Source organism: Carassius auratus, chromosome 13, assembly GCF_003368295.1.
Source record: "Carassius auratus strain Wakin chromosome 13, ASM336829v1, whole genome shotgun sequence".
In the NCBI taxonomy this organism is placed as follows: Eukaryota; Metazoa; Chordata; class Actinopteri; order Cypriniformes; family Cyprinidae; genus Carassius; species Carassius auratus.
Genome location: NC_039255.1, coordinates 5,518,554 through 5,590,642, shown reverse-complemented (window position 1 = coordinate 5,590,642; position 72,089 = coordinate 5,518,554). Strand labels below are relative to the sequence as shown.

Here is a 72,089-nt window from a genome sequence, read left to right as displayed (position 1 = left end):
GCAATCTTATTGATATTAATAATATAATCAATGATGAGACATTTAAATATTATTATATGTATCAAATTTAGTATCTGTCTTATGCTTTTACAGCTTTTATTTGCCTTACTTTAAATGACAAAGACATCATCTTAGAGAAGCAAACTGGATTCAACAGTTCTAGTCACATGACTATTTACACCAGCCAAGAAAAAAAAAATGATTACGACATCAAGACAAAATGTCCTTTCATATAGCTGAAAACCATGACTCTTTTAAAACATGCAAACCAAAATTTTGGTTACGAATGTGTTAACAAAGAACAGATCTGATGTGATCATTTGGAATGGATATGGATAGATCTACCAGATGTTCTTACATTATTGAGTGGACTTTCCAGCATCAAATAAGAATTTTCGCATAAATCTTCCATTCCCATGTGCTCTTACTGTAGTGAGGATTCATTGGTGTATTTTGTGCATGGTTTGGCTGTGCCCTTGATGACTGAATCCTGTGATGAATTACAGGCTCAGCTGGGGGTCATATAGTGAGTGGTCATAAATCAAGAGCTCTGAGGGGGGCCAGTCTGTTTCTGATGATTAACCTAATTTAATGAGAATGGAAACAGAGGAACCGCGGCCCGGTCAGCGACACAGATTTGACCCCATAGCCGATGCACGTTTGAAGCTGTGCTCTGCTCTAAATTATTTCATCAGCTAGAAATTGCTCATTGTGCAACCTTTAAAAAGAAAGGATTCATTCATCTAGATGTCTAACCCTGAGAAAACATCTGGCAGGTCTATCTTTAGATTTACTCAAATATCAGCACCCAACTGCAACAAACCCCTTAAGTTAAGAAAACCCTTAGCATATTATCAGTAAGGATCTTCTCAGTTTAAATGATTTGTTTCAACCGGTTACATTATCCACACAACCATAGTTTTTGGATTCATGTTCCTCATTGTTCTCTTTAACTAACCGGCAAGTATAAAGAAGACAGATTAAAATGTGTGCATTGTCAGAATTTGGCACAGGTGTGTATCTTTACTGTGCAAAGCGGGTTTACAGTCAACCATTATTGATGTTCTGTATTTGGCATGTCATTTCCTCTTGTTCCTATACATTTGGTTTACACAATAGTTTGTGTTCCTCTCCAGGAGAGAGATTAGTAATCTTACAGCACTCCTCTGGGCTACCCTTTATCCTTGCCTAGTTAATAGTTAACCGCTCTCCTTCTTTATTTGCTTCCTCTCTCTCTGTCTTTTCTTCTCTTGTCTACGTCGTATAACGGCAGGAGTCATATCAGCCATTAAATGTCTGGAAGCATACAGTTTTCCATATTCTCCTGTGGTTAGTTTGGAATCGGAGTGAACATAGCTTAACAAAGAGCTCTTGGTTATGTTGTGCTTGACTGAGTTTATATACAAGTCTGCACATGTGGTTAATAAATGTACTAAACACTGCTGCATCAGATAAACTGTATATGACATGATATGAAGGAGATATATTTGCAGACTGAAATTTGTGAATGTGTGTTCTACCTACAGACACGTCTACGCAAACAGGATGTAGGATTGAAGACTCATCTCCAGCAGCTAGATCAACAGATAAATGACCTGAAACTGGATGTGTGTAAAGCATCCACTGAACACCTAGAGAGTGACAGCAGACCCAGTTCAGGTGACCAAACATATCCATTTACAGATCACTAATTGTAATTTCTGTTCCATTTTCCAAAACCAAATGGAACTGTAAACCGTTCGTGTAAATGACCTTGATGTGTTGGATATAACAGTGACAAATTAAACACTTCACCTATAAAAATTTGACACCAGTTTTTAACATTTTTAGAACTAAAGGACATCAATCATTTTTTTTCTTACAAAAATTAACTCCGTATCAAATCTAACAATGCTAATTTCTGTTCCCAGGATTCTACGAGCTCAGTGATGGTGGTTCAGGCTCATTGTCAAATTCATGCACCTCCATCTTCAGCGAGAGTCTCTCCTCCTCATCTCAAACCAGTCTGCTTCCTCATCTCTCCACCTCATATGTGTCACATGGCCGTAGTGGTTCCAGACAGACCGGTGTGTCCCGTCGTTGTTCTGCTGATGAGAGCACGTCCCAGTCTGATGCACTACGATCAGGAGTAAGGCTCGGTAGCAGCTGTATACGAATGGTACCGGCTCAAGCTGAAAGAGCAAGACAAAGACCTGTTTCCACAGGTAAGTGTAAAAATGTGTTATTTAGGTAAAGTTTGAACAAAGAACTATAAGATACATCGGCAGAATATTGTTGTAGGCACTATAGTAATAAACAGATTTACATCTGAAATGTAAAGTACATTATCTTGATGCCATTTTTCACTTTCTTTCAGGGGACCTTGACCGAATAATTGCAACTGGTTTTGGCTCCTTCAAATCTACTGACGTGAAGGACTCCACCCCTTGTGGTAGCCTCCAAAATGCCCCAGTTGACCCCAAATATCAGAGTAACCTGGTATCTAGCAGTGGGACAGAAGTTTACTGTTACCCCAGTCCACTGCATGCTGTGGCCTTACAAAGCCCCATCTTCAGTTGCGCAACCGATCAGGGAAATCCAGTAGCACTTGATGGAATTTCTAGAGGGGGTCTTGAAGAGGAAACCCAAAACCCAAATGGAGGTTCCACAAATTCCAGGTCTGCTGGATGCATCAACAAGGTACTACAGAGAAGCTTGAGTAAGATAAACCTGGTGAGCATAAAAAGAAGCGACATTGTTAGCAGTACCCAGGAGCAAAGAGCCAGATCCCACGAAATGTCCTACGGACAGCTGAATGATCCTCAACTGCTGGGTTCCCTTCATCAAATAACAGTGCCCTTAGAAAATGCAGTGGAGACAGGAAAAACATCTTCGGCACTAAACAGCAATCACCAGCAGAGGAATGCACCTGGTCTGGAGCCCAATTCTGAAGCAAATGAGGTCCAGACATTGTGCCATGGCACACACCCTGTATCTTCTATGGATCTCCAAAAGAATAACCTTTGCATAAAGAATGCCACAAGCAAGGCTGTTACTGAGTCTGAGAATGAACTCAAAGACAAAGGGAGTGGACATTTTTCCAAAGAGTCATCTTTGGTCCCAAAGCCAGTAGAGAGGAGATCAAGTTTTACCTTAAGAAGAGAAGAGAGTAGAGCTTCTTTTGGTGATAAGGGTGGCAACCCTCAATCAGAGTTTGTCCATGCACAGTTTGTTCCAGCAGGGTCTCAGAGGGTGAAAGTACGTCAAGCAGACAAGAAAACAAAATCTGTAAAACTGAGAAAGAAGAGCTTTGAGAAGCCTTCAGCAAGGAAACATCAGCATAAACACTTGTCTCGAGAGTCCTGTACCAAAAACCAAGCTGACTTAAAACAGTCCAGCTCATGCAAAGGGAGAGTAACAAATCTGGAAGAGTCCCAGATGAACTCTTGCTCCGATTGCAGTTGCAATGGACTTTTCAACTCGCACTGCAATCAGAACAACTCTCACCTTCAGCAGAGCCAAACCTCCAAGTCCACAAAGTCCCATAAAGCCCCTGAACTTGTGCACCTTCCTCTAGACCAAGCCAAAAAGAAACAAAGTTCCCGGAAATGGCCTTCCTCCTCTGAGATCCGTTTTCCCCCAGCTCTCCAAACCCAGAGATCCAAAGAGATGTTAAACTCTCAAAAGGGGGCCATGGTAAGGAGTGTTAGTGCCAGGCCTCACTCAGGTCATTGGGGCTGTCCTCCACGAGCCCTTCCCCACTCGCTCTCCACTTCTTCTTACTTTAGTTACTTGGAATCTAGATATCCGTCAGCGCCAATCTCCAGCCGCTACCCTCCTCCTAGCATGTCTGAGTTTTCAGAGTACTCTGCAGAGTGTGCATCACTCTTTCACTCTACTATTGCAGCAAGCAGTGATGGAGAGTTGAGCGATTACACCACAAACCGTTTTGGAGACAGCGAGTCCAGTCAGGGCTCTCAGACAGCCTCAGACTCGGACAGTAGTCTCTCGCTGGATGAGGAGGACCTGTTGGAGGAAGAAGAGGAAGATGAAGGTGGTTTAGTGTGGGCTCAGGCTGCGTTGGGGACCACGGCGGCAGGCTTTTCTCTTCAGCAGCATCATCGGCCAGAGCCAGCAGCCTGTCGCATCAAAGCTTCCAGAGCTCTGAAGAAGAAGATCCGCCGTTTTCAGCCAGCTTCACTCAAGGTCATGACTTTGGTGTAGCTTCACCAAAGCTTAGGATGGATCCTGTCAAGTAAACCTTTAGCTTCACCTAAAATTCGGGACTGGCATGAATCCAAGCAAACTCATAAGAGTATTTGGAGACTTCAAATAAAAAAAATGGCACATCTTGTAATGGGCAAACCTAATCACCGATCTCCACCCAACTTTAGCCAGAACACGACTGTGGTAAAGGTTTCATACATTGACATTGTGACTTCAACTATCACAAGAGACAAGCAATTCTTTTATATTTTGTGCAAAGAAAAAAAAAAATTTCCCAACAACACCAACAGTTTATGTTGATATGTATAAAAAATATATTTTGTAAATAAGGTCTTTGAATAACTTCACAAAATTAACTATAATCAAAACCGCTGTGTAAATAGCACAATGAGAACTGCTCATTGTAGAACAAAACTGCTTGATGTAACAATAAAAATGGCTTTTTTCAGATTAATTTCAGCTGTGCATCTTATTTTTCTATATTACCTCAAGATATTTTTCATTGTTATCCATATTGTCCATTCTCAAATTATAGCACAAATACAAAAGAAACTTTTTTATAAAATGAATTATTATAACCCTACCAGAATATTTTTCAAAAGCTGTCCCACCTCAGCTTTTATCTGGCTTTCTATCCATGCAAGGTCAGATCCATATACAAAAGACAGGAGCTCTATTGATTTCAATTAATTTCTGAATGATGTGGATTTAACTGAATATGGTGAGGGCTGCAAAGATGTAAAAGAAACCAGCAATTGAAAGATGAGCATTAAAATAAAATAAAAATAATAATAATAAACGGTTGACAGATAGACATCCAAGGCTGAACAATCTCTAAATCTCCTTTTACTCAGTCTTTACTAATCTCTATTAAAATTCCTGTAGTGTCACAGAGGTTGTGTTTAGGGTTCTGAAAAGACTCAGGTGAAGACCAGATGGTCCTTGGGTCCCTGGATCTTTTATCTTTGCTAGTCTGGGCCGAAAGGAGCTTAACTCTCTAACAGACTCTAGAATTTAATCAACTTTTACTTACAATTTACTGCACTGCTTGGTCTCATCACCATGGTTATGCACACATCCCCTTTCAGCACAAATGACCATGTATTTTAGGACTATTTTTGGCTCTGAAAGTGGATTTATACAAAAACCACCTGTTAGGCGAGCACTGTTTTGAAATTTCTTTTTACTTTTAGTCCTCGTTTTATTTCTAATTTATTGCACTTGAACTTGTAAACTGTATTGCACATTTTTGCATCTATTTAACCATATCATCTTAATGCAGCTTTATGTGTAATGCTGTTTCTTATGAACAGCTAACAAAAAAAAAAAAAAAGACAAAGTTTGTTAATAGATTAACTTTAATCAAGTCTTACAATACAACACATAAAATATTATTGTTAGTTCTGGATAGTTTTATTTTAAGATAAACACTAATTTCCTCTAACTGCACAGTGTCATACAAGCCCAAAATCATGTGCTGTGTTCATGATTGGGGCAGACAGAGATGCATCTATGACTGAAAAAAAATCAAGCGAATCACGAGATTAAAGAGAGAGCATAGGCCACGCTGTTTTTCCTTGAAGCTGGGTCAAGGCCAGCAAGTCTGACCCTGTGTTTGAGTTCATCTCCACCAGCTGTCTAGCTCGATCATCTCACACACCCTGATGTCTTACAATGGAGCTAGTCAACAGGTTCAACTAAGAGGTCATGACCACACACTCCCAAACCTTTCTGTCTCATTTCAGCCTTTAGCCTTGGCCTTCCAATGCTTTTAGTTGTCTGAACGAATTGCATTGTATTGGCTGCATTTACCACTCATTTTAAATAAAAATTAAAGCTTGATTCAATACATTTGACAAAAGTAAAGTTGTTAAATTACTCAGATATGTTAGAGTCTAGTCATCCCCAAAAAATGTTTTTCAAAGCTATTGTATGTGACAAACCCTAATTCACTGTTTGCAATAGTAAGCATATCGTGTTTTTTAAAGTTGATTTTTAAGTATTAAAAGTTTTCTATGGAAAAGCTGAATAAATGATGCCATGCTAACTTAATACCATCTTCTCTGACCCATCCTATTCAAGCCACACAAAAGCATGATAAACAGCTTTGAAATCTTGTTGTTCCAGAGTATGTTGCACACATCATACTCAAACCAATTATGCTTAATTACTTGAAATTTTATAGCAAACTTGTAATAATCTTAATAATATCCCAACATGTGACCACTCTACTGTTAATGTCTAACTTCCTTTAGGTTTTATATATATATAACAAAGCTAAAGGACATACAGGACAAAAGATGAAGAAACAGACAGGCATCTGGAATAGAATCCTGATTATCCACAGGAGACATATTACTCTGAAGGGTTACTGCTGTTATTAGGGATCTCATTATGGCTCGAGTCTTCAACACCTGCTGACTCCAACATCCACTGACCTGGACAGCCTTTGATAGATTAATCCACATGGATGATTCAGTTCGAACATACAAATGCAAAATATATTTGTTATTATAATTATGTGTATATATATATGTGTGTGTGTGTGTGTGTGTGTGTATATATATATATATATATATATATATATATATATATATATATACACACACACACACACACACACACACACACACACACACACACACACACACACACACACACACACACACATATATATATATATATATATATATATATATATGAAAAGAACATTTTAAATAAATATATGATTTATTACTATTTAATATTTATAATAAAATATAATATTCAAAAAATTAATCTAGATTATGACATTACTTGTTTAGGTTTAAAAGAAAAATCTTAACCAAAAAAAGCTACACACACACACACACACACATATATATATAAACAAAACCACATGTTGCACAAATCTGTTTCATATATAATTGTACCACTGAACTATTTAGCATTACTATTTGCTGATACTACTGTGTTGTGTTTAGTTTCAAAGTGTGCTGCTAACTGCTCTACGTCAATGTCACATCTCTAATACAATGCAATGGGACGGACAAGTGAAACATGGTTTTTAATTGGGGATGAGAGATAGAGAGAGAAACCACAAAGGAACAGTGGCCATCCAACGGACGGGTGATAATTAAAGCCAGGATGGAGGGAGGGCAAAAAAAAGAGAGGAGAGGAGAGGGGGGGGGGGTGCAGGGGTCTCTGCTTTCTTTTAGTGATGAAGTAATCCCCAGTCCAAACACACAGCAGCCCACTGTCATCTGTGTCACAATTCACTGACCGTCCCCCTGTTCAACAGATGTCTCCTCTAGCAGTGTATCGCTCTATTCACCCGGTCTGTAATTCTGTGCTTTCACAGAGCATGAAACTCAGTCATTGTTGTTTTGCAGCAAAGCTTAACAAGAAGACAATTTCATACAAGGATCCAGACAGTTCTTAACCTTTTCATACAAAGATTGTATTTTGAGAATGAGGGGTATGATATAAGATAGTCTAGCTTGTACTAATCTGAACAATGTCTGAAACTTTGCCTCTTTATGATGAATCGCTTGTTGTATTCCTCAATTGTAAGTCGCTTTTGAAAAAAGCGTGATCAAATAAATACACAGGCACACATAATAACCAGTGAGACCTGCTTGTGACTCCATTCACATTCATGAGTTCAGGGGTTCCTGTCCCTGCCTGCATCCATTCATATGTACAGTAACCAGAAGGACAAAGGTATGGCTGCCCCTCCCTCTGAGAGTGTGTTTGTGTGTGTATCCCAGAGAATGGGGGCTGAGGTAAGGGAGACACTGACCAAAGAGGACACTGTGAGGTCAAAGATCTAACTTTGAGATCTGTGTTCGAGATTGAAGAGCAATAATGGTAAAAATACAACTAAATATACTTGAGCTTGTTGCTCTGACAGGCTTTTATAGGGGTGTTTCAGGCAAGTCTATATTCCAAATTATATTCAGTTTTAAAGCAAAAATTAAGGAAACTCTAATACACATTCAATGTAAACAGCGTTCTAGTGAAAAAAAAAAGGCAGAAATGTGTTTGATGCTATTCGAAGATCATAAGTTTATTTTTGGGCTTTAAAGTTGTCTAAATTACCCTACTTAAAGCTTGGCTACAATGTAAAAAATGTCAAATACCAACGGTAATGGAGCGTAAAACCAAAAACGTCCTTTTACTGTATTAAATAGATTGAATAACCGTTAATTGTGAGACTGGATAAAACTTTGTTTTTTACTGTAATAAAATGTTGAAATTATAAATATTTTCAGTGAAAACAAATAAATATGCATACATTTTACAATTAAATATTGTAATGTTGAAAATGTCTGAAAACCTTAGATTTTACGGTATTGTTTGAGTAAAACTACATCTTTTGGGGTTGTGCACATTGGAATTCACAGTATAAATCTGTAGATTTTTAAGCAAACAAAAACATCAATTTTTACAGAAGCAAGATGTTAAAAAATAGGGTCCACCGTAATAATACAACCAGTAAATACCATTTTAAAAAAGCAAATATCAGCAGTGAAAGACAACAAAATTAATAGTATTTTTTATTTTAAAATTCAGATACTGATATACAGATTAAAATTACTTCTTGTGGACTGAGGAAAATATTTAGTGTAGGATTTACTTTGAAATACATTTTCAAAAGTATTTTCTTTTAAAACAGGCTACTCCTATAATCTTTTTTACTAAATATAATGAAAAATAGTCGTGTTCTAGAGTGATTCTATGCTTCTAATCTCAAAACACATTTAATGTTTAAGCATCATGTCTACACTTGCATCGTTGAATATTTCAGTGATTGTGGCCACATCCTTTTTAAGTGCCTTATTGTAAAACTGTGGGATGAGGCAATATTCTTTTCTGTGGTAATCAGCATTACGCCACACATGCAGGGAATAGTTCAAGAGTTTGCAGTGAGCTCAGGGACCACAAACACATCCATAGTGACTCTTTTTTTCTTCCAAAATTCTGTTATCATTTACTCACCCTCAAGTTGTTCCAAACCTGAGTATGAATTAGTTTCCTCTGTTTAACACAATAGGCGATATGTTAAAGAATACAGGGAAACAAATAAAGTATGGTAAAGTTATATTTCGTTCCATACCATGGAAGTCAATGGCTACCATCAACTTTTGCAGAATTTTCAATTTACATTTCTTTAATGTAAAGATGCAATGTTTATGTGCATGAATACACATGTGCTTTCTTCCTCTTTGCTTGCCTGTATTTGTTGCATTTGGGAGAGACACATCGTTGTTGTCAACAGCTCCAGACAGCTGGTGTTCTCCCCCCCGACAGCAGCCATCCGAGGCTCCTAACCCTCTTACTGCCCTGGAACGAGCTCCAAACAACTTCCAGATGTTTCTTCAGCACTTCCTTTAAGCCTTTTGAGAAAAACAGGAAACTGACTAACTAACCAGCTCTATTCTCATGCCAATGTTCAGTAGTCAGATTAGTTCCCAGAATCACCCAGAATCTCAACTCACTCCCTGGGAATTGTCAAGTTTAGAATCTATTCATCTAACATATAACAATTATACATTATTTTAATATATTATTTTTGTATGATGTACAGACCCACTTTTCCACTCCAGCTTACAAATAAAAACTAGAGGATACAAGACATATGATGGGCTTCATATAAAACTTCAATATGTCTGTTTTGTTAAATCTATTCATGTATATCTGCTAAAAACTTTCAAACATATTTATGGCCATTTAAAAGTTTGGAGTCAGTATGTCATTTTATTTAGCAAGGATGCATTCAACTGATCAAAAGTGAAGGTAAAGAAATTAATGTTACAAAATATTTTTATTCCAAATAAATAAACAAAAAATACATCACCATTGTATCAAAAACTTTTTTCTACATTGATTATTACTATTGTTTCTTGAGAATCAAATTAGCACATTAGAGAAAAGTTCACTGATGAACTATTCAAAGAGAAAAAAGTTACTTTAAATTGTAATAATATTTCACTATTTCACTGTATGTTTGATCAAAGACTTTCTTCTTCAACTCAAAACGTTTGAACAGTAGCGTAAATTAACTATAATAAGCTACAATAGACATTAATTACAAGCTACAAAACTCCAGTTTTATTTTCACGGGGTCTTGAAATAACAAACTGTTTTTTAGGAACTGAGTGGTGCCAATACAAATCTTATTGGTCGTAGTTTGTCGATGTGGCACAAACACTATGGGTCGAGCGACACACTAGTTAGACATGTTTAAATCCTAACCCTGAGTGAGTTCAGTGATGATTGCCTTGACATCCTGATGAGTTCAGAATGCCTTTTCCACGGCTCTCGTGGGAAACAGATGTGTTAAAATGAGGTTGATGTGCTGGTGCCGAACACATCAAAGACCCTGCAGAAGAACAGATGGTCTTTCCTGTCCTCCACACCATGTAAGGTCTCAAGATTACAGAAGCCTTAGACTCTCAGAGAGCTGAGGTTTAACAGAATCATTCTGCTCCACACCGGTTGATGAATGCATGTCTCTTAGGGGTAAAATTAGGAATTAAAGAGGAACAATTAAGATTTCTTCCCAAGCCTCAGTCAGGATTTCGCACTTCTAACAAAGGAAGTTGCAAAGGAAGTTGCAAATACAGATAAAACTCTATCAGGAGTGCTAACTTCTCAAAGCAGTTTTTTTTTTTTTTTAAATTTTTAAAGCATCTTAAATGTCATGCCTAACAAAGAGAGACAGTGATTTTATTGAAGCTTCAACACTCCTGGTTCTATCCATAACACTTCAACAGACAATGAGCTTAGACTCAGCAGGACGTGTCTTTTAATCTCTCCTGAGGAGAACAGCCCCAGTCAGACACCTCTCTCTCCTCCCTTCCTGTATCTCCTCCTGAACGTGTGAGAGCGTTTGCCTGAGCAGAAGCCATAAAACCACTGGAAGTCCTGCTAGGATGACCGCTTAAAAGACACAGATTCTTCATCTCAAGTCCTAATGGACTCTGGAGCTTGTCACCTGTCAACGACACTTCTGTTAGGAAGATATTGTGGCTGAATTTAATTTTGACAATGTATTTCAAGTGGTCTGCTTTAAAAAACAATCTTTGTACACAAAACAACAGCAAATGACTATAAAGGTAATAAACAAGATCCTTCCAAATGTTTTGGGGCCCTTACATATATATAAATTTACTAGCAATTTCTGATTCAGAATTGTCTCAAACTAAATCCTACTACACCACATGTATTTTTTTTCCAGTGTAGAAATCGGCTGCTTGAAGCAATGGTCAATTATATACTTTAGCACTTTTAAACAACAAATTCAGATACAGTTGGCCAATCAGATTTAAGTATTCCTCAAAGCAATGTCTTCTCTCTTGACATTTATAAATTACATGCTTTCAGCAATATACCAGCAAAACATGAGTTATGTAAGCTGTGACCTGCTGCTACTGTGATCCACATGCGTAGGTATGGGGTTGGATGGTACAGACATGTCCCTACAAATGCACATAACCAATACTTTTGTTCCTTTCAATGGATCATTAATATTCAATATCTTGTTGCTTGTCTCTGTTGAATAAACAGGAGAGAGAAAACCTCAACTCTTATGCATTCTAGACAAGCTTTTGTGAGTTTCAAATGCCAGTGAGGTGACTGGACAATGCCAGGAATCGTATCATTCTAGATCATCTGCCAAGACTGAGAAACCAGGCTATTCGAAGATCATAAGCAACAATAACCTATAAGCCTCAGAATCACCCAGACATTATATACATTAATGCTGATTATTAATGGTAAGGGATGCCAAAGTGACACGATCATACAATTATGTGCAATTTACTGGAATACACAACGCTATTTCACGGCCAATTTATACGTATTTCGTATGAATAAGCCACCTAGTGAAAAATGTACGAATTTCCGTGAGATCAGGTTTTAATACAGCGTGGTGCTATTCGACATGAACTGCATGTGATAAACATGAGGCTACAACGAAACCAATAAAACACAAGTTAAGAACCAGAATTATTAACCACAAATATTTAGGCATGTATATTTTAAATATACTGTTGAAAATCAATGCTTTTATTCAGCAAGGATGCATTAAATAGATCAAAAGTGATTTATGATATATCAAAAGATTTATATTTCAAATTTCAAACAAATGTGATTCCTTTGAACTTTGATGCTAATGATGCTGAAAATTCAGCTTTGCATCATAGAAATAAATTCGATTAACAAAAATAATCAAATAGAAAACTGTTATTTTAATAATATTTCATAAATGTACAGTCATTACTGTGTTTAATCTGCATTTATTTGATCAAATAATGCAACCTTAGGCCGCATAAGAGACATATTTCTAAAATAAATAAACAAAAGAAAGAAAATCTTACAGAACCCAAACTTTTGGGTTAAAAAAACATTATTGTGGTAAGACTTTAAGTATTGTACTTTCATTTGTTTATTTGCAAAGACTTAGGCCCCGTCCACACGGAGACGCGTTTCTGTGAATACGCAAAAACTTTTTATCGGACAGGCGTTTCGTCCACACGGATCCGGCGTTTTCGCAAGGTGAAACCGCTATTTTTTGAAACCGGGTCCCAGAGTGGATAAATTTGAAAACGCCGTCTTTGCGTTTTCGTCTGGACGGCTAATCCGTATATTTTCTGAAACGATGACATCATCAGCCCACGTCTCACCCTAGTCAGACACCTCTACGTCTCGCAACAGCAACAAAAACATGAATAAACACTGAACGATTGTCTTTTTATTAACTAACATTAACACAGATTAATACATTTATTGTTCCATGTTCATTTGTGTACCACGCGCAAGGTTTATGAGCATAGTCCAAATCTTCTTCTCTGTTTTTAGTGTATCTCTGTGTCAGAATTACAGCGCCACATACTGATCTGGCATGTATACTACATCATTTTGCGGTTTCGTGTGGACGCGGATATTTCTTGAGGCGAGGAAAAAAAAATCTGATTGGGGTAAGCCCGTCTCCGTGTGGACGGGGCCTTATTCAGCCAGAATCATAGCCCATGGTTTTAATGTTTTCTAAGGTTTTAATTATCAGAATTAAATTTTTAATTGGGTTTAGAGGGTTAAAGAGGTTTGTTGAACTTTTTAAAAAGGCAACAACAAAACTTAATCTCTACTACACTTCAAATCGAACTTAAGCTCTCAGTGCAAACAGTCTCACTGATGCTGACCACCTCATTTGTTTGCCATCTCAGTTTGAGGGGAGTCTACTCACTCCTTCAGACACCGCTGAGCATCATTACTCTGTTTACTCGAAGGGAAAAAAGAACATATTCTATTTATCACCTTCATGGAATAAGTGAACCAAAACAGCTTGACCTACAAGTTCATTGCTCAAACCTATCCAATTAAATGTATACCTAGTGTTCTGTGTTTAGTGCTTGTTGTAGAGGAAAACATCATCTCCTCTGGGTCCCGGGACTCTCTCTAGAATTGTTTTTCAGCGTCTCACAGGAGCATGATTGGGCATCTTCTTTACCAAAATTGGGGCATGTTGGTACATGCCCTGATTTTAGGCTCTCAGTCTCTTTTTAGGATCCCACTGCTGTCATTACCTGATCTCCTAAAAACAGAGCCACTGATCAAAGAGTGAAAGACGAAAGACAACACAACTTTGCATATTCATGGGGAGAATATAACAGGGTGGAAATGGCTGCTGATGTGAGATGACTACTCTTTAATTGAGTCAATTAAATATTATTTCCCTGTAGATTTCTGATGACAGTAGGATGTGTTGTGCTTAACAAACAAATTATATTGTGCTAAGGTGAACTTGTTAATGATGCCACTTCTTCAATATGTAATTTAAAGTGACAGGTCACTGTAGTTATGAAGTAAATATGTGGTACATTTATTTATTTTTTTACTTCACAGTACTTTTCCATATAAAGACAGTTAGCTCTTAGTTATCACAGCAACATACTGATTTTAACAATATGCTGCTTAAAAACCCTTAAAAAACACAAATTCAAAAATGAGGAAACGCGGGAATGATAGCAGCTCAGACACCAGCAACATTAATGAGTTTACTGCATGTGTTTATATCCAACCCCTATCTGTTCATCTTTTCTCTTTGCTTGTCATTTTGCACTAAAGTGTGTGTTTGAAGACAAATGGTTGTATTTGACTTTTTCATTATGTCCCATAAATTCCTGAGGAGATAACATTTTCTGGATACTTTGCTCTGGCCCTAAAATCCCATAAGACATTGCCATTAGCGGAGTGTTGACATGAGGCATGCGACAGCTGACTGATGGATGTTACAAGCACAACACGCTTCTGCAGTTGCAAAACGAAGAAAACTAGAGACAAAGAAGGGTAAAAGAAAGACAATCCGCTCTTTTCGCAGCAGATAAGACGTCTTTGTTCTCTGTTGTCGGTGATGCACGTGAAAGACTTTAGACAGAGCTGCATGGGTATGAAATTAAAAACATCTCCAAATCTCCACTCATCCTCTCCAAACAATAGCCTTCATTAGCATTACGTACAACATCTGCTGAACCCAGCTCAGACGGATTGTCTCACAATACACTGCTGTTCTGAAGACACTTTTGTGGTATTACCATAATTACTAGATTTTTACATGATCTAAATAAGATGGTGCTTGCCTGTGCAAAACCCGCCGGCACAATATTAAGGTGCAGTGGTTGTTAACATATTTCAGGGTTGTTGCTTAAGTAGTTAGTAAGGCATTTTGGGTAGTTGCTAGCTGGTGCATGCTTTACTGTATTCTGCACAAAAATTGTAAGTCTTATCACTTATAAAGTTAACTGTTTAACACAAGCTGCAATTTGAGGTTTCATTCAGGTCTAGCACAAACAGCGTGAGATGAATTGCATGCCTATATTTATAGGTCAACCTTAGAATAAAAATTTGCTGATGATTTACCCTCAGGCCATGTAAGACTTTGTTTCTTCATCTGAAGAGATTTGGAGAAATGTAGCATTCCATCACTTGCTCACCAATGGATCCTCTGCAGTGAATGGGTGCCGTCAGAATGAGAGTCCAAACAACTGATTAAAACATCATAATAATCTTTCTATGCACAATTTATCAAATTTCTTTAAGAGCGGTTAAATGTTTGACTACTGTATCTCTACAGTGAAATGATATCTCAAAGGTTATAATAAATATTTATTGAGGAGCCTGAACAGTTGCAGAACATCAGAGGAATAGGTTCAGATAAGGTTCTAATCACATAAGGACATGCAACAAAATTAGCATATCAAAAACATTCTAGATTTCTGCACTCAACACAATGCCCCAGCTAACAATTGTAATAGGAGCAGTGGTAAATGCTTTAGTATATGTACACTACATTTCTAAAGGTTTGTGCCAAGTGCATTTATTATTAACACAGGCCCCAAAAAGTTTTAGGACACTTGAAGGAATGGTCCACACCCAAAAAAAAAAGAAAAAGAAAATAAACAATTTACACCTTCATGTCGTTTTAAACCTGAATTACTTTATTTCACCTGCAGATTACAACAGAAAACGTTTTGAAGAATGTTTCACATGTTTTTATATTTAAGTATGTAAGGTTGTTTTACAATTAAATTAAAAATAGATATTATGGGGAATTTTTTATCATTTAATACCTAAGGAACATCTTAAAATTAAATGTTTTTGGTCTGATATATTGTTATATAATGCAATGACATTGAAAAAACTTTAAGACATTCATGTCTAAATGTTTTTCAGTGGCTAATATGCAAATAATATTTATATTCTGCATATATTAAGATTGATTTCAGTATTGTGTGCCTAATAACTTGTCAAATTAAGATATTATAAATATTTTTATGCAATTACACCCTCAATCTGCCTAAAAAATATCAGGACTTTTTTACAACTGCATACTGTTTTTTTGTGAGTGAACCATTAGTAAACATACCCGCTGAGTCACACATCTGGAGTCAATTATGCTTCATTAGATGAAGTCTATCCATCATCACATGCAGCAGTTAATTGCTCTGAGATTAAGTGTGTGTGTGTGTGTATGACTTCACTGTTCAATGAAAGCCATTTCCCATCGAGCTCAATGAAAACAGTAATCCTACCGGCTCTCAGCAGGGTGGCGTCGGAGCGTCTCTCCCCTGCACGGACTCCCTGCGTGCCCAAGCTGGCATCAGGCCAGCGGCCTTCTAGAAATTCTGGTACCATTCTGCTACCACAGGAGTGGATCCTAAAATAAACATCAATGAGCTGGATCAATGTCAGTGACAATAAATCGGTCATTCAAAATGTATGTTTCCATTCTACAAATCAGCAATTTCTATGAGCTCATTATCCAACAAATGAAAATTAACCCAACATTGATGTCATCTGCTGCAGTGGACACTGATTAATATGAACCACACATGGTTCTGCTTGTATGCACTGTCAGTGAGATTCAACATTGAACACATCTCAGAAAAACAATATATATATATATATATATATATATATATATATATATATACATTTATATATGTATATCTATCATAAAACCTGTCAATACATGTTAATGTTATATAAGTAAATATAAAACATAGGTGTGTGTGTGTGTGTGTGTGTGTGTATATATATATATATATATATATATATATATATATATATATATATATATATATATATATATATATATATTGAATACACATACACACACACAAAGATCCCCATAGCATAAATGAACCACCTACCAATGTAGGAGAGAAACTACCTGTTGTGCCATGTGATAATAATGTCATTATGTCTTATTAGGTTAGACCTATCGGACTCCACCATCAGAGTATCATGTCAGAAGTATATATTCTATTTATATAGCCCTAGCTATGTCCCTAATCGGGTTATAAAAAAAACACACAAAAAAAACAACAACATATTTTGTTAAAAACAAAACACCAAATTAGACCACAGATATGAAACACAAAACATGATTTAATGAATATAATAATACATAGTTAAATATATAATATAATATCAGTAATGTATAAAGTACCTGAAAGCCATACTCAAATTAAAATACAGATATCTTACCAGAAAAGGGCTTTGGTAGAAGATGAAGTAACCATTTAGAATATTACTTGAGTGAAAGTCTTAAAGGATGTGATATTTATTGTATAATACTATTTATAGATTTATTTTAATCGTGGGAAATAAATGAATCATTCGCGATTGTGCGCGCACTATTTCGTACGTGAGTAAAGGTATTTTTAGGAATCTATTTATAATCTATTTGTTTTTATACAGTCTATGAATCTAACTTGCAGACCACTGATTCATCAAACCTGCTTTCCTGTAGTATGTGTTCTTCTGATATCTGACTATTTTGTAGCAAGTAACGAATATGCATCGGGTAAAATGTATCGGAATGTATTGAAATATAGAAAATATAAAAACTCAAGTAAAGTACAGATAACCCCCCCCCCCCCCCGAAATAAATAAATAAATAAATAAATAAACGTATGTACTGTAACAAAAGAAATTTTTTTCTTCGATCATTCAGTTCAAGCGATTCACTAGCAAAAAGAAAAAAAGAAAATAAAGGAGCATATCATTTCTGAACTTCGACATCACTTGTAATGATAGATTAAACAGAGCTTTATGAAACTCTGAATCAGTTACAATATTGAGTTGCAAATGATTCACTGTTTCGAAGCAGTGAAATCGAATCACATGGTCACAAATAATTTGATTTAGATCGAGACTTCGAAGCTGGTTCACGAATCATTTGATTCAGATCGGAACTTCAGCCCTAAACTATGGCCAGTGCAGCAAAACCATGATTAATTTGTGGTTGTCATGATTTAACTAAAGTAACCATGTTTTTTCCACATTAAGAGGACACATATGAGACTGCTCAAAGATTAACATAATTTTGGATAGTTTTAACATACTTGTCTAGATCAATTTGAGTAAAGAGAATATTAGAGAAGTTTAGAGATTAGAAAGAAACACTGATTAATTAAGTTACATTTTCCTTTATTCTCTTTCAAGTAGTCAAACAATCCATTGAAAACATATTTAAAATAAAAAGAAAAGTCACTTACAAAAAAATCTGTCCAAAATTTCTCTATGTGGGTACACTGACAAACAAATGAAAGACATCTTCATCAGAAGAGTGACAAAAACAGCAACTCACTTCAGTGTCTGACTTATATTAAAATTATGTCCATAAACTCTTTGTGAAATTTGGAGTAACTCATTAATCTGTTGATTGACCTCTTCATGTTTGAGGGAAGAACAATAGTTTCCAAAGTCAGACAGCGCTTGTTATGATTTTCAAGGGACGCTATGATATGTCCCTACCAATATCCAGCAACTACTAAATTGTCCCTTGCAATAATTTTGATCAAACGATTCAATGTCTGTTGTCTGCTGTTATGTCCCCAGAAATGCTGAAATCAAACCTATAACCTTGCTGACGGCACATCCAGGGAATTTCAGACCCATTCTCCTACACCTGCCCTGCGGTAAAGAGCACTGAGCTCATAGGGTGGGGTTAGGCTCTTCAGGTCATGGGGTCATGAGCTCTCATTAATCAACATCCTGCGGTCTTTCTGAACATGTGTTTTCATTGTAAGGTCACAGCACATCACACACATGTGGATACAAGCACTTGAGCACTGATGGATGAATACCAAAAATGATTTGATTGATAAGGCATATGCTTGCGATATAATTAATCAATCAGTGCAAATTGGTGTCTGAGTATGTACAACTCTCTGTAAAGAAATGTTTCCCGTGTCATAAAAAATGTGTGCAGCTGACAGAACACAAGTGCCTTGATTGTCTGACGTGTCTCTGGTGTGTTTTGTAAAGACACAGAATGAGCAGACAGGTCGGTGACACTAATGTTGTGGTCTAATGGTTAGAGAGTTGGACGTGTAACACGAAGGTTGCAGGTTTGAGTCTCAGGTCCGGCAGGAATTTTCTGTGAATAACCAGTGCTCTCTTCCACCATTAATACCACGACTGAGGTGAGACCCTTGAGCAAGGCAACGGACCCCCAACTGCTCACCGGTCGCCAGAGTAATGTGGCTGTTCATGGCATTTGTGTGTGTGCACTTGGATGGGTTAAATGCAGAGAACATATTCTGAGTATGGGTTACCATACTTGGCCACACTTCACTTAATATTTAAGTACAACTATTAAGACATCTCAAAACTGAAAAAAATACTGGATTTCGTTAATCCAAAAATCGGTATGCATGAACAGCTCTGTTGTCACATACACAGTCAGTGTAAAGCACAGTAGTTCACAAATCGTTCACAGCATTTATACATTTCTACTGAACAAAGACCTTTGTTTTTCTCAAATTCTAGGCCCTGCATTTGCATGTTACAGTCAATAAACATGGTTCTGCGCTTCAACTCTCGCCTTTGTGAGTGCACTGAAGCTTTTATTCAAAGGGTGTTTGGTAGCACAGCTTGTCCCCACAGTGGGAACCCCTGTCCAAACAGTCAGAGGGCAAATCCCCTCACTTCCTGCACCATAAGGCACTTTAGAGGAACACATTTACAGAGCGCTTAAGGCTTGTACAGTCTATTTTAAAGTACTGAAGAATGTTTAGAATGCCTAGATTTAGGAACACATTTTTATTTGTAAGTCGTGATTTAGGACACATATTGCTATATTTCCACATTGCATACATGAATATCTTCAGTTATTCACAAAATTCTGTGTTAAGAGTTGTGATTAACTGATAAAGACTAATGAGAGCTTGGTGAAATAATGCATGCAAAATTATTATACTTGCAGAACAGTTACTACAATGAAAATACATTTGCATGCATTATTTCACCAAGCTCTCATTAGCCATTATAACTGAGGCATTAGTCTTTATTAATTAGGCATTTGGTCAAAGGAGTACAGTTTATTAGACTATGCACAATCTTGTACATGCTTATTGTAATGATATTTTAATAACATACGCTCTGAGACAACAAAAACATGAGATACCTTGTAGCCCAACATGTCAGGAGCATTTACACACACACACACACACACACACACACCAACCTTAACGAGTGCTGTAGACATAAGCAGAAACACACACAAATTGCATGAACATCTCTCACATGGATATAAACTGGGCGCTAACTGGCTGCTAATGTTTTCTTCTAATGAATATACAAAAAAAAAAAAAAAAAACGTATTTGAATGTGAGAAGGAAGACTGGTTTATACTGGTTAGTGCTGATCTGGTGCTAGTTAATGCTGGTCTGTTTAGCTGAGAGGCAAGGATTGTTGAGCTCAAGCTTTAGATGACTCCATCTGACGGAAGGAAATGTGTCAGTGTAAGCTGTTCTAGTCATATGATATAGTGGATTCATAATGTTTGGGTTACTATAAGCTTCTTTCGTGTCATATCTGAGCCTCTTATTTTAGGTGACCCTTGGTCCAGTCTCACTAATTAAAGATGCCATAATTTAAAGCAGTAATAAAAGTCCACTTACAGACATAAGATAAAATCAATTCAAGAATCAATAGCAGCTCAGCTAAATCTGCTTCTTGTTCTATTGTACAACCACTTCCTGTTAGGAGATGTCAGTCCTGCTTTATGGAAGCGGCAATGTGACTGCTGGTGTTTAATTTGGGTTAGCAGCTGTTTGCATGTGCTCATCTTTTTTAATCAATAGCATTTAACTGACATAACCAGCACTTTAGCAAAAAGTTGCTCATAAAGACACTTAACAAGGTTCCAATTCTATTCAATCAATTCAAATTACATAGTGTGCCATCTAATATTTTATCATTCTTTTGTACACTGGTTAATTAAGTCTTGTTTCCATCTTTCAATTGATCGAAAATCGAATTAAATCCTGCAGTCACCCATTGAACACAATCTACCTCTTCACATATTATATATTGTATTTATTTATTTATATTAAACTCTATTTATTGCTTCATTTATAGTAATTTGTTTAATGTTATTGCACCATATATTAGTATGGAAGCCTGTTTCAACACTGCATTATGGGAAAAAAGTGAAATATGAAAAAAAGTTTATGAACTATAAAAACTTATAAAAAAAAATAAAATAAAAAAAATCTTCTTGAGATGGTGAAGCTGAAAGCATTTATTTAATATAGAAATTGTTTTTATATCATCAATGTCCTTGCTGAATAAAAGTATTCACGCACACACATACACAAAAAATAAAAAATAAAATAAATTTTTTAAAATTTTTTAAATTATTTTAAAATACAAATTACTAAATCTAATTAATAAATCTAATTAATAACTAAATCTATTGCAAATAGGTTGCAACAATATAGATTAATCTACAACACGACAGTTGAAATATATTAATGACATTTTTTAAGTGGAAGCAGAACCAAATTAAGACTGTAAAAAAACAACATAACATTCTTGCCGATCTATTAACTTTTGTTGCTGTTTTTAAGTGCAAATTTTCCCACAGAATTGCAATTCAAAGGCATAACTAGACTTTTACATCACAGTCTGAAGGATCTCTCCTGCTGTGCCACATTATCATCTGCCCCTTAAACACACAACCACATACCAATGCAGTTTTATCAGACGGCCCCACACTGAGGTCAAAACAGGCAGAACAAGGCAGATCTTCACCCCCCTCAGAGAGAAAACAACAACAGACAAACCAGAACCATGCATTAGAGAATCTGGAAATGATCAGCTCTGAAAGTGGTTTGAGTGAGTTACAAATTGGACCCGGTTTACAAGTTTACAAGCCATTTCTGCACCACTAGTGGCACCAAGTTAAAAAAATTAACTCAACAAGTAGTGTCACTCCAAACTCGCAAGAGGTTTATTATTATCTAAAAAATAAATAGATTACAATTCCATTTTGTTCCACTAGTCGCATAGATATTGCACACTTTATCTTTAATAGTAAACAGGGCCTGTTCGTGACAGAGTAACTTCCACATTTCTGGACTCTTATCTCAGTCCTGCGAACAAATCAACAAGTCAACAAGCAGGAACAGGACTTAAAGTCATCAGTCAAAGCAGAATATGTTCAAAAACACAACAGAGAAATCATACGTGAGATTACGATGCATTCAGGGAGACGATAGGAGTCCTCATCTGCTTGTAGAGTCAACTGTCACGGATTATAGTCATGAATAGAGGAGTTTGGGAAACGGGTTATGCTCTGTGAGTTTTCACTTGGACGGCAAGAAACTCTTTCTGCCTCACTGACTTTGAAAAAATCATATTACGCACTGACGTTTCATTAGCATGGCCCTTTTTTGTCTCTGTGAATCAAGTGGATTTGGGACGTTACATAAACCAGTAGTTGTTTTCATGATTTCTTGTGAATAATGTGAAAAGTGATAATAAATCTGATGATGTTGTGGCCAGAAGCCAGACAAGAAACGATAGATAGATAGATAGATAGATAGATAGATAGATAGATAGATAGATAGATAGATAGATAGATAGATAGATAGATGGATAGATAGATAGATAGATAGATAGATCATATTCACTGTCTGATTGAAGTTCTGTCACCTGCTTCAGAACACACTAAGGTCAACGGGTTCAAGATTCACTGGATAAGAAAGATTTGGAAGAAGACTCGGAGAGGAAGTGTATTTATAAATACTTAAGAATTCCACAGCAGGCCATCTGGGTATCCATATATGTCGAGAAAAAAAAACAAAAAAAACAACGCATAAGCAGATTTTCAAATGCATTCAAACAGAAAAAGCACAGAATGAGTGCACATTAGAGAACGCCGTTTCTGTTGAGCTGGTTTGCTCTAGACAATAAACACAGACTTTATGGCTTTTTATGATCTGTTTGCTCTTTGCTGCTTATCCAGGTCAACATCAGACAGATAACACACAACACATACATACCTTTCAGCCATTAAGACACACACACAGAAAGAGAGAGAAAAAACTCATAAGCAATCAACTGGGGGAACAGTCAGCATAAGCAGCAACTTATAGCATTTGAGACTTTACCCATCACAGTTGATTACAATAGAGTTGCTAAGTTATTTATATAAAAGGAATTCAGGTCATCCAACATGAAGTTGAGTTTGTATCTTCATTGCAACAGATTTGGAGAAATTTTGCATTTCACAACTTGCTCTCAAATGGATCTTCTACAGTGAATTGGTGCCCTCATAATCAATTAACAGCTTGTTACTAATTCTACATCAAGACGTATATAAATTCAAACCATATTGTCATCTTTCCATAATACTGATTTCTCCAATGAAAAAGTCTGAATCAGGAGAGAAATATGCACAGATCAGCACCATTGTGCTGTTGAGAAGAAAACAAGGGGTGAACTTTTTTACTCAAGGAAACATTATTATGGATTATAGATTGGTATTTCAGCCTGAAGCAATGCTTTATAGTTAAAATGCCTTGATATATTTGTTTCTTGCAAACACCCAGCTTTTCACATCACAAGATGTTAATCGATGGACTAGAGTGGTATGTATTTCTTGTTGATTACTTTGATGTTTTAATCAGTTGTTTGGACTCTCATTCTGATGGCACCCATTCACTGTAGAGGATCCATTTGTGAACAAGTGATATAATGCTAAATTTCAACCACATTTGTTCCCATGAAAAAACAAATTCATCTACATATTTGATGGCCTGAGGGTGAGTAATTTTTTTTACTGCAAATTAATTTTTTTTGGTGAACTATTCCTTTAAAGAGCATTAATATAATACAAAATGATCTTTATTCAGTCATTTTCATGTATTGACTTAATTGCATTTATAATCAGCAGTATTCCCGTTTCATCTGTCATCTTGGATGGATTTTGTTCATTTCAGGAAGAGAGAGAGAGAAAAGTCTAAGGGTTAATACAAGCCCTGCTGGTCTGTTTAAATGAAAGACAGGACAGTTTAATTAAAGAGAGGACTGTTAATAGCCCAACCTACAAATACAAACAAGAGCCACAGAACTGATCACTGTCTGGCACTACACACACACACACACACACACACACACACACACACACACGTCATGTTTTACGAGTCAACATACAGCATTGTCAAGAGACAGCCTCTGCACTAGATTTCACCTACATGATAGAAACCAAGTGTGCACAAAAATAAAAGTAACCTGCAATCAGACTTAAATATTTGTGTGCTAAGTAATGTGTTAGAAAATCCAAGAAAATGTAAAAAGATTTCTGTGAGGTTAGTGCATAGAAAACTTGTGTTTTTTAGAAAACAAAAGGTCATTGGCAACTGCACTGATCTGAGACAAAGAGATACAATAATTTTAGTGGATTATTATATTAAACACCCTGTAAGATCAGAGACAATTTATAACAAGGACTTTGGTAAGATGCATGGACACCAGCAAATATACACTGTGGCCCTCTAGTGGAGAAATGCAGTATTAAAATCATTGCGGGACCTTTTGACATTTTTAGAAATTCGTTGTAAATTAAAAGAATCATCATTATAAAAGGCAAAATCAGACATGCAGAAATAACATGGCAAATAAATATCATTATGCCTGACAGAATGAGAATAAACAGTTCAAGTCAGTCACTGCTTGGTGAGGGAGATACATTTTGTGTACAAATTTGAGGTTCATTTTTATATTTTTTACTGTCTTTAAATTTCATCAGACGGGATGAAATGTGAAGTGAGGAAGTGAAGTGACATTCAGCCAAGTATGGTGACCCATACTCAGAATTTGTGCTCTGCATTTAACCCATCCGAAATGCACACATACAGAGCAGTGAACACACACACACACACACACACACACACACCCGGAGCAGTGGGCAGCTATTTATGCTGCGGCGCCCGGGGAGCAGTTGGGGGTTCGATGCCTTGCTCAAGGGCACCTCAGTCATGGTACGCAAAACATCACAGAGCAGATTAAACCCTTCGATTACTTACTGATGTTTGTGTTAAGTAGCCTACACTTTCAGTGAGTGGAAACAAGTCAAGTCCGCTTGAAAAGTCGCTGGATGACGTCTTCCGTCAATTAGCATATTTCCGACGTCATTGCGTCGTATTGCTTTCTAAATTCTCAATAAAACTTTTACACACACACAGACACGCACGCACGCACGCACGCACACACACACACACACACACACACACACACACATATATATATATATATATATAGTCAGTTACACCTAATTATATGAATATGTTTGTGAGTATGTGATGAAGAAAGAGAAGAGGAAGGAAATGTATTATATTTACCCAAAGTTTATTCAAACCTGTGAATGTAGTTATGGTGTTTATTGAGTGTTTTCATCTGAATTCATTGATTTGGTCCAGCTAATAATTCACTATACTAGCTTCACAGGAAGTCCAGTGCCCTCTGTATATGAAGACACAATAATACATATTGATTTGATTAATGAGGACGAAATAATAAACATAATATAATGTACTGTAATGCCTTTGGTTTTTACTGAGAGCTGCACATTGAGACATTTTAATTTTACTCAGAAATACAATTGAAATACAATAAACTGGCAGTGTGAATGAGTATTCGCTCTTAAAAAAAAAAAGGCAAATGCAGTTAATTTTTACCTTAAATTTGTATTCTATTATTTACATTTACAATATACCAGGGACATCAGCATTGATTCAAGAGTTAAGCACAGATCAGCACAGAAAGCATAAAGTGTTTCACTTCTGAACCATTAGTGGTATAAAATCGAAAAGTTACCAATGATGTTGGTTTGACCAATGAAAAATGTGTGTTTGATAGTGATCAGTATTTTTTTTCAATTCTGTTTAGGGCTGCTGTTGGCACAGAAATGATACACTTTACCTTTAATTAAACAGATGTTAATTTGAGGCTGGTACAATAGTAAAGGGTGAATACATGGATATGGATTTAGTCTCGCTGACTGCACTCAAAACAGGTAGCCTATGAAGAAACAGACACCTACTCAGTTTAGCATCTACAACCCTCCCAGAACCAAAAGTGTTCCTAACAGAGGAGTCTTTACTGGAATCGTGATTTAAAAGCATTATAACTGCAAATGTACAAAAGGCTCAGATTATCAGACCTGCATTAACATAATTTAAAAAAAATATGCAAGAACAACAAAGAACAAAAAAAGGTTGACTCATTTCTAGATGAGCGAAAATTTAAGTGACAGAGATGAAAAATAAAGTGTTGAGAATTTTGAAGATACAGATGAAATGCTTAGACCCTCTGTTTATTACAAACTGATATCATATGATAATATTGCAGCATGGAGCTTTCTTCTGACTATTGTTTTAGCATGAAACAACAGAAGAGGAGTAAACCATCAAGAAAATCAACACAATGTGATTGAGTGCAGATCACGGTCAGAAGAGTCTGGCTTTCTTCTTCAGTTCATTGCGTTTCCACAGAGGTAACCTGCTGAATTCCTGAATTTGCATCCCAAAGATTTCAAAGAACATCTCCGGAGCCAGATGGCGCTGGAAACGCAGGTGAAAAAGAAGAAAAAGAGCAAAAATCGTTCCTATCATATATATTTTAAGTATTAAAATTATTTAATGTTAAGATTTATAAAATAAACATCCATTTGGAACACATAGTTCAGATTGTAAGATTGGTTTTAATATAGGCAAAATAATAATAATAAGGCCACACAGGAAGATAAAAAAAAAAAAATGCAATTAGCCTACTTATATCACAATTTAGACTTTAAATCTGATATTGCATAATTTCTAGCTTCTTTACTTGCAATTCACAATTCTGACTTGTTATATCTCACATCTTCAGATTTTTTCCTCATACTTTTTTCATTGCTACTATTTATTAAACAATTCAGATTTTTTTTTTTTGTCCCTGTAATTGAACTTATATTTCACAACTCCGAATTTATAAAGTTCACATCTTGAAATTCAGTTTTTTCCTCTTAAAATTGTGAAAAAAAGTCTTTTTTTAACTATGAAATAAAAAGTCATTTATTTATTTATTCATTTTGTGGCAGAAATATATATATATATGTATGTGTGTGTGTGTGTGTATGAAAGTGAAATAAAAGTAATTATTTTAAAAATGCAATTTTTTATATTGCTTAAAATCATCATAAATATGTTTAAATTCAGTCAAAAGTGAACATAGTTAAAATACGGTAAAATCTTCAGTTTAATTATTAGGTTAAGTACTATTCCAGAAATCTTACTAATTTCCTACCGATTTCATTTATGTATAAGTGACAAATATGCATCACATTATGTTTATTAGTTTGTTAATACGGTGTTAAAATGGTGTAATCCAAAGGGGTGGAAACTTTACTTGTAATTCAAATACAAAAATTAAAATGTATATTAAAATATTTTTATTTTTCTTAGTGGGCTTTTCTTTTGGATATATCGAAATACAGGGTTTTGTTGCACAGAAAACTAATCATTGCTCATCTGTGTTGATTTTGATTGCTTCTATTGTCCTCATTTGTAATTAACTTTGGAAAAAAGTGTCTGCTAAATGACTGAATGTAAATGCAAATGCTGTGAGAAATTACCTCTAGTCTGGTTCTGTCCACATCTCTGGGCAGTTTGGAGCGACTACGGCTGGTCACCATAAGCATTTCATATGGATATACCTTCAACCGAGACATATCAATCAGTACACAACTCTTATTTAATGTTTGAAATATAGGATCTAATAAATCAGGCTGCATAGTTACAATACATTCAAGTAATTCACTGAAAGCTGAACAGCCTAATAATTAAAACCATTTTAAATATCAGATAATTTTATGCTATACACTTGCTTTTGGTTCCAGCATATTAGGCATAGACACTCCTCTGTCCATTCTGGTGGATGTACGCTGGCCATCATGCATGGGCTAGAAACAAATCATTAATCGAGAGAGAAGCTAGCACTTAATGAGAGGTCAACGGTCTCTTTCAATCTGATTTCAAATCATGTAGGATGAATAAGTATGAATGTATTTTAAAGAATTTGACATATTATTATAATAAGGATGCAATAAGGATACATGGGAACACACAGAGTGATTCAAAATGGTAATCTACATACCTGAAATTCTGTTAAAAAGAAAGAAAAAGATTTGTTTTTATATTTATACATATCAGAAATACTAGCTATCACAGTTTCTGCACAACATGATGCTTTATCATCTTTATGAATTTATACTACTTCCAGAATATATATGACTGTGATTATTTTAGCTCTCATTCAATGTTAATGCATGTAATTAAAGTTAAACTAAAAGATGGATGAAACCAACCTCTCATCCCACTGCACACGTCTCCATAACTGTTGTACTGAGAAAAATCAGTCGACTGAGGCTGAAAAAAAGAAACCAATAAAGTGGATTAAATAATATTTTATCACTATTATATTATATTATTTTAAATACTGAGTGACAATAATAAAGGGATCTTACCCGATGCAGTCCATTTCGCCCGTATCCAGGCAGTGAGCCTGTTTTAGAAGGTGAATTTCGATCTGCAATTTTAATAATATTGAACACATTCACTATGAAATTATATACACATTCAATATATAATTATAATATGAAATTTGTTCAATAATGCACACACACACACACACACACACACACATATAAGTCTAAGCATTATTTTTTATATACTTTTAAATTTATTTTAAATATAATAAGCAATATAATATATATTTAATATGTATTTAATTCCATTCATTCTGATTCTTTAAAGGGATACCCCACTCAAAAATGAATATTCTGTCCCATTGACTTCCAGTGTCTTCTTTGGATATACTACTGATGTCATCCAGAACCAGAAACTATTTGTAAACCAACATTCTTCAAAATATCTTATTTTTGATTTCCACAGAGTAAGGAAGCGTGCAGGTTTGGAACGACGTAAGGGTGAGTGAATAATAGCAGAATTATAATTTTTGGGGTGGACTATCCCTCTAAATTCTAATTACAATTGTGCATCCTATTTGCACAAATTACAGATAGAATTTTAAATTCTCAAATATATTCTGAATGGCCCTGTTCCTTAATCTTGAACATCTAATATGCAATCTATTGTACTGAGTAGCATTACTGCTTCCATGTTCGTAGCGTTGTGCTGACAGGCTCCGTGCGTGACGCTCTCTGATCATCCCTTTCTCCTTTTCCTCTTTAAGAATCATTTTCCCCAAACCAGATTGGATCTGGAATCAGAAACAAAAATCATTTTAGACGTTATGTTGCATTGTTGAGCAGGTTGCATCATTCTTTTAGTTACAGACATCTCTTAACCTTATTGAGATGTTCCTCCTGAACCTGTCTGCGTTTCTGGAGCTCCTCCTCGTCCTCCTCTCTTGACCTTCTCCTCCCGTCTGTTCCTGAGCACCACCACCAAAACAAAAACACATTAGTAGGTCAACACACAAACAAACGCCGGAAGAGCTAAAAGCGAACCTAGACTGATTAAAGACTAAGCCAGTCTGTGCTATGAGAAATTCTGCATTAAGCAGAGTCTGTTTTTATATGATACATCACAGTTTTCTACTTACTGTTTTTTACAGAACTACGGTCTACAGAATAGTAATGAAATAATCACTTGTGAATTACATGAAAAATGATTACACATTAACACATGGACAGAAAGACAACACAAACCTTTGAAGTCATTCTCAGTAGCCGCCCAGCTAACAAATATATGTTCTAAGAACGTTTTGTTAATATTTCAAAATTAAGCTGTGAAAATGTTATGAATGTTAAGGGAACAATCCATTTTACAACCATTATGTGAATGTTACTTTCTGAAACAAGTAGCAATACGAAAAAAATGGCTAACCTTTTGACAACACAAGAAAGGTTCGAACAAATGCTCTTTTAGTGTTATTGGAAAAACGTAATAACTGGTCATAACTTTAAGAGAACCTTGCCAGAATGTTGTGATAATGTTTTCTGTTAGCTGGGCTATTTAAAATTTAAAATGTTGAATTTTTTTTCTTTTTTTATTATTAATTGAATTTTTTAACCAATTCAGCACCAAAAGCTGTTTTTTTTATATAACAGCATAATAATACAAGAATAAACAATAAAAAGAACTCTGACAGCACTGAGTGCACTTTAAGTATTCAAATACTATATTGAAATATTATTAGTATTTAAGTCTTTCTGCTTCAAAATTCCATGCTTAATTCAATGTGTTTCTTTGTAATTATTTGTGAAATTTGCTAGCAATTTCTGAATTATTTTTTCCCTTCACCACATTCTTTTCAGTGAAGAAGCAGCTTTAGTAGCATTTTACGGTATCTATACAAATCTGTTAATAAATCAGCTTTAAATCTTCACGGCAAGGTTTTAGTTCACAGAAAAATTCTAACTTTACTCACCCATATTCCAAATTTTTTTAATTATTTTTTTTGTGGGTGTGTGTGTGAAACACACCTCAATTGTGTTTCACAGAAGAAAAAAAAAAAATACAGAGTCTAAAAAACATGAGGTTGAGTAAATAATAGGAATTTTTGGGTGACCTGTCCCTTTAAGGCAGAAGCAACTAGACTTTGGGAACAGATGTATCATGGGTGACCACAGTACCTAGGGCAGCATGGGAGATCGGGAAGGACCAGCAGTCTGTCTCTATCTGTGCTGGGTAGTCTGGACCAGAGGTGTACGCCGAGGGGAATTTGGCTGATTTGATGATGTCATCAGCAGACTTACTCTGGGCTGCAAAGGCAGCTGAATCTAGATCAATAAACCGGGGGGAGGCTGTGGACCATCAGTGTAGCAAGACCAACATCTAACCAACAGATAGCAGAAAATGCCTGCTACAAGCTGTATGTGGCACATGGTCAGGGGTTTAAAGCCACTGATAACCCACACTCACTTTTTACAACATATAAGAAGCAGTATTCAGTATTAGAGCTATTGGTTGTCTGCTTGCATGCTAAAAATGTATTGCTGTATCATAAATCAATCAGCCAAAATAAGCCATGCAGCAATCTGACAAACCATCACTGGCTTCAGAACACATAGCATGAGTGTTAATACGCAGACACAGTGGAATTCGCCATGCTGAATCCATCTACAGATGGCTATAGCAACTTTAAAAGGGTCTTATGAAGAATCAAAATGGTCTTATAGGTAGAAGAGTTTAATATGCTATGAAATCATACTGTAATATTATCCTTATTATAATTATTTTGTTGTTTTTCAATTTTTTTTTTTTTGGGGGGGGGGTTAGTTGTATATATATATACATACAAAATATTTAGACAAAAAAATAATAATTATATATATATATATATATATATATATATATATATATATATATATATATATATATATATATATATATATATATATATATATATATATATAATTATTATTTTTTTGTCTAAATATTTTTTTATCCATATTTTATTCCAGTTTTAGTTATTTTACTACATCAAGTAAAACTAAGTGAAAATGAAAAATGTTAAAATAATATATATATATTTTTTAGTTTAATATAATATTTTTTTTCTATTTAGCAATAGAAACGAACAGTTAAAGTTTTTTTTTTAACAAGACCCTATATCATTTTAGGCTGATCTTAACAAATTTAGCCACACATGCATATTCAGTGGAGATGATTTAGGGATGAAGTAGAACAATATGAACTCTCACAGCAAACCCGCAGCTCGTAAGCAAAAGCAAATGCATTGTATCTCATTGCACATGCAAAGAAGGCATTTACATACAGGGAACAGCAGGAAAACTAATTCTAAAAAAACATAAAAGAACATAAACAGACTCTAAAACAGATTTTGAGTCTAAGGGCCAGAGAGGAAGTGGAAAATAGTCAACTTATAATATTTTGGCATATATATTATATATTATTTCATAAGTGGACCTTAGGGAAAATAAACATTAATAAACAAAAATGTATGACAATGACCCCTTTAAATGTCAACAAATGTAAGATTTAGCCAAAACCAATTTTTATTCTTTCTTTCTTATTTTTTATTTTAAATGCAACAATGTATCTTTTTTTAATAGCAAATATGAGATGATATTAAAGTTCTGAAAATCAGGGTCCAGTAAATACATTAGCTGATACTATGCATTTCTGACTTTAGAGTTTTGATGTTTATGAATATGAATGAAAGCTCATCAAGCACTCATCAGGTGAAGATGCTTTAATGATGATTGATTGATCAGTTGATTAATATTTATAGTGAAATGAGTTCAGTTGAGATGACTTCAAACAATACTTACATGTTTACATTGAGGTGGTGTTTAAAGGCACACAAGCAGATATTAATGAGGTGGAGGGACTCACAGTTTCCAAATAAAAACAAACAAAAATACAAAAACAAAGAAATATGGTAAAATGACAAACAAACATATACACAGTCATAACGTGAAAAATTCTGAAATTCCTTGACTCTCTAGCTTCTAGTTTTGGCTGTTAACTAGTTTACCAATGAACTGTTAAGGTCTGTCTTTTTATTGATCAGTTTGTAGAAATGCCCTACTGCTGTGAGCCAAGCAGCAGTCTTTTGCACAGTTCGCATTGCCAGTCTTGCCTGTATATTTATTATGTTGTTTTAAATGTCAATAATAAAACTGTATAAGCCAAATTTAACAGACACAGTAAACAGTATATATATATATATACAGTCTTGTTCAAAATAATAGCAGTACAATGTGACTAACCAGAATAATCAAGGTTTTTAGTATATTTTTTATTGCTACGTGGCAAACAAGTTACCAGTAGGTTCAGTAGATTGTCAGAAAACAAACAAGACCCAGCATTCATGATATGCACGCTCTTAAGGCTGTGCAATTGGGCAATTAGTTGAAAGGGGTGTGTTCAAAAAAATAGCAGTGTCTTCCTTTGACTGTACAAACTCAAAACAATTTTGTACAAACATTTTTTTTTCTGGGATTTAGCAATCCTGTGAATCACTAAACTAATATTTAGTTGTATGACCACAGTTTTTTAAAACTGCTTGACATCTGTGTGGCATGGAGTCAACCAACTTGTGGCACCTCTCAGCTGTTATTCCACTCCATGATTCTTTAACAACATTCCACAATTCATTCACATTTCTTGGTTTTGCTTCAGAAACAGCATTTTTGATATCACCCCACAAGTTCTCAATTGGATTAAGGTCTGGAGATTGGGCTGGCCACTCCATAACATTAATTTTGTTGGTTTGGAACCAAGACTTTGCCCGTTTACTAGAGTGTTTTGGGTCATTGTCTTGTTGAAACAACCATTTCAAGGGCATGTCCTCTTCAGCATAGGGCAACATGACCTCTTCAAGTATTTTAACATATGCAAACTGATCCATGATCCCTGGTATGCGATAAATAGGCCCAACACCATAGTAGGAGAAACATGCCCATATCATGATGCTTGCACCTCCATGCTTCACTGTCTTCACTGTGTACTGTGGCTTGAATTCAGAGTTTGGGGGTCGTCTCACAAACTGCCTGTGGCCCTTGGACCCAAAAAGAACAATTTTACTCTCATCAGTCCACAAAATGTTCCTCCATTTCTCTTTAGGCCAGTTGATGTGTTCTTTGGCAAATTGTAACCTCTTCTGCACATGCCTTTTTTTTAACAGAGGGACTTTGCGGGGGATTCTTGAAAATAGATTAGCTTCACACAGACGTCTTCTAACTGTCACAGTACTTACAGGTAACTCCAGACTGTCTTTGATCATCCTGGAGGTGATCATTGGCTGAGCCTTTGCCATTCTGGTTATTCTTCTATCCATTTTGATGGTTGTCTTCCGTTTTCTTCCACGTCTCTCTGGTTTTGCTCTCCATTTTAAGGCATTGGAGATCATTTTAGCTGAACAGCCTATCATTTTTTGCACCTCTTTATAGGTTTTCCCCTCTCTAATCAACTTTTTAATCAAAGTACGCTGTTCTTCTGAACAATGTCTTGAACGACCCATTTTCCTCAGCTTTCAAATGCATGTTCAACAAGTGTTGGCTTCATCCTTAAATAGGGGCCACTTGATTCACACCTGTTTCTTCACAAAATTGATGACCTCAGTGATTGAATGCCACACTGCTATTTTTTTGAACACACCCCTTTCAACTAATTCAACTAATTGCCCAATTGCACAGCCTTAAGAGCGTGCATATCATGAATGCTGGCTCTCATTTGTTTTCTGGGAATCTACTGAACCTACTGGTAACTTGTTTGCCACGTAGCAATAAAAAAATATACGAAAAACCTTGATTATTCTGGTTAGTCACATTGTACTGCTATTATTTTGAACAAGACTGTATATATATATATATATATATATATATATATATATATATATATATATATATATATATATATATATTTATATATATATTTAAATACAATCGATAAAATTTAGTAAATAAATACAGGCAAGCATTTTAAAAACTCAGTCAGATGTAATTTGCACAATGCATTACTTAGGAATAGTTCACAGAAAATGAAAAATTCACCGAAAATTCTATCACCCTCAGGGCATCCAAGATGTACAGTAGATTAGTATGTTTCTTCGTCAGAACAAATTTAGAGAAATTTAGCATTACATCACTTGATCACCAGTGGATGCTCTGCGGTGAATGGGTGCCATCAGAATCAGAATACAAATGGCTTATTAAAACATCACAATATTTCACGTTATCCACACCACTGCAGTCTATCAATTAACATCTTGTGAAGTGAAAACTATCCATAATATTGCTATCTCCAGTGAAAAAAGTTCTGAATCAGGAGAGAAATATGCACAGAATAAGCACTGATTCTAAACAATTATGCTGGTTTTGATGTGAGAGGACAACAGGGAATGGGCTTTCCCTGGAGGAAGTGTCGTTATGGATTATGTATTTTGTAAGTGACTGTTTAAAGTTAAAACATCTTAATGATGGATTTTTTTCTTACAAAAATGCTTCACAAGACATTTATTGATGAACTGGAGTTTACTTTCGAATTACTGTGAAGTTTTTAGTAGCTGTCTGCATTATCACCCATTCAGTACAGAGGATGAAGAAACAAACTTATCTACATCTTATATGGCCTGAGGGTGAGTGAATGGGCAAGTTTTCATTTCTAGGTGAAGTATTCCTTTAAAAACAGTGATTCTCAACCAGGGGTGCATGTACCTCAGTGTGTACTTCAAAATTTAGATTTTTTTGTTGGTTGGGAAACACTGCTTTGGTGTATATTATAAATCATCAGACATACAGTATATCAAAATTCTAATCATCTCTTTCATGTGAAAGCTAAAGTACTGAATTCAAAGATTCTGAATAACTGTACCATGCTGTTTGTAGATAGGAGGCTTTCTGTAGATGTTTACTCCTTGATCTGAAAGAAAGGAAAAGTCTAATTAGTTAATTTTAGTTCTTAATATAAAAGAACTAGGTTTTTTAAACACAGAAATAAAACAATAACATATACAAAATGCACTGATGAACAGTCAAGTTAGAGAAACTGACAACTGCATCACATACAGTTTTGAAATACTGTCACCAAGATAGATGTTTACATTTTCTGAATGAAAATGTAAGTGGTGTTTGCTTGTGCAGACTTTTCATTTCTGCGTGAACTGTTGCTTTAAGACAGAGACAGAAAGTGCTATGAATAGCGAGCATATGCTGAGACACAGGGCATGCTGGGATTGACACACAGTGGGCCGCTGGAAGACTCCAACAGTACCTGGCATGTGAAAATGTTTAGGAGTCAGAGGGAGAGGAGGGGTGCTGGCCCCTGGGGAACTCCAACCACAGGACAGCTCAATGCCTCCAATCACAAACACGGTCAATAGGGAGAATAATTCAAAATAGGGCTGGGTGATAGATAGATAGATAGATAGATAGATAGATAGATAGATAGATAGATAGATAGATAGATAGATAGATAGATAGATAGATAGATAGATAGATAGATAGATAGATAGATATAGATCTAAAATAATTAATCAAGTTAAAGACTAAATTAAGCCATGTTTACACTGTGTTTTCAATAAGTAAATAAAAAATACACAAACTATGGGGTTAATCTAAAAAAAAAGACAAATTTAATTTAACTTTTATTTTAATTTCAGAAAATAAGGTTTTATTTAATTTACTTACTGTTTGAGCTTTATATTAAATTGACAATTAAGTGCACGGACCCATGGTATGGTAGTATGCTAGAATGTGTTAAATTGCTAATTTATGATATTTTATTAAAATAAAAAACTCACTGCATTGCAATAATGATAATCTAATAATCTAAATAGAATCACCACTGAAAATAATGGGATTTACAAAAAAGTAAAACATCTGTACACTCATAACATCTGGTGAAAAACTATTTTCACACACACACACACACACACACACACACACACACACACACACACACACGTATATATATAATGTCTCAACAGACATCGCATCCAATTTTGCAAAAAAAAAAGTTATATGCAGTAGTTAAAAATAAATAAATAAGTCATGTTTACACACTGTTTTTAATAAATAAATAAAAGAAAGGTTTTTGATCATTTGATTTGATCCAAAATTGTTCACAATCACTCTTTCCGAAAATGTCATGCAAAAAATGAGAGTTAGATCATCCAGCCCTAGTTTTTAGAGATAGGCTTTCTCTCTTCTAAAGCTAAATTTGGACACTGGAGGAGAACAGTGCTATATTAGAAAACTGTAAATAATCCATGAAGCGAAAAGAGAAATTAATTTGATGAAATTTTAATATGAATCTTTGAGCGCAGCAGACAGGGCTCACAGCTCACCGGGTCTGTGGAAGTGCTGTGGTGAGCGTGACAGGGTTGGGGTGTAATTGTGGCGGCTGTAGATTGGCGACCCAATGGAGCCTTGACTTGTCGACCGGTGGAGGATTCGTTCTCTCATGTCATAGTAACCCTAAAAATTACAGGAAGGATACACATAAAAAAAATAAATCACTGTTTAATTTGAAAATCTAGATGTGATTCAGTTTCAATACAACATCTATTAATAAATTCTTAAATATTTACAATGAAAATTAAACTGCATTTCTCCAATAAAACACATAAATATTCAGTAGTATTATGTAATCATTTGATTTTTGCCTGCATGCAAAATAAAACTCCAAATATGATTCACCTCAGCAGTCGGTGTGGGTGACCTGGTCTGAAAAATAAATACATATACAAAGAAAACTTTTTTGAACAGATTCACACTTTCACTGGGACACCAGAGAACTGGGATACACAAACAAACTAACAAACTATTAATTAAATAATTAATGTATGGTGGTGAATCTCAGAAAAGAAAACCTGTCATATCTGGGTCTAATTCAAACTCAAAATGTATTGCCTTGAATTTATGGTAATTTATTTATATGAAGAAGAAAAAAAATTGCATTACAATAATGAAGCATAAAAGCATTATTGTATTACAATAGTGATAATCTACTGAGAGTCATCACTGAAAATCAAAGGACCTATAAATAGTAAACAAAAACATCTGGATGCACTGCAGATAAATTGTGTGGATAAGTGGCACTCATGAGCATCCATCTGAATCATATAACCACAAATGGGACTCAATACAATCTCCTGGACTACCTCATGACTGCTAGTCCACATCCAGTGTGTGATTTAGGACAGCACCAATAACATGAGAATGACTGAGAGGAACAGCCTATCAGGGGACAGGTGAGAGGTCATGTGACTAACTTACTCTGTCTTCTGGCATAGGCGAACACTCTCTCCTGGAGCTCCGCAGCTGTCAACAGAAAGTTGTTGTGTTGGGATAATAAAGTCCATGTCAGTTTAAAACACTACTATTGTCTGTGAATATATATATATATATATATATATATATATATATATATATATATATATATATATATATATATATATATATATATCAATTTTATACAAGCAGAAAAATGTAGTCTGTGTTCAATACTATACCAAACTCAAGAGCTCCGTTTCAAACCCTAGTGAGTCACTAGGGCTTGGAGCAGAGCTTCTGTTTGACTTCTTTTTACCTCTCCAACACTCTCTCTCTCTTCTGACTCATCCAATGAGGTGGTGTAAAGTGGTTCATAGTTGATTAGATCTGGACGCTCAATGTCATAAATGGCTTTGACCTTGGGAATAGCTGCTAAATCCTTGTAATCAAGGATCTCATTGTCTACTTTTGCCTGGGGGACACAAACACACACAGGGAGTCACAGATGTCTGATTTATATAAGACAGCAGTGAAAATATAAAGTTCTATAAAAAGCCTCTCCTAGGCTAATATAAGGGTCTGAGCGTGAGAATAAAGAACAAAAAGGCAAAACGCCACTTACGTTACAGTGATTTTACCACAGTTGCTGCTTTAATAACCTAACATATATATTTTAAATGATAATTTATTAATTGGATGCAAAGCTGTATTTTCAGCATCATTACTCCAGTCTTCAGTGTCACGTGATCCTTCAGAAACCATTCTAATATACTGATTTGCTGCTCAAGAAACATTTATTATCTTTATCAGTCATTTGTGCTGCTTAATACTTTTGTGGGAATATATTTACACTATGATGAACTGATGCACTTACATATATGGTGTGACCCGGTGAGCCAGGTATGCTTGAACCAGGTCTGGAACATATACTCTCAGACGACGAGCATGTCGGCTGTGAAACAAGCACAGGTTTAGAACCCACAACCTATATTCAACATAAGTAATAAATAAAAACATCAGCATTTGCATTTTCATGTAAACAACTACGTATATTCCCCAAAGACATGATTATTCAATGTTGCATTAGCCTTTACCAGAAGAGTGTGTTACTTATATTTGCCTTACTGTGCATCACATTAAAGTAGTTTAACTTTTATGTAAAACACATTTTGTGCCTGCTTGCACATGGCTGTAAAGAGATATATTATGATATATTAAAATATTCATGACCTACTGGCCAATCACGCTACAAAGAATGCAAAAGAAACATATTTTAAATACATTAGTATAAATCTGCGTTAGCATCAGAATATACAAGTTCTAATAAATATAACATATTCAGATATAAATGTAAGAAAACTTTGACCTGTAAACTGACATATATTGTGAAGGATAGGACTAAATGATGACAGCATCCTTAAACAAACCTAAAAGTAAAGAAAATCATTCATTTGCCTTCCACACAATGAATGAGACTCGTCAATGGCAATTTCATGTTTCCGATGGCAGGAAATGCTTGCGGATCAAAATGTAAGTGCATCTGATATTACTCGGCATACTGAAATGCTGAAATGCACCATGCATGATTACAGAAGCCTAGCTTGATTTGAGGCCTATCTGGCACAATAGTAGAGTAACTGGGCTAAACGATCTGTTCTGTAGCACTAGTGTCTATGAAATGGAATAAACCAGATGTTAATGATGGTTTATAGCTAGCACTGCAATCTGCCGCCTCCAGGGGCAGCACATGGTCATGCGATGCCATGGCGCAGCTAACAGCGAGCACAGTACCTGCCTTTCTGTTTTGCTGAAGAGAGCTAGAGACGCAGGCAATAGCTGTGGAGGAAGACACAGGGGTTTGGTCGGACATCACGAAATATAGTGAACTACCTAAGCTATAGCAGTGTTTCCGGAATGATTGTTTGAGCGACATGTGTACAAAAAAACAGCCAGGAGGAGAAAGTACAGCCTCACAGCAACATTTACTTTCAGAAAAGAGTTAGCAGAGAAGAACATGCAGACAGCACAAAGACAGAATGACATGGAAAGGACCTTACCCGTTGTCTCTCCTCGCCTCTGAGTGAATGTTTACAGCTTGGATGCCAAACTGTTGATCCTGCACAAACAATGAAAGAGATGGTCATTCAGTCATGTCAGTTAGGTCACTTTCTGATAAAGAATCTGAAGCAGAACTGTAATTTTCAGAGGTGAACTTTATGTGGCACATCTTCAGTCATTCTGCAATGTAATTAAGAATAACAATATATGCAATTTTATTGAAAAAAAAATAAATACATTCAGCAAGATGCATTAAATTGATCAAATGTGATAGAAAAGAAATATAATTTGCATAATTCCACAAAAGATTAATATTTCAAATAAATTCACTTCCTTTAAACCTTCTATTCATCAAAGAATCCTGAAAATGAAGTAACACTGTTTTCAACACTGATAATAAGAAATGTTTTGTGAGCACCAAATCAGCATATTAGAATGATTTCTGAAGGATCATTTAACACTGAAGACTGGAGTAATGATGCTGAAAATTCAAAATGTTATGTACTTGTTCATCATTGTGTCAGTGTTTTATTTGCAAGAATAACTAGCGATATGCTAGTTACTTGGTAATCATGTTAACAACATGTCAGTTACTTGCTAATCATGCTAGCAACATGCTAGTCACTTCCTAATCATGCTAACATCATGCTAACGAAATTCTAATCATGCTGGAAACATGCTAGTAACTTGCTAATCATGTTAGCAACATAATCATGCTGTAAACATGTTAGTGACATGCTAGTTACTTGTTAATCATGTTAGCAACATGTTAGTTTACTATCTCTTATCTATTTATCTATTTTTTTTGCCTTCAAAACTTTAAAAGTACTTCAAATTAGTAGTTAAAACTGAAAACCCTCAAACTTTAAGCTTTTAAAACTACTTCAAACTTTCTGGTTAGGCTTTTTCAAGCCAACTTAAAGTTTGGCTACAAACTTTTGTATCTATTTTGAAATGTAATTATAAGAAATTAATTTGGTTAAACATATTCCAGCAATTAAATAGAGATAATATTAAAGGCTGAGACTCACCTTGCAGGTACATCTCCTCTCCTTCAGTAAACATCTGGTTACACCTGCTACAGCGAGCACAGCTGGGGTGGTAGTGCTTGTCCCCTGCCTGTGGAGAAACACACTCAAAGTTAAACCCGAAAACGGCTATTACAGATAACTCTAACAGACTGTTAAAGAGAAGCTGAAGTTTTGCATGTGTATCATGTAAGACGACATATATTTTATTCAAATGACCAGAACAAACAAGCTTATCGTTCTGTGTTTGCAGAATCAAATCATCTGTTCATTCAATCATTCAAAGATATAAATAAAACAAAGAGAACTGGAGTACATTTTACATTTCAGTCTTTCTACTTCAAAATTTCACATTTCATTCAATGCTTAATTAATTTAATAATTTAATCGTTAATGCACAACCAATGCTTATTTCATGTTTAGTTCACTTGCTGTCTCTGAATTATTTGTTACATTTATGGGCAAAAACAATTTTTAACCATTTTTTTTTTTTTTTTTTACAATTTTAATTTATTATTAAATACAGTCTTGAGAGAGACTTACAGGTCCCGTGCAGTATCTTGTGCTCTCAAACTACTCAAAGTAATTTATACAGGGCCCATTTCACTCCTGAGCAGCGATGCACAAACAAATTCCATTATAACAAACAGGAAAACAGTGTGATGAGAAAGGACAACTGTCTCTCTCACAGCCAATCAGATTCAGTTAGCCGGATGAAACTTCCTGTTGCAATACTGTGAAATCGGCTGTGAGCCTGTTGTGAAACTTTAGACGGTTATCTGTGAGACATCAGATGTGTAACATGCTTTTGTACTGCAGGTCTGTGTCACAATCAGTGTGTTTTGTTGTTGAACACTCATGCTGTCAAGTGATAAATATACTGTTCATGTTGCATGTCATTCTCAAATGGTGGGAAAGGACTCCAAAATGGTCCACAGGTCTGTTCTGAAAAATCTAAAAAAGAAAATTAAGGAAATTTGACCCAGACTACAATAAATACACGAATAAATATGGTTCGTTCTGACCATCAAGTGTTTAATGCAGAGGATTACTGTCTGATGACTGTACAAAGCAACTGAAAACGATACAAAAACATAAATAAATACAATTCTAGTACTGTGTTAGGTTGTCACTTGATGGCTTGACTGATGAAAGCAATATTGTGTTGAGGTGTCTAAATGTCACTCCAGAAGACATTTATTAACACCCCGGAGCTGTGTGGAGCACTTTTCATGAGGGATGGATGCACTTTTATTGGTCTTCAAAATCTCAATAGCCTTTCACAGTCTTAATAAAACTTAAAAGAGCCAGGACATTTTTTTTTTTTTTTATGCAACTCGATTGTATTAGTCTTAAAGACAGCCATATACACCTAGGATGGCTTGAGGGTGAGTAAATCAATGGGTAATTTTAATTTTCAGGTGTACTATCCCTTTAACAATAACAACACTGCTCAAAGCTACAGACATGCCACAAAGCCACAAAAAGATTTTCAAATGATCAGTTTGTTACCGGTCCAGAACTATGTGTGTGTGTGTTTGTGTACCTCCAGGACTTTCCCGGTGATGAACTGCTGACACGCTTCACAATGCACTCCAAACAGGACCTGATAATCGTGCTCACAGTAGGGGGCGCCATCTCTGTGCACATACAGAGAACAAACCAATGCATACCATCATCCATCATTTAGGATGGAATGGATGAATTTTGTGTAAAAAAAAAAAAATGCATCTTACTTGCTGATGTATTCTCCAGTTAATACTTTGGCACAGGCCTTACATTTAAAACAGCCCAAATGCCACTGACTCTCTAAAGCCAACAGAGCCTGACCATTCTTAATGTCTCTGCCACAGCCCGCACAACCTGAAACATAAAAATAATAATAATAATAATTTGACACTCTCGATTGATGCCCCCCCCCCCCCCAAAAAAAACATCTTTAAATTCGGCACATGATTCATGTGAAGAACTCAGTTTGAGCCATTTTTTTTGTCAAAACATGCAAACCATTTTTTAGACTTAAACTTGATCACTTGATGTCATGAATCAGTATACTGTGAACACAATTTTGGCACCTATCAAGGGTCTTGATCTATTACATCAGGACACTGATGAGATGACTCACACAATGGCATTTATCGACAACATCGCTGGTTTAAAAGCATTAGTGATGTCTGTCAGGTATTTATTTTCTTCACATTTTAACCTTGTCGATGAAAGATTATTATTGGCTTTAGTAGTCAAGCTTAAAGGCTTAAAGTGGAAATTAAGATTGATTATTTATTATAGTAGGTGGATCCTGGCCAAAAAGCCCCCAAATGCTCAGAAAAAGGATCTAAGAGAAACAGAGTGTTTAAATAATTTACAGTTTCAGGATGTTATACAATCGCTTTCTTTCCCATTAAGTTACTCTGTGGATGTAGCACTCTTATTATAGTTAATGTATGATGATTTTTTATTTATTTAAATTCTTTAATAATGTCTAAACGTAGGAATTTGTAATTAAGTAATCTGCTTTTTAAAGTTTATGCATATAAATTACATAATGAGAAACTCTTTACCCCTTCAAGATTCTTTAGGTTTTAAATTGAGTGAGATTTTATCTTAAGTACTTACAAGTTGTTTTGCAATATTGACACACTGGTTTCCTAATTAATGTTGTTCCGTTGCTTTGACACAATCTGTTTTGTTTAAAGCACTGTATAAATAAAGGTGACTTGACAAGTTATAGATATGTGAGATGTTAAATGTATGTCAAGATCAAAATGAAAAGAAATTAAATCAGGAATTACACTGTGTCTAAAGAAAACGAAGCCTACTGAATTGTGATCATATTTTCCCTCAACACAATTAGTTCAGATGCTTTACTTATTAATTATTTATTTCATTATTTCCTACAGTGATTTATTGTAACCTAGTATTTCTACTTAAATATATCCAAATGTTGAAGTTAATGAATTCATAAATAATGCAAAAATTCAAGGTAGTATAACAAACTTTATATGTTGTTGTTGTTTTTACATTTCACTACTGAAAATGATATTTGTTTTGATTATTTGGTTTAATATATTTCCCCCATATTTCACAAATGGGAATTAGTTTATTTATTAATTTGATTAGACATGTGACTATTAATGGCAATTTTCCCTAGATTTTGGGTTGAAATATGACCCAGACATGTTCTTGACCAGTTTTGTGCGATTCACTGATATGGTGGTTTAGATCTGTGGTTCCTGCACTCACTGCTGCGTCTGACGACGTCTTTGGTAGGTCCTGGAGACGTGGGCTCTGCGCAGTACTGACACAGACAGTCCTTGCCATTGAACGTCACTCTGTCTCCAGCAGGAAATGGTCTCCTGTAGGTCATAAAATATATGATCCCAGTTAAAATTCCGCCGCAATGTCAATGACTATATAATGTCCAGTGTGTGTCTGTTTGCAAGTGTGGGTGTGTGTCTGTAGGCTCTTACTTGCAGATTGTGCACACAAAGCATGTTGGGTGGTAGGTCTTTCCGAGTGCAGTCACCACCTCCCCCTCCACAAACTCTCCACAGATGTTACAGCGGGTGCCATGGATGCGTTGGTAATCCAGAGTGCACAGATATTCCCCATTCTTCATGAAGAATCCTCCCTGAGCCAGATCACATCCACACACTGCAGCCAAACACACAAACACTCATTCATTCTAAAGTTGGTAATTAATTAATTATTATCAAAATCATGGTGTGTTATATACTGTACACACACCCTACCTAAAAATATTAGAGAATAATAAAATAATATTATATAACTATGATTTTAGAAATATTATATAATTAAAATAATTAAAGAATAAATAAATGCTCCATAAAAACGTCTCAGAAAAAAAAAAAAGCAAATCAGCATATTAGAATCATTTCTGAAGGATCATGTGACACTGAATACTGGAGTAATGAATATGATTGATCACAGAAATAATTTACATGTTAAAATACAATAAAATACAAAAACGGTTCTCCTCGTTCACTTCCTTTATACTAGAAAAATACATTTTTCAAACAATCATATTTTATGTTCTGCAGAGGAGTTAAAGATCGGTTGATAAGTAAATAATGACAAAACATTTTAGGGTGAACCTTGATTTTTGTTATAATGGCTTCTTTGTCATACATTTCTGTTCTTGTAACCAGATAATGCAACATAATTGGCGCACTAGAAATAGCAACTGTAAAAATAAACCTCAGTGGAGGACAATGGACAAACCTGATCTTGAGAAAACACAGTCAGAAGCCTTGAAATGTCTAATCTGAACCAATAGCCTATCTTAATCACATTTAGAGCTCATTGTGTTTCATTTTCAGCTCTTAAGAGCTCCTTCACCCACTTTCTATTTGGAAAATGAGGGACTGGAAGTATAATAGATGTGTACAATGTATATGTAGTATGCTGGAAGCTCTGCAGTGCTGTTATGTAACTGACTCTAGCGATTCTCATAGCCTTCTACATGATCCGCTCTGATAAAAAGAGTTTATTCACTGAGAAAGTTCTGCAGAGGCCATATGAGGATAATGCCACCCCATAAGTCTCACAGATAAAGCGAGATAATTAGTATACATACAGGTGCTTCTCAATAAACTAGAATGTCGAGGAAAAGTTCATTTATTTCAGTAATTCAACTCAAATTGCGAAACTCATGTATTAAATGAATTAAATGCACACATACTGAAGTAGTTTAAGTCTTTGGTTCTTTTAATTGTGATGATTTGGCTCACATTTAACAAAAACCCACCAAATCACAATCTCAATGCCAATCAGCTAATCAACTCAAAACACCTGCAAAGGTTTCCTGAGCCTTCAAAATGGTCTCTAACAATCACTGACACCCTTCACAAGGAGTGTAAGCCACAAAAATTAATTGCGAATAAGCTTGCTGTTCACCAAGTGCTGTATCAAAGCATGTTGACAGAAGGTTGAGTGGAACGAAAAAGTGTAGAAGAAAAGCATGCACAACCAACCAAAAGAACCACATCTTTATGAGGAATGTCAAGCAAACTGGAGTCAATAATTTTAGAGAATTTCAGAAGGAATGGACTGAGGCTGGGGTCAAGGCATCAAGAGCCACCACACACAGAAGTGCCAAGGAATTTGGCTGCAGTTGTCATATTCCTCTTGTTAAGCCACTTCTGTACCACAGACAACGTTAGAGACATCTAACCCTGCTATGGAGAAGAAGAAATGGACTGTTGCCATTGGTCCAAAGTCCTTTTTTTCAGATGATAGCAAGTTTTGTATTTCAATTGGAAAACAAGGTCCTAGAGTCTGGAAGGGTGAAGAAGCTCATAGCCCAAGCTGCTTGAAGTCCAGTGTTTTTTTTTTTTTTGAAAACCAAAGTTACTGCACCGTTTACCAATAAATATTGTAGTACTTCATGCTTCCTTCTGCTGACCAGCTTTTTGAAGATGCTGATTTCATTTTCCAGCAGGATTTGCCCCTGCCCACAATGCCAAAAGCACCAAAAGTTGGTTAAATGACCAAATAAATGCAGTTGGAAAATTCCACAAATTAGAATGCATTAATTTAAATTTCTATGATTTATTGACTGTATTACTTTACATAAAATTATTACTAGTGGTGGGCCGTTATCACCGTTAACGTGCTGCGTTAACTCGAGACTCATATCGGGCGATAAAAAAAAAAAAGTATCGCCGTTAATCTATTCTCAACGTTGGGTTGGGAGCTGGGTCTATACTAAGCAAGCTGATAACTTTCACCTTGATATTTGAGGCCAGCTAAAAATTAAGCTCAGTCAGGACAGTTGACATGCCACTGCTGCACATGGTCATGAAAGCTTATCTTTTTCACGTCTTTTTAAGCCGTACCGGTTGTCGATTTAAACATTAAAGCATCCAAACACAAGACGCGGAAAAGCTGAACAGAGCTGGTGCGCGCTGTGTTCGGTGCGGAGAGAGAGAGAGATCGCGTGTCACGGACAGGGACACTGAACCGAGCTCTCTTCTGTGAAGTTCTCCTCGAAGTCCCTATTGCATCTGAACGAACAAATATAAATCGCTGTTTGAACAAACAAAAAGATGTGAAAGAGCCCAATTCAGTACTCGCGGTGTTCTGGTGTTCAGGGCTCACTCAGAGAAAGGCGTCTCAAAACACTTGAACATCAAATTTGCTTGTTTTTGCTCTTGTGCCGACAAATACATACAAAATATGTCAAAATATCCACCTTGGAAATTATGCTTGAAAAAACTGTCAGTTATTTCTTAAGTGAAAGTAAACAGTTGAGGGAAAAAATGGGATGTGTATTATATTGGATGCGTTCATCGTCTCTTAAAGTGACCGCGCCTAATTTAGCTACTGGCTGCTGTAATGTTAATCCAAGAAAATGAACGAAAATCCCTCACTGCTCTTGACTACTTTGTAGTTTTAACAGTCAAACCAAAAATTATTCAAACACCAGATATATTTTTTGATATATATAGCAAAACTGTAATAATGTGTGAAATGTTGATGGTGTCTGAATAAATGTAGGTTTGATTGTAGATTTTATTTTTACATTGAAGACTATCCAGTGCTATTTTACATTTAATTATTTGGTTTCTGTAGCTTGACACCTACAAACTTGAAAAAACTTAAACATTGTGTAAATAGCACAAATAAATAAAAATGTATGAACATACAAATTAAACAATTTCAAACAGGTCCCACTGGTACAACCTTCACCGGGTCCCCTCTGACCCCAGCTACGGCCCTCTGCTCACGCCTGTTTCACACATACTCCGTCTGCAGTGCATATGCAGTCCATGTGCGTTACATATGTGGTGCAGCACGGACTCTATGTTCTAATGCACCACCTAGCTTGATAAACCCCTTCTCAAAGATTTACTATTTGTCAATTTTATTTGGGTAACACACATATTCTGAAGGCCATCGGCAGAATTCGAATGAGTCATTTTAATCTAGATTAATCTAGATTAATTTCAAGATCACAGTGAGATTAATCTAGATAAAAAAAATTAATCTATGCCCACCTCTAATTATTACATACGTAAGTTATATACAAGTTTAAAAATATATTTAAAATGTACCTCTTATTCCTCAGAAACCACTTTATTAAAAGAATAGTTCACCCAAAAATTTTAATTAGCCGAATATGATGTAGATGAGTTTGTTTCTTCATAGAACAGATTTGGTCAAAATCTACCACTATGCTTGCTCACCAGTGGCTCCTCTGCAGTGAATGGGTGCCGTCAGAATAAGAGTCCAAACAGCTGATAAAAAACATCACAATAATTGACAAGATTCCAGTCAATTAGTTAACATCTTGTGAAGTGAAAAGCTGTGGGTTTGTAAGAAACAAATCCATCAAGACGTTTTTAATTTCAAACCATCTCTTCCAGCTAATATACAAGTCCTCAATGCATTATACTGCTTTCTCCAGTCCAAAAGTCATCTTGTCTGAATCAGGAGAGAAATATGCACAGATCAAGTACCATTTACAAATGAAAATAATCTAAAACAGTTGATGTTGGTGGATTTGGATGTGAGCCGACAACAGGGAGCAGACTTTTTCACTGACAGAAGCATTATTATGGACTACAAACTTGTATTTTGGACAAAAGTGAGGGTTTAAAGTTTAAGTGTCTTAGTGATGAATGTGTTTATTATAAACATACAGCTTTCTGCTTCAATAGATAATTTATGAAGTCATTTGGATTACTTCTGGATTGCTGATTATGTTTTTATCAGCTGTTTGGACTCTCATTCCGATGGCACCCATTCGCTGCAGAGGATCCATTGGTGAGCAGGTGATGTAATGCTACATTTCAACCAAACCAGTTCTTGGATGGACTGTTGGTCTGTTGGTGAGTACATTTTAAAATATCATTCCGGAGTGTACTATTCCTTTAACAAATATTGGTCTTTAATGTATTATTGGATTCAATAAAACATCACAATATGGAAGTAAAACGGGTTGTGATCAGGTTGCCTGCAAATGAAGAAAACAATGATTTAGTTGTGTTTATGCTACTCTGAAGCGATTCGATGATTAGATAATCTGATTATTATTAAACAGATTTCGGATGGCATAATCCCTGAGGGTGTTGAACACAAAGTAGGTGATTAGCTCTTACACTCATTATCTGCTCAGATTACTACAGGTCATGGTCAAATTCAAATCTATTTTCTGTCTAGTTTGTTCAAGAGTTGACACAAAAGAGTGTAATATCGTATATTAATTATCACCTTGTATATTTATAATTCAAGAACTGTTAAATCCCTAGTCCAAGTATAGGCCTGCTGAGTCACTCTTTTCTGTCTCTCTCAGTCAATGTCATTGTCTCTGTGTGTCTGTGATGTATTTAGAGGCCACAGTAAGGTCAGAGGTCAGAGAATGATATGAACTTAGTGTGAGAAATAAAGGGCTGGGCGAGAAATTAAATAGACAAGATGAACTATTTCTGCCCAACTGAAGCTAAAAGTGAAGAAACAAACAAACAAACAACAACTATCCGTCCACTGCAAAAGTAACATACAAGCAATATGTTACATTTTAAGTAAAGCAATTATTTATTAATGTGTCATACTACTTTTAAAAGTAATTTTTTCCCCAAGAAAACAAACATTTTCATGTGCTTCAGTATGACAGAAAGCAAGCGTTCAACAAATTAAAATAACATAGAATGTCATGTTTTCATATTTCAACATGTATCATTTCGCTAGGTGACTGTTAAAAAAATAACTACTACTACAGGCTAATATACTGTATACTTACACACTTGATTGAATTATGGTTCTCATCTTAAAAAAAAATATATTTTTTTTTTATTATCATTATTTTTGCTAATTAGTTTTATAGAAAACTAGGCTACTATTTTATTTTTTATTTTTATGTTTTGAGTTGGAGCAGTGCAGGATAATTTGTCCGCCATACATTTGAACTTCTATCACGTTTTGATCACTTTATAATTTCCATATTTTGTGTTATTTCATAATTTTGATGACTATTAATTAAAATGTGAAAAATAGTAATAATAAATGTCCATCCTTTGACAGGTAGTGTTTTATAAGAACATGGCTTCCATTAATGAATCCCCTCATGTGCAACATACAAGATGTGACTGTGTCAGTCAGATTTGTGCAGATCTTGCATCATAATGCGGCTCTCTCTAATTGAAGTGGGACGGTAGGACAGAGGGAAAGTCTCTGGGTTAATTGGATCACAGCTCAGACATGACAGGATTTACTTCGTAATAGGGCTGCATTATATCTAGCTCTACGTGACTCAAGTGTTGCTGACAAAAGAATCAGGATAATCTTGAGTGTTTTGTTAAAAGCAGATGGATTTGGTGGGCTTACTAAATAAAGACCCTGAAGTGACATGGTAAATCACAATTCTATACCAGTTCAACAGTTCAACAGAAAGCACTAAAGCAAGAAAGGCAGTCTGGACATAACCTAATGACCTAACTTTCTCTCTCTCTCTCACACACACACACTATAAGTACTGTACTGTATAATAATAATTATTTGATTCATTAAAAAAAAAAATTTTTTACCCTATAATAAAAAATAAAATGCTTAAATGAATCATAGAAAAATGATAGAGTTTCATGTACACTACTGCCATTTACACAGTGAACTGTTGTTGGTATCCTCACCTGTCCATATAGAGTTAATGCTATATTGAATACAAACACAAGTGAGTTGGGTCTATTTTTAAAACTTATCGCAGATTCTGAGAAACACATGCTAAATAGGTCAAGCTGGAACTCATATAACGGTCTTAACAATCACACAGTGATCCTGAACTCTGGCAGGAGAGATGAGTCTTTGGAGACACACACAAACAGTGTTAGACAGACTTCAGAAACATTCATAAGAAAAACTCAGCAAACCAGAACCACAACATCTCAGACAGGGACGATTTCACTTTGAATATACAACCGAATGCACACAACCTGTCAAAAACTGTCAAGCTAACATTAACTTCCTATGATTTTCTGTTGATTTTGTGCATTGTAAAATATAAACTAGACATGTTATTAAATTATTGTGCTCTCAATTTAAGTAGACAGTAAACGTCCAGCATACACCCCTCCTTTTCTGAAGATATTAAAAGTCTCTGAGTATTCCATTCATAGCATAGTTCTAATTTACATCTCTTCCTCATTCAGCATTTGTCTTCGTGGCACTGGATGTCTTGTATGTAACAGGGACTGATGATTTGTATATGTGCATAAGTGACATTAATTCACTCACCTTTGCATGTGAAGCACTTGATGTGGAAGTGTTTGGCCTGCACTCGTAACACCTCTCCCTTGCACATCTCTCCACATTTAGCACAGCGTATCAAAGGCTTGCCCGTCTGGTGGTGAGCTTCCTGTGTATGGGCCACTGGAAAAGAAGAAAACAAAGTTCTCATGGTCTGGAACAGTTCTGCAAAAATACAATATTCTGTTCAGTAACAGTCCGTTTTGGTTTATATTAAAAAATATAAGATTAAGCTAAGAAAAAAGTGGTAGAACTGTTTACTGAAAGGTTCTTTGGGCAACCCAAAATAGTTGTTCTGTGAAAAACCCCTTTAGGAAGCTTTATTTTTAAGTGTACTCCATTCTAGCCCATTCCCCCTCTCAGCTGTGTCTAATCCGGAGGAGCGACTGATTCTGTCCCACAGTGTTGAGCATCAAACACAGACAGTCCCTGTCACAGGGCCAGAGCAATGCTGGATGTGCGTGCATGTGTGTTAGCATGTACAAGTCTCGTGGGACATTCATTTCACAGAAAATATATTTTTTCCTACATATTTATGAGGAGAATCTCTTCCCCTGCCCCCTTACCATACCCTCTCCACCCTCCTGTCCCAGGCCAAACAAAGCACTGGAAAGTGGGATCAGAGCCGTATCTCTCACTGCCAGAGCTAAAGCATAATTACCTTCAAAACATTCAGTATTCATAAAAACATAAATGAAATTACATTTAGAAACATTAAAATTCGGAACAAGTACAGTTAGATCAAATTTAAATGAACTGCAGTTGATCTAATGGGACATTTCATGTTATTTTACGGTTATTTTACAATAAAATACTGTAAAATGTACATATGTGAAGTGAAAAAGAACATGGCATATGCTTATACTTCACATTCTAATCCCTATGACCAAGGTCCTTATGGAAGTCGAAAGAAAAAATGAATAAAGGTAATTGTGACTTTATACCTCACAATTGCTTATTTCTCTCGCATAACAGTTCTCAAGTCTACAAGCTGTATAAATGACTCGCTAATGTAAAAAAAAAAAAAAATATATATATATATATATATATATATATATATATATATATAAAACACACACTGACGGGTCTTACATGTACAGAAAAATCAAATGAGTGGTATGCAGGAGTGTAGATGACAGCTGCTGTACTTCAAGTACTTCATCCAAACTCTTAGTGAAGCCTTATAGAACACGTCCTCCACACAAGCAGGCATTTCTTCTGATTAAGCTCTGAAGTGACTGGTCAGAGTGATATCACATCAGCTTCCCAGACACTGCAGCCCGACTGACTCGCTCTCCTGACTACAGACAGCGCTCTTAACTGGGATAAAACGAGTTTAGTGCATGAAATGGAATGCAATTCATTTAAAAATGGTTTTGTACTGGTATGTTGCTAGGCTAAGAGCACAATATTCCAATAACTACAGAAATGCACAGAATATTTTATCAATACTTATAACATTTGTCTTTGATCTAGTTGATCTAATGGGACATTTCATGTTATTTTACGGTTATTTTACAATAAAATACTGTAAAATGTACATATGTGAAGTGAAAAAGAACATGGCATATGCTTATACTTCACATTCTAATCCCTATGACCAAGGTCCTTATGGAAGTCGAAAGAAAAAATGAATAAAGGTAATTGTGACTTTATACCTCACAATTGCTTATTTCTCTCGCATAACAGTTCTCAAGTCTACAAGCTGTATAAATGACTCGCTAATGTAAAAAAAAAAAAAATATATATATATATATATATATATATATATATATATATATATATATATATATATATATATAAAACACACACTGACGGGTCTTACATGTACAGAAAAATCAAATGAGTGGTATGCAGGAGTGTAGATGACAGCTGCTGTACTTCAAGTACTTCATCCAAACTCTTAGTGAAGCCTTATAGAACACGTCCTCCACACAAGCAGGCATTTCTTCTGATTAAGCTCTGAAGTGACTGGTCAGAGTGATATCACATCAGCTTCCCAGACACTGCAGCCCGACTGACTCGCTCTCCTGACTACAGACAGCGCTCTTAACTGGGATAAAACGAGTTTAGTGCATGAAATGGAATGCAATTCATTTAAAAATGGTTTTGTACTGGTATGTTGCTAGGCTAAGAGCACAATATTCCAATAACTACAGAAATGCACAGAATATTTTATCAATACTTATAACATTTGTCTGGATTCATTTGTTTCCCTGAGCTCAATACAGTGCATTATAAGATTGGCTTCTCATGAAAGGCATGCGTGCTGAAAACAACAGCATATGCTGATATGTTTTGAAGCAAGGCAGCTTGTGTGTGCTGGTTTAAGCTGGTCATGTGCTGGTCCTAAGTTGGTCCTAGGCAACTAGCTCCTGCTCAGAACCAGCTCAGGACCAGCTTTAACCAGTTCATGACCAACTAAGGACCAGCTTAAACCCACTCCAACCATCTGCTATGCTTCAAAACATTCCAGCATATGCTGTATTTTGCTTTCCACCTTAACATAGCATGGAATTAATTAGCATGATGGTAATAGCATGGTGTTCTTAAAAAAAAAAAATCCAAGGTACAAGGCATTCAAAAGCTTTTCTGTATTATTTGAACAGAATTTTGTTGAAATAGAAATATTTTGTAACATTGCAAAAGTCTACTGTCACTTTTGATAAATTCACTTGGTGGAAACAAACTGAATGAAATGCCACCATGGGCACCAAGTTGAGCAAAAATAATAAAGTGCACATGGTAAACAAATGTTGAGGGTTTTTTTCACTTTCACATGGTGATTTTATATGACAATTTCAGTGCAATTTGATTTTTTTTTAGCTCAAACATTTTTATGCAGCAAAACAATACTGCAGTATCATATTATTAATTGTTTGATACATATATCAAATTATCGACTAAATATGTTTTCAAATAAATCAATACCAAAAGTCCACAGGAATAAAAATCTATAAGGACAAATTTTATGATTGTTAACTTGGTTACTGTGTGTAAAATATTAGTTCAAGTTTACCTACGTGTTTGTGCCTACTATTCATTAGTTAAAGACACAATGCTGGAGATGAACCTAAAGTCTGCGTCTCTGCAGATGAACTGCGGCAGACATCTTTAAAGAGACACCCTGAAACTGAAAGAGGCCACTGCAGGCGAGACACAACAATGGACTTTACCTTCCTGGGAGCGTTGCTGTGGGGACGGGTGCGGGCTGCGCGTGTCTACCTCATGCTTTTGTGTCCCATTTAAAACTGCAACACTGCTGATACAACAGCAGCGGCAGGAGACATGCCACTATTAAACAATCAAATGCTCAAATAACCTGTAGACCTGAGAGGTACGACTGCAGCACAAAGCGACTCTTTCTCTTATATAACAGTTCCTCCGATTCAAGTAACTCACACACAGCAGCTAAAGCCAAACATGGTGCAATCTGTACATAAACTAAAACACAGCATCAGAATCACCTTAAATAAGAGGTGAGACAATCCAGCATCTCTGCAGATAAAGAACAGCATGTGATTCTCATGATGGATTTCTGGTAAACCTCAGAAAGTGACTATTTACTCATTATAGTGTGAAATGTGACCACACTACTATACAGATGGTCAGTTACTCTCACCAAACACACATACGCTCCTAATTACCTTTCTTCTTGACCATGACCATCAGTGGTAAGTGAAGATGAATCAATAATCAACCCTAGTGGAGTCGTGTCCAGTGAGATTTAAAAAATCCAGTCAATTAATATGGACGAATAAAAGAGGAACACACAAATTACAAAATGCTAAATGTGTCCCATAACAACAGAGGCAGGCGGGCGTGCGCCTGCTCCCCTGTACCCCTCTGTCTCCTCCTCCTACCACCCCCACCCTCCCTCCATCCCTCCCTCCGTCCCATCCCCCTTTCTGTCTCATTAATCCAAGGACTTGCCCATCTTCCTCTGCAGTCTGGTAGTTACTGCCAGAATTTATGAATATAGCTGCCAATTTGGCTTGACTAGGCTTAAAAATGTAAAAACATTTTATGGCAACATTTTTTGGTATATAAAATATGGTTGCACTGAATTAAATTTTATTGGTTGTCTTTTGCAAATCATAGTAAAAATGTATGACAGTGGTTATTTTTTTTGCTAAACAACAACAACAAATAAGGACAAAAAAAAAAAAAACCCACACAAAACAAACAGGACATTACAATGTCCATAGAAATAAAAATAAACTCCGCAGTATTAATCTTTTAATATTTTGATGCTTGAAATCACCTTTTTTGGTCAAAAATATCCAATTATATACTAATATTAAATGTAATATTCAAGGTAAATTTATAATAATAATAATAATAAGAATTTTAAATTATTATTATTATTATAATTTCATAGACTATCTGCAAATTGAATACAATAAAATAATCATAATTAAGAAACAAAATGTTTTCTTTTTTTTCATAGAGGTTTCCCAAACATAAACTGCCAGTCACTGGTTAAACAAAATTTATTCCAGAAAATAGCTGTTTATTTTAAAGTGTTAAATGTGTTTTCTCCTAAAATACTACAAACAAATAAATAAATAAATAATTACACATTTTGAATAAATAAAAAAATATTAAACTAAAAATATTCTTCATTACAAAAATCATGTGCTCAACACATGATGCAGGTCAAAAATAACTAAACGGCCAAGTCAGCAACTGTGCAGGGACAGACACAGCTGTGCCGTCTTGTCTTCACCTGAAGTCTCCTCGCAGATCACATAGACTTGTCTGGATCATGACAGCAGACATGCTTTAATCCACCATGAATATCCCTGTGATTAAGCTGTGACGATCTCATTAGCCTCATCACAGTACAACAGCTGTCTGAGTGACAACTACATCAGCAGAATGGACTCATGATGAAATAAAACATTCTGCAAGCAACATATTAACTGCAAATGTTTTATTATAGCAGAAGTTTCACAAGTGACTGTTTTTTAGAGGACTCTTAAATGCATGAAATCAGCTTTTTCTGTCTGCTGCCGTTCATTTTGTTCATGACGCTTTGAACAGGTTTATGTGAAATCACTGACACCCCAATAGCAGCACAGCACAGAAACAACTTCAACAACTGCACAGCAGTACTGATTCAGAAGAAGCTATACAGAGATGTCTGTAGAATCTGGAAGCAGAATTTTCGTTAATTTCAGAAGCATAAACCAAAAAGTATGCACTTTTATGATTCTGAATATCTGGTGCTACTAGGTGCCAAAAAAAAACAAAATTCCAAGATTTGACATCACTAATCTGGAAAAGCACTTATTTGACACTGTCAAGTAAGTGACAGTCCCATTCATTCAGTTCTGTGTCCAATTTAGATCTTAAAATTGTTTCACATGTGTCAAACTCAGTGCAATTTGTTTGAATTAATTTGTTTGAATGACTATGCAAAAGCACTGAATTTTTTTAAATATTACGACTCATTGTTATTTACATAAGAGCATTTTCATTGATTTGTTATTCCATTAACTTTTCCAATAACACCACTGCAAGACTGTCTCTCTGCTCTTCTCAGATGACCCTGTAAAAGCTCTTAGATCTCCACATGTCAGGAAGTAAACTCCTCTCCCCGGGCCAAGCAGATCTATATGGTATAATCTGGAATGCAAGGCTGAGGAAAATGCAATTTAAAAATAAATGGACAAATATGCAGTTATTAGCTGTTTATATAGGAAGAGTTCCAGCTAGACGGAGCACAATGCATGCAATGCAAGAAAGGTAGTAAGAGATGCTTTTCAACTCCTTTTAACTTGACACAATATACAGTGCTTTAAGTGGCCCAAAAGAGGTGCTGGTACTCTATTATAACCAAAAAATATATAATTTTTTCTGTTGTTGTTTTTTTTGATGATTCCCCTCATCCCCTGAGGTAACAACAACTATATTGAAGGGCTTTTATATACAGCAGTCAACAGGCAACCTTAATAATAGATCATTTTATTAGTTTGTGTGGATTTGCTTGAGCTAGAAAGAACTACTGAACATAAATAAAATGTGCAAAAGGATTTTGAAAAAATACCCTTAGAAAGAGCTACTGCATTACTGCATTCAAACTTCCAAACTGACTCAAATGATTCGCGAAGCAGCTCCGAACTCCCGAACTGACTCAAATGAATCACGCTCCGAACTCCCAAACTGATTCAAATAATTTGCGATCCCCAAACTGACTCAAATGATTCGCGAACCCGCTTTGAACTCCCGAACTGACTCAAATGATTTGCGAACCCTCTACGAACTCCCGAACTGATTCAAATGATCCGCGTTCCCCAAACTGACTCAAATGATTCCCGAATCCGCTTGGAACTCCCGAACTGACCCAAATGATTCGCGATCCCACTCCGAACTCCCGAACTGATTCAAATGATTCGCGAACCCGCTCTGAACTCCGGAACTGACTCAAATGATTCGCGAATCCGCTTTGAACTCCCGAATTGACTAAAATGATTCACAAACCCGCTACGAACTCTCGAATTGATTCAAATGATCCGCGAAGCCGCTCCGAACTCCCGAATTGATTCAAATGATTTGCGATCCCCAAACTGACTCAATGATTCGCGAACCCGCTCCGAACTCCCGAACTGACTCAAATGATTCGCGATCCCGCTCCAAACTCCCAAACTGACTCAAATGTAAAAGCTGAACTTCAAGAATCATTCTTTCAGTGTTTCACTTCAGTGTCACGTGATCCTTCAGAAATCATTCTATTATCCTCCTGATTTTCTGTTTGTGAAAGATTTCTTATTATTATCAGTGCAAGACCATCAGACATTTTTTACTTTTACTTTTTGCAAGATTCTTTGATGATGAGATGAATAAATAAAAAGTTCTGAATTAACAGCATTTATTTGAAAGAATAATTTTCTGCAACATTTTTTAATGTCTTTAACACTCTAATGTCACTGTAATGCATCCTTGTTGAAAAGTGGTTTTTTTTTTTTTTACTGACTCCAAAGTTTTGAAGAGCAACTTATATATTACAATTATTTACTTTAAAAAAAAAAAAAAAAAGCAAAACTAATTTCCTTTTCCACTGGCCATTGGTCAATATGTGTAAATCTTTAACCAAACAGGAGCAAATCCCAAGAAATCCAAAACCTGAGGAAATCTGACATGCTGGATTTGTCTGATGGTTCTCTTGTAAAACTAAAGCCTTTTTGGGTGCCTCAAGCATGCCTAAAGGAGTTTAGTTACATAATTTTTGACATCTGTATACTGATAAATACATTGTATAATGCTCACAAACACTCTTTTTGAAAAAAAAAAAAAATTGAATGTACAATTAAAAGGTACATTTACTGTTGCTTAGTTTGTCTAAATTTGACAGGTTTCGGAGCAAAACTGATCTAAATTAAATTCAGATTACTTGTGCATTAAACAAGACATGAAGAAAATGAAGAACAATATCAACATCAAGTGCAACCCTTCACAAGTTTCCATAGCGGTTCATACCAGGTGTCAGGCTCTCAGTCAAGTAATAGTCTCCAGGGTTGATGAACGGCAGCTGTTGCATCACAGGTTCTTTCGGGATGAGGTACAACACTTCTGTCACACGTCCATCCTCTATGACAGATATGCGTTTGACAGAGTTTGTGCGTTTGATCCGGGTGCGATCCACATGCTGACTGCGTCCTGAGCCGCAGAGCTTCCCCAGGCTGCTCAAAGTGGGAAGGGAAGGCATGCCGGCGGTACCTCAGAATTCTCAATTAGTCCTCCAAAATACACAAAACAAGCCATAAAATGTTTTAGGAATTAGTTTTTCCACAATAGCCTCAATTTCCAGGCTAAATCATGGCTGATGATATTCCAAAAAGCCTTTTGACTCAGCGGTCAGAGGTCACATAACAGCAGATGAGTCTGCAGAAAGGGCCAAACTCCAACCAAAAGATCTCAAGCTTTGATCTTCAGATTAACAAATCTTAACTCTTCAACCAAATGCTTGCTCGTCCCGATTAAGTGATTGCCAGATGTAATGCTGCTCACCTGACAATGATACTCCTTACCTCTGCTTCAGGTGAAGACCAGAGGTGAACCCCATGCCAGAGTGGAAAGTAAGAAGTGCTTCAAATAGCTCCTTGCCTTCTCGTAAGAAGATTAACCCTGACGTCTACTCTGTGATTATCTTTTGGATGGGGCCAAGCAATGCTACCATAACAGATGCAATGGTTCAAGCTACTTGGGGAGAGTTTACTGACACAACTAAAAATACTCTCTTCTTGATCCAAATCAAGACAATTCCCTAGCATTATCTGTTTTCTGTTAAAACACTCTAAAAAATAAAGGCTCATTATTGCCATTTACAGTTCCATGAAGACCTCTATCATTAGCAGAAACTTTCCATTGCACAAAAGGTTCATTATAGTGGAAAAATATGAATTAGAATAGTCAAATGTTCTTCCCATAAAAAAAAAATAAAATAAAAAAATAATAATATATATATATATATATATATATATATATATATATATACAGACATATATATATATATATATATATATATATATATATATATATATATATATATATATATATATATATATATATATATATATATATATTATTTTAAGAGCAGTTCACTGAAAGGGAGCCCAAAAAGGTTCTTCTATGGCATTGCTGCAAAACCCCTTCTTTATTTTTAAGAGTGTACAACTGAAATGTAATGCACAAGATTAGCTGGAAACACATCTGTGCAGATTCGGAGAGATACAGATCAGTGATAATCCCATAAACTCCTTAAAATTTTTAATCACAGGATTTTTTCATTTATAAAATCGAATTTCCAAAGTACAGCCATCAGAATTAAACAATCTGATGTAAGAACAAAAAAGAGACTACATTGCACCAATAAACAAAATGCTACTTTTTTTCCCCATATATGCACGCAGATTATGTATTTTTGAACATTACATTTTGTAGTATTATTAATATAAAAGCAATTGTTTGGTGCAATGCATCAAAATCAAAAACTAGTTTGGTAAATGACATTGGCATCTATTAATCGGGTAATTCAAACATTGTTTAGGAAACTAATCCTGTCCAAGAGGACTTTAGTCACTGTCATTGATCATTTAAATGCTAATAAATCCGGGAGAAACCTTCAGCCTTTATGAAATTACACGAAGAATCAATTTTGACATCAGATGCGTGCTGCTCTGACAGACCCCGCAGAGAGTCTTTCTGCAGATGCATAAGCAGTTTATGCTTATTAAACAGAAACAGGCTGTGTTCCAAAACCTACAGAGATGCCTACATAAGCAGCATTTCAAGAAAGGTTGTTCAAAAAGGTAATCTTGCTTTCTCTTGGCCAAACTGCTGCATCATATTTATCCTTGACAGAGAAGATAATTCCGCAATGCAAAAGTTTACTGTAAAATCTGGATGAAGGACACATATGTTTATGATATTTTTGTGTGATATTTACAATTCATTTAAAAAAAAGGAACCGAAAGAAAGAAAGAAAAATCATTTTCACTATTTGTGCCGCATTTAATATTTTCTAACATTGAATAATATCTTATAATAATGTAGCTCACAAGGTTTTAAAAAAAAAAGCCTCAAAGGGTTATGCAGATGCTGCAGATTTTATAAATGATTGAGGATTAGTATTTTACATGTAATCTTTAAACTGTGAAATGCTGAACATTATTTACATCAACTTGAAAATTAGATTCTAAAGGGAGGGGGAGAAAGAGATGGATTTAGAGTGATGGAGATGGAAGAAGGTTGGAGAGAGAGAGAAAGAGGGATAAACTTGTGTTTCTTTTGATCTTCCTCTACTTCTGAGTAATATAGGGCTTCATGAATAATAGAGCTCTGCTGTTCTGTTATTTGAAGCTCTCTTCCGATCTCTCTCAAATCCTTTGACAGGACTCATTTGTCTACCATTTTGTGCATTTTGGACTGCTGACATCAGATTTGACGCCTTTGGAAAGAGGTTAGAAAAATGGCTAAATCACTTTCATAAAAGATTACAAAAATAAATATTGTTCTTTATTAATATTCACCAAAACTGAAAAGAAAAGAAAAGAAAAGAAAAGAAAAGAAGAAAAAGATCAGTGGGAACAAATGGGAATGCTTCTGTTAGTCAATCATACAGGTGCATTAAAAAAAAGTTCTTTATTTTTTGTAATTTAATACCAAAAAAGCAAACTTTCTTATATACTACATTCACTGAACATAAACTGAAATATTTCAAGAGTTTTTTGTTTTAAGAATAAAAAATTCAGTATCTCAAAAATATGAATATTTTCTCAAAGATCAATAAAAAAAGTTTTAAAAAACAGAAATGTTCAAGATCTCCAAAGCAGGTTTAATTATGCATTCAGTATTTGGTTGGGTCTCCTTTTGCATGAACTACTGCTTCAGTGCGACGTGGCATGGAGGTGATCAGCCTGTGGCACTGCTGTGTTATTGAAGCCCAGGTTGCTTTGATAGCGGCCTTCAGCTCCTCTGTACTGTTTGTCAGATGTTACTTATCTTCTTCTTCACAATACCCCAAAGATTCTCTGTGAGGTTCAGGTCAGGTGAGTTGGCTGGCCAATCAAGCACAGTAATATCATGGTCTTCAAACCACTTGGAAGTAGTTTTGGCACTGTGGGCAGGTAATAATGTCCTGCTGCAAAATGAAATCAGCATCTCCATAAAGCTTGACAGCAGATGGAAGCATAAAGTGCTCCAAAATCTCCGGGTAGTAGCTGCATTGACTTTGGACTTGATAAAACACAATGGATCAACACCAGCAGACGTCACAGCTCCCAAATCATCTCTGACCTCAGAAACCTCACACTGGACTTCAAGCAGCTTTGATTCTGTTCCTCTCCAGTCTTCCTCCAGACTCAGACCTTGATTTCCAAATGAAATGCTAAAAGAAATTTAATCAAGAGAGGACTGTGGACCACTGAGCAACAGCCCAGTTCTTTTTCTCATTACCCCAGGTGAAATGCTTCTGACGATTTTTCTGGTTCAGGAGTGGCTTGGTAGGAATGTGACAGCTGTAGCCCTTTTCATGAAGACGTCTGATTGTGGTGACTCTTGATGCGCTGACTCTGGCTTCAGTCCACTCTTTGTGAAGCTCTCGGCTTTTCCTGACAAAATTCCCAAGACTGCACCTTTTCCTATTACACTTTTTCCTTCCAGTCAACTTTCTATGAATATATTTTGATACAGCACTCTGTGAACAGCCAGCCCTTTCAGCAGTGACCTTCTGAAGCTAACCCTCCTTGTGAGAGTTGATGATTGTCTTCTGGACAACTTTAAAGTCAGTAGTCTTTCCCATAATTGTGGTTGCATGTTCTAAAGTAGTCCAAGAGGTACCCAGTATTTATATTCAAAATTAATCAAACTAATCAATCTCAAAATGGAATATTAAGATTTTTTGACTTATAGATTTTTTTTTTACCCTCCTAAGCTGTAAATCATAACCATCAGAATTACAACAACAACAACAAAAAACCTTGGAATATTTCAGTTTGTGTGCACTGAATCTAGAATAAAAGAAAGTTTGCTTTTTTAATTAAATTACAAAAAATAATGACCTTTTCCATTATAATATAATTTTCTGAGAGGCACCTGTAAATAGATAGATCAGAGCAGTATTACAACTTTAAAACTGCACAATATTTGTAGTAATCCCAAAAAAAGTGACTTTCGGCTGTTTTTGTTTATAAAAGCAGCAAATGCCAAAAATGCTAAATCATCTAGACTCTACTCAAATGATACCTAAGCAATAACATCATAAACATGCCTCAAACTTGACACATGAACTTGGCATAAAACAACAGCAAACAGACAGTTGAGCATCTAAGCAAAACAGCACTGCCACCACAGTGCACCAAAGTCACTGAATGGGCAGGACAACATGTCCTACTCATCTTTTTTTAAGTGGTGCACCAAGCTCTCACCATCTATGTCAATCTGTTTTCTTTTATACAGTATGTATTTTTTTTAACTGACTCGCTTCCATCCTACATGCACCGGATGGATGAGTTTCTTCTGTGAGGTGGAGCATACAACATATTAGCTACAAATGAATACAGCACATTAAAGGCAGAGGTAGACTGAGAATAAATCTTTCTGCTGCAAAGCAAACCACCCCCTTTCTCCTTACAAAAACTGATCCAGCTCCAGCAGCACACATATCAGAGACAACTCCCTTACAAAGGAAAACAATGCCACATGAACACAAACCGAGCACACATACAAAGAAAACAAGGCTCCTATAGAGATAAGCACATAAATCATGTGCAAAACAACAACTGAGGGATCCAAAACTAAGCTTACCATCCAATCCAAAGCAGGAAGTAATTTTTTGGGCATAGTTGCATAGTCCATCGTAAGGAGGCTGTTTTGGCTGGTGTACTGCACTCTTCTCCCCCATCTCTACAGACAGACATAAACACACTCACACCCTTCCAACCTCACACACTCACAGGACGGCCCGGCAGGACCTTCTGAGACTGCGTCCTCATCAATAATTCACATTCGCACGCGCACACTTGCACACACAAAAGTGCTGAGGCGGTGTGTCCTCTCTGCATGCATTCTGGTGTCCGGACTGGGAGGAAGTGGAGGAGGAGACTCGGGTTACCGCGGTACCGGTTGCCAAGGATAGTCCAGTGATGCGGCAGTCTAACAGGTAGAGCTCTGCTGCCCTGGTGCAGAGGAAGGGCGGGGCATTTACGGGATGAGCAGCACTACTGTCGGACACAAAGATGCAAGAACACTCACACAGACACACACACTCCAATCCAGTCTATTTTTAAAGAAATACTCCTTCCTAGTTGTTCAATCTGTGTGATATGGAAGCTGTTTTTTTTTTTTTTTTTTTTTATCACAGTCAAGGGTGTAACTTTGGTTTGAGAAGTGGGGGGGGGGGGGGGGGGGGGCACAAAATGGGGAAAAACTTTTTCGATTTGAATCCCATTTCTTCCATTTACATACAGTTAGGGACTATGGTGATACAAAATCCAGGAAATAATTAAGTTGTTTATAATGATACATTCTGCCAAAAGAATAATAGGCTACTATGTATAAGAAAAAGATGTCTTACTTTATTTATTGTTGAATACCCAAGACTTGAGAGAATCATTTTATAAAGTCAAAAACATTCACTAAAATTTTCCCTGTCTCACCTATGAAATATGAAAATGTGCTAGCCTGTTTCTGACATGACATAATTAAAATTAATAACCTGACCCTTTACACAGCACATACCTGCCACTCTGAGCTACTTCTCCCTGTCTCACCCTCGCTGTCTTTAAGCAGCTTCACCTCATCTGTTCTCTGATATGAAAGCATGGCACAAAAAAAATAAACAAAAGTTCATCACAACTGAAACTATATTATAACAGTCAACAGAAAACAATCAGGGCCTGATTCTTTTTCTCTCCCACCACACAAGTGAGCATGTAAATAATATGAAACCACACCCATGTGATGATGTGACTATGTAAAAAAATATTCTAAACAAATAACAACATGCAATTTGGCTCCTACAAGAAGAACATTTAACTTGATAATATTCAAACTGTATTCACTATTTATCATGTACTCTTCTTCCCTTTTATCACCAAAAAAAAAAAAAAAAACCTGACTGCGTATCAATAACTTTACAGACTAGACTGGGCTGATGTGTAAAACTATACTCAGACTCACCACATAACCATAACACTATATAAAATATAGGCTAACTCAGGCTAGGCTCGACATTAAGCCTTTTCTTTGAACAAGTAAATCAATTTTTACAAATTAACTTCCATTTTAAATTAACAAATATTGTAAGTGAACAGCAATAGCTCAAGTTTAGAAAAACATGTATTATTAAGACTTATTTTATTTCTGCCAGAGTCTGCTTGTCATACATTGCTGACAGTAAACGCTGCCCTTTAAAGTGGACACAGAATGTTCTAGGCAACATTAAATGTTTAGGTTAGCTAGCTAACAGTCTGAAGTTACCTAGCACCAGTGTATGTTAACGTTAGCTCGTCAACAGGTGTAGACCCAGACCATAGACTGTAAAAAAATGAGTAGACAGACATTTTGATTACCCTGACCTGAGCTAATTTACTGAATCAACCAACTCACATCTCCTTTCTTTTTTTTCATCCATGAAGACATTAAAGTCATCTGTTGCTGGCGTTTCATGACTGACTGCGATACCGGCTGCTCAGTAGAACTTTCCGTGCGCCTACACTATTTAGAGTGTGCACGAGACTTCCATGCCATGTCCCATGCCTACACGCGGACGCGCGCATCGATACAGACAGGCAGGATGGGGATTTTGAAAAGTGGAGGGGACATGTCCCCCCGTCCCCATAGGAAATTACGCCGGTGGTTGCCGATAAGCTTTTAATATAAGTTATTGTTTTTAATATAAGTCACCATCTCCACATTTAATGCTCTGCACCGCATCCCGTTTTGACGCGCGATTTAACGTCCCCGGAACTTTTCCACGCAAACCTGGAAGGCACAAAACATTTGATTCAGATCGGGACTCCGAATCGCGTCTCGGGAATCATTTGAGATCGGGGCTTCGGAGCGAGTTCGCTAAACATTTGATTCAGATCGGGACTCCGAAGCGCGTTTCGCGAATCATTTGATCGGGGCTTCGGAGCGAGTTGGCAAAACATTTGATTCAGATCTGGACTCCGAATCGCGTTTCGCGAATCATTTGAGATCAGGTCTTTCGAGCGGATTTTCAAAGCATTTGATTCTATCATGTAGGCTACTAGATCAAGTTTTAATAAAGAGAAAAGGTTTAGAGAATTTTTTTTGTTAAAAGCCTGTTAATAATCCCACAGTCCATAGCATCAGTAACTGTATAATTTAGTAAGGGAAAATTAAAACAAAATAGGATGAGTTTAAATTTTTATTTTATTCATGTAGCAATGGTCATCTTCTCTGTGCAGTGTTCAGGGTATTTCAGGACCCTAAATTAAATTCTAATTCATCTAAATGACATGACACTTAATGACTTTACCAAAACAGAAATTGGGAGGTCTGATTATATTAGTGTAATAAAATCACTCAGAATGATCATATAGTGCTTAATTTTGTTTAAAATTGTAATTTTAAATGTTTTACAGTAAATGGCAGAAATCTACCACTTAAGTACGGCAAATTTTTATATGACCATGTATGAAAGCAAGAAATGTAGATATACTTTAAAGTTAACTACATATTTATTTTGTATAAGCATTTCATATAAACATGTAATACTTTTTTTTTTCAAAAATGTAACATTTAAACAAATTCCATATCAACTGTATAGTAAAAACATTAAAGGAAGTGCTGTTACAATTCATGATTGTCTAGATATTGGTGTTTTTAATTTCACCTCTTAAAGCACTTTCTTTTATCAATGCAAATATCAGTGTTCAACATTTTGGGATTAAAACATCAAAACATTATGCATTTGTAATTGCAGGAGAAATGCATTTATATCTTTGCATTAAACAGTATATGTAAACATCTGTCGGGGTCTCTAGAGAGCGATGTGTAGAGGATTAAAACTTGAGCCATAGGTTCTTCACCGCTATGAGAAGACCTTTGACGTTAACGTTCTTCCATCTGGTCTCATCATCCACCCTGATGCTCCACACCTTGGTGCAGATGGCAAAGTGGTGGACCCAAATGAAGAACCTCTCTGTGGCCTGCTAGAGGTTAAGTGCCCTGATGTGAAAGAAATCGGAGAGGCATCCCACGTTGAGTTTATTGGGGACCATGCAAAACTGAGAAAGAAACACACAATTGGCATTCCACGGTCAGCTGATGGTTACTGGCTTAGTTAACCAAGTGTGATCTTGTGACAAGTACAAGAGGTGACTTCTATGTGGAGAGGGTATGGAGAGATGATGAGCTGATCACAGCTAAAGTTGTTGAATTCTACTTTGGCATATACATTATTTTTTTGCTAGGAACAAAATAGGCATGAAAAATTTACCAACAAATGATGTTCATGTTCTATAGTGAATGTAGTTCTATAGTGTTCTATTACAAGAAAAAAACAGTTACCCCAATAAGTCATGCTTCAATTAATTATATTTTATTGTTATTTATGTTATATTGTTGCAACATACCTACCCCAAACTGGAAAGATATGCCAGGAGGGGTTGGAGATTTCTGATGTGTTCAGAATCTGAAAGGATATTGCAGATCATAAGTAAAAGTAAAGAGTTCGATTTTTATAAAAAAATTCCTGACTTAAATTTTCCCCCTAAAATCTAAGCATTAAATTCCGCAAAAAAAAAAAAGCACACTGAGAAGTATATGAAAGATTATATGTATAATGTTGGTTAAAACCCTGGCTGAGAAGGTAACAAAAGCTTAAACTTACTGGAAGACAGCAAAATTTGCTTATCACAAAGGAGACAAGTTACTAGCAGGTGAAGAGAAGCATGGTGTTACTAGCAGATGAGGAGGATCATGATATCACTAGCAAGTGAGTAGATGATGCTGATGTCACTAGCATGTGTGTAGATGATGCTGATGTCACTAGCAGGTGAGTAGATGATGCTGATGTCACTAGCTGGTGTGTAGATGATGCTGATGTCACTAGCTGGTGTGTAGATGATGCTGATGTCACTAGCTGGTGTGTAGATGATGCTGATGTCACTAGCAGGTGAGTAGATGATGCTGATGCCAATAGAAGGTGAGGAGGAGCATGATGTCACTAGCAGGTGTGTGTAGATGATGCTGATGTCACTATCAGGTGTTTTTTCCAGCTCCTTTATTTTTCCCATGCCTCGGCAAGAACACTTAATTAACATAAAGCAAACAACAATACATGTATTATTTTGTGTTAAACATAACACTTTAATAAAAACAACTCATTAATTTGGAAAGTTACTATCACAATTATGCAATAACATGCCAGTTACTTAGAACATCAATTCAAAGTTAAATAACCTACAAACCATTATAAAATAATTTGAATTCTGCTTGTACAACAGATGTTTGTTCAAATGCTCGTATTTCCTACATTGTTGTGGATTTTATTGATAACTTTTTTAATTCTGTGTGACTTAAGCCAGAAAGAGAGCAGTATAAAAGGGTGATGGCAAAAATATAAAAACACTGCTTCACTAACCTGCTCGACTGTTAGCATAACTGCTACTATGTGCTACATTAAATGTATAACGTTACATCTAACAATACAAATAAAACATATTATATATATATATATATATATATATATATATATATATATATATATATATATATATATATATATATATATATATATTTTTTTTTTTTTTTTTTACTCTATTTGATTGAAGTCTATAGTTGCCGATAGGCTTTTAATATAAGTTATTGATTTAGTTAACACATTACACTCACCTGGGACTGGATGGCTGTTCGTGCTCCGCTGCACCATCACGACATTTACTGCTTTGCACCACAAACATCCCGTTTTGACACGTGATTTAACGTCTCCGAAACTTTTCCATGCAAACCTGGAAGGCACAAAACATTTGATTCAGATCGGGACTCTGAATCGCGTTTCGCGAATCATTTGAGATCGGGGCTTCGGAGCCAGTCGCAAAACATTTGATTCAGATCTGGACTCCGAATCGCGTTTCGCCGATCTGAATCAACCAAGTCGCGAACAGGCTCCGATGTGCCGATCTGAATTAACAGATTCGTGAACATGCTCCGAAGTGCCGATCTGAATCAACCCAGTCCCGAACATGCTCCGAAGTGCCGATCTGAATCAACGGAGTCCCGAACAGGCTCTGAAGTGCCGAACTGAATCAACGGAGTCGCGAACAGGCTCCGAAGTGCAGATCTGAATCAACCGAGTCGCGAACAGGCTCGGAAGTCCCGATCTGAATCAACCGAGTCGCGAACATGCTCCGAAGTGCAGATCTGAATCAACCGATTCACGAACAGGCTCCGAAGTGATGATCTGGAAACTTCGACCAAAGAATGTAAAAAAATAAATGCATTTTAATATAGTAAAAATAATTAAGAATGGTCTTTCTCTATATTATATTAACAGCCTAACTTTTCACGAGCAATGCACCATAAGATCACCTTTAAACTATTTTAAAAAACACTATATTTCAGCCTATATTAATAACCTCTATGTAAGGAAACATTGAATACCGTACTTACCAAATTCATTAAACACGTTATTAAACCATAGTTTTTAAACACTGACAGGAACTTTCAGGTTACTGCGTTTATAAAACAACTCTATGAAAGAATCAGATCACGTATCTAAAAATAAATCGTTATAGTAAAAGAGAAATAATAAGAGGAGTGAAGTTTACTACCGTTCTGCTGTGTTTGGTCCTCACGCGCGTTTACAGCGCTAAATTAATCATCTGTGCTAATTATTATACATTTACTTCATTGTCAGCTTCAGGTACTTCATTTATTATCAGTGGCGGTTCTACACGGAGGCCTAGGGAGGCCCGTGCCTCTGTAGACCTGTCCCTGGCCACCCCCGTGCTGAGAAAAAGTAATATGATTTTACACGCGAGCGCCAAAAGCGGAAGTAATGTGACGCAACGTTCTACACGGGTAAATTAGTGCAGCGCACCCAAACACTTAGGAACACTAATCATATTCACATTATTCAGAGATGCAAACATCGCGCTTTTCGGCGCCTCCCGTTTTTTTCACATCAGTTTGGGTGACTTGATCATCTGAAGCAATTCCATAGCTTAATGTTAAGGACAGAAGACTATTTACAATCATTAAATTAAAGTTTATGGAAACCTTGTTTTCCCTCCTCTGCGGCTGTCAATCATTCTCCATTCAGTATTTAAATAGCGCGCACCTCGTCCATTTACAGCAGGATGCATGGTAATACTCTCTCCAATATTATATACTCATATTATAATGCTTGATCTGTAGATAAAAAGGCTGTGGAAATAAAAATGACCTTTATTTTGTGTATTTGTATATATGTTTGTTGCTGTTTTTAAAAGACTCGCTTGTTCCTGTTAGATCACACACGTTTTACATTTTCATTTACTTTTATTCATTTAGCAGACGCTTTTATCCAAAGCGACTTACAAATCACTTTGTGAGCTCAGTTTTGAAGCGTTTCATATTATCAAGGTTTGCGAACTGAAATATTATTAAAAGCTTATTATATTTTTAACCTGCACAATACATTTGAAATAAGCATAATTTAATTGTATATTATTTCTGTGTAGTGTAGTATAAGCATTATAAATATATACACTTCTGAATTTTTGACATTCATATATAAATATTAAATTGTGAAATGTATGATTGCCTGATTTAATTTTATAAGAGTACTAATAGTAATTTGTTTTTATTAACATGTTTAAATTGTGTAAAATTACTGTGTAGATTTTTCAAGAATTAATTTTTGTATTTATTTGCATTACATTCAAATAAAATATGTTGTATGTTTTTAATGTGCCCCTCTGGTTAAATAGTGGCCCCTCCTTGGCCCCCCTAGTAAAATTTGTCTAGAGCCGCCACTGTTTATTATTGTTCAATGATCTGTTTGAAACAAAAAAAGGTTGTATTTCAGTGTCTCTGCAGGGGATTATAGATCAACAGCGCCACCTGCTGTCGACACGCGGCTATTGGTAGTGATGCTACAGTCAAAAATCAGTAATAATTCAAACTTATCAAAATAAAATAATGGTTTCTATTTTAATTTTCCTTTAAAATGTCATTTATTAATGTGGTAAAAAAAAAAAAAAAAAAAAAAAAAAAAACATAATAAATCATTCTGATCTCAAACTCTAACCGGTGTGTGTGTGTGTAGCACTCACACACTAATGCCCCACAATAATAAACATGTTAAATACTCATCTGAGGAGGAATATAATTTATATAGGAGGATATAATTTTATATGCGATATTACCTTTTCTGTTCATCATCATCTTTAAGAGTTCATGATCATTTTTGTTCAACTTTATTTCTCAGTTGATAAATGCATCCACAATTCATAAAATACAACACATGCAACTTCCTGTCATTGAAATAATTTAAAAATCAAATCGACAGGTTAGAAAAAAAAGCCTCAGGTCCAAATATTCAGTTATCACTACTGTTTGACAAACACTTCCTGCTTCGATGTCCAGATCTGAATTAAAAAAAATCACAAACAGTCTCCGGAGTTTCGATCTGGATCAACGGAGTCGCGAACATGCTCCGAGGTCCCGATCTGAATCAACCGAGTCGCGAACAGGCTCCGAAGTCCCGATCTGAATCAACCGAGTCGCGAACAGGCTCCGAAGTGCCGATCTGAATCAACCGAGTCGCGAACATGCTCCGAAGTGCCGAATTGAATCAACCGAGTCGCGAACAGGCTCCGAAGTCCCGATCTGAATCAACCGAGTCAGGAACATGCTCCGAAGTGCCGATCTGAATGAACCGAGTCGCGAACATGCTCCGAAGTGCCGATCTGAATCAACCGAGTCGCGAACATGCTCCGAAGTGCCGATCTGAATGAACCGAGTCGCGAACATGCTCCGAAGTGCCGATCTGAATCAACCGAGTCGCGAACATGCTCCGAAGTGCCGATCTGAAAACTTCGACCTAAAAAGTAAATGCATTTTAATATAGTAAAATTATTTAGAATGATCTTTCTCTATATTATATTAACAGCCTAACTTTTAACGAGCAATGCACCATAAGATCACCATTTAAAAACTATAGAGGTCGGGATCGTTGCGTCACGTCGCAATGCATTGTGGGAATCGCGGTACAGAAGTAGATGTACTGTATAGTAGGCATTAGGTAACGTTGGTCATTTGGTCATTAATTTTGATTATTTTTTGGAAAATGGTTCAGTATTGCTGTATTGTAAACTGCTGTAATCGGTTTCATGATTGACAGGGCAAACGCCTCGTGAATCATATTAGTTTTCAACATTTTCCTACTTGGAAAAAAAACACAAGGTGTCTGAAATCACCAAGAGGCG

The 72,089-nt window shown here is 35.9% G+C and overlaps 2 protein-coding genes across 16 annotated transcripts in view; one reads left to right on the top strand and one right to left on the bottom strand.

Moving 5' to 3' along the window:
• Positions 1-4,660, top strand: part of LOC113112419 (dapper homolog 2-like) — a 5,213-nt gene extending 553 nt beyond the window's left edge. Inside the window, exons 2-4 of the mRNA XM_026277981.1 lie at positions 1,527-1,659; positions 1,911-2,204; positions 2,357-4,660. Of these exons, the coding sequence (XP_026133766.1) occupies positions 1,527-1,659; positions 1,911-2,204; positions 2,357-4,203 (2,274 nt within the window). The 3' untranslated portion in view covers positions 4,204-4,660. The remainder of the gene's footprint in view (positions 1-1,526; positions 1,660-1,910; positions 2,205-2,356) is intronic.
• Positions 4,661-25,416: 20,756 nt separating this feature from the next.
• Positions 25,417-63,897, bottom strand: LOC113112416 (actin-binding LIM protein 1-like). Of its 15 annotated transcripts, none has more exons than XM_026277972.1 (24): positions 63,454-63,897; positions 51,133-51,267; positions 44,352-44,535; positions 44,125-44,237; positions 42,618-42,744; positions 42,428-42,521; positions 40,885-40,972; positions 39,853-39,911; positions 38,670-38,747; positions 38,112-38,267; positions 37,799-37,843; positions 37,220-37,246; positions 36,868-36,997; positions 35,793-35,876; positions 35,394-35,441; positions 30,686-30,832; positions 29,396-29,481; positions 29,199-29,307; positions 28,553-28,614; positions 28,394-28,454; positions 28,183-28,190; positions 27,914-27,988; positions 27,662-27,742; positions 25,417-26,609 (listed from the first exon to the last, which is right to left on the bottom strand). In XM_026277972.1, the coding sequence occupies exons 1-24, from the start codon at positions 63,548-63,550 to the stop codon at positions 26,496-26,498; spliced, it is 2,208 nt and encodes a 735-aa protein (XP_026133757.1). In that variant the 5' UTR covers positions 63,551-63,897; the 3' UTR covers positions 25,417-26,495. The 15 variants fall into 15 exon arrangements, 14 of the variants coding, with proteins under 14 accessions (XP_026133757.1, XP_026133751.1, XP_026133752.1 ...); XM_026277966.1 differs by lacking the exon at positions 63,454-63,897 and adding an exon at positions 58,627-59,214; XM_026277967.1 differs by lacking the exon at positions 63,454-63,897 and adding an exon at positions 58,627-59,214 and having other exon boundaries at positions 30,686-30,826.
• Between the last annotated feature and the right edge of the window lie 8,192 nt (positions 63,898-72,089).

Bases quoted from the DNA above. Each gene is read 5' to 3' on its own strand.
- LOC113112416 (XM_026277966.1), bottom strand. From the start codon at position 58,855: ATGCCTTCCCTTCCCACTTTGAGCAGCCTGGGGAAGCTCTGCGGCTCA. The intron at 28,615-29,198 runs GTAATGCTACTC...TTAAAATTGCAG, and splicing joins ACGCTACGAACATGGAAGCA to ATCGAAATTCACCTTCTAAA. The intron at 27,743-27,913 runs GCAAGTGTATAG...TCTCGGTTGAAG, and splicing joins CTAATATGCTGGAACCAAAA to GTATATCCATATGAAATGCT.